Source organism: Saccoglossus kowalevskii, chromosome 20 (assembly GCF_978046115.1).
Source record: "Saccoglossus kowalevskii chromosome 20, keSacKowa6.1, whole genome shotgun sequence".
Lineage (NCBI taxonomy): Eukaryota > Metazoa > Hemichordata > Enteropneusta > Harrimaniidae > Saccoglossus > Saccoglossus kowalevskii.
Window position 1 is genome coordinate 2,910,304 of NC_140660.1, and position 72,089 is coordinate 2,982,392.

The window sequence follows — 72,089 nt, forward strand, 5'->3', positions numbered from 1 at the left end:
TGGCAAATGGACCCTATTCATTTCTATAGGCCATCTATACGTTTTGTGTGCGTGTACATACACAGTGACTGGCTGGCAAATGGACCCTATTCATTTCTATAGGCCATCTATACATTTTGTGTGCGTGTACATACACAGTGACTGGCTGACAAGAACTGAACAAGAGTTGAAGCATTCATATAAGTGATGATTTGATTGGTTGAAAGAATCTGTCAACAAGCTTCTTGCTGATTGGGTGTTAGGTTGGGTAGCAAATCAATTATCCATCATTCATTTCTGGCAACAGCATGGTAGAGAGAATGGCTCCAAAAACTTATCTACACGCATCTACATTCACTATACTCATGTCTAGCGTAAAAATATCACTAGCTGATAGTTCACACTAAACATGGAGATATGCATGATAAACATGATCAGTCTCTGTGTGAATGAACTGTACATGGAGAAAACCAAATTGTGTGACAGTTTTTATCACTGATGACTAGATAACAATATCTTGGGTGGTGAAAGTGTGTGATTGAACTGTACAGAGAGAAAATCAAATTGTGTGACAGTCTTTATCACTGTGAGAATTTCACACTAGATGACAACAATCTCTTGGGTGGTGAAATAACTCATAATAATGAAGTTTATTTTGAAAAAAATATTGCAAAGAAAAGTAACATCTCTGTTGATATTGAAAACCAGTACGACCATAACTGCAATTGCACGGATGTCACACATAATTAACATATGATTCGTAATCATAGTTCACTTGGATTTGGTCATGTGATCGAAAGGTTATCACCTGATATCACTTTATCAAAGAGCTGGTTGATAACCATGACATCATCGGTTGTATTAACCAATTACCTTCGATTTATGGAAAATACTAACCTATGAGGTCACTCATGTCAGCCAGCTCTACGATCATGTGACATTCCTTTCTAAAGCTAAGACTATATATGGTAGCTCATTACCATAAGTATAACCTTAATGCAAATAGCGTTTCCATATAAGGAGAGGTGGGAATCCACTGCATAATTTCTAAATAACACAAAAAATGCATTAACATTATGAGTATGCAAATTCATGTACATATAAGGTAAGACAAGATCTCTCAGTAAATACCATAGAAGGAACTCATTAACATTATTATAATGAGTATGCAAATTCATGTACATATAAGGTAAGACAAGACCTCTAAGTAAATACCATAGAAGGAACTCATTAACATTATGAGTATGCAAATTCATGTACATATAAGGTAAGACAAGACCTCTCAGTAAATACCATAGAAGGAACTCATTAACATTCTTATAATGAGTATGCAAATTCATGTACATATAAGGTAAGACAAGACCTCTCAATAAATACCATAGAAGGAACTCATTAACATTATTATAATGAGTATGCAAATCCATGTACATATAACGTAAGACAAGACCTCTCAGTAAATACCATAAAAGGAACTCATTAACATTATTATAACGATTATGCAAATTCATGTACATATAATGTAAGAGAAGACCTCTCAGTAAATACCATAAAAGGAACTCATTAACATTATTGTAATGTATGCAAATGAGGTTACACTGAAAAAGGATTTTGCTTCTCGTCATCAAGAAGTCAGTTTGAAACTTTTCACCAGCAGACTTCCTTGCCAAAATTGTTCTACACTTTTTCTTAAATTCTTCAATATTTTTGGAAATGAATTCTAATATTGGAGCCAACAGACACAATTTGAGTCAATTTTTAGTTTTTACTCAAAAAAATTCTCTGAAGGAAAGTGCAGATTATAAACAGGACTATTTTGTGAATTTGTGATGAAAAGGGTTAGCCTCACGTTTCTGTTATCAATTTGCATACTAATAAAGTGCACCACCTATGGTAGAAAGGGGAAAATGTTTTTGTTTCAGTGGATGTGTTGTCAACCTTTAATAAAAAGTATTCAAAAGCATTATTTATTAAATATCAAATGTTGGAACATATAATCCTGTTGTCATAGTATTAAATAATCTAAATACCAAAACAATACAATAACTGAACTACATCACCCCATTTTTGGCCAAAGGCAAATGAAAATATAACTCATGAATATGCAAATCAGCTGTTTGATTGTTCGTTATTTGTATCTGTATCTGATGTACTCATATCGCTGTCTAAGTCAGATAATTTGTCGCCTAATTTTTCATCTAGTCGCCTCTTGATTTTATCTATTCCCAGCTTTAATGCAGCATACTCGAATCTTTCTCGCTTCTCACCAAAAGGATCCTGAAATGAATAAGGAAATAACTTTAACATCATGGAAGATGAATTACTCATCAATATGAATAAGGAAATAACTTTAACATCATGAAAGAAGAATTAGTCATCAATATGAATAAGGAAATAACTTAACCATTATGGAAGATGAATTGGTCATCAATATGGATTAGATTAGATTAATTAGAGCCAGTGAAAAAAGCTAAAGTCAACAAAACAGCACAATCTCAACTTTGAAGTAGTGTTGAACAAACAATATATATTACACATGTAGGGGTTACACTATTCAGGAGAATCCCAAAGTACAGTTTTCACATAGATTTCAGTCTTCGTTTTCACCATTATGTTTGCCAGGCAATGAAAATATCCAGATGTTCATCCCCGAGAATAGACACTATAGATCACTAGTCACAGTAGATAATTTTACATTGAAAAATAAGGCAGGCCTTAGATTTACCCAAATTTTAGGCTTGAGTAAATTTTGTATATGAACTTGAAATTAAATATTTAGACCAGCTTAAATAGGTAATGCCTACTTGCAAAGACAACATTGCATACAAAAAGTTAGGGGATATAAATGACATTTTGTGAAAGCAAACCACATTTTTGATGAAAATTTGCACATAATTTTATTAAAACATTGCTATTTGTAATCGGGAATGGTGGCTCTAATCTATTGAAAATATCATGTCAAGTTGTGAAAAGTAATTGGAAAATTGGTAGATTTGTTTGCAAATTTTAACTAAGCGGTTGTTCAACCAAATACTGCACGTAATTTCAGTATAAATAATGCAGTTGGAAATGGTGGCTCTAATCTGTTGAAAAGATCATGTCAAGTTGTGAAAAGTGATTGGAAAATTGGTAGATTTGTTTGCAAATTTGACCTAAGCGGTTGTTCAACCAAATACTGCAGTTAAATGTTAGAAAAATTAATCAAAATTTGAATGAAAGCTAGACTGTAATACGTATAATGTTAAACAAGCAGCCTGTCGGCTGAGATAGCTCCGCTGTTAGCAATGAACATTACAATTAAAGAACTGAAGATATCATTAGAAAAAGAACAATATGTATAGTATTAAAGCAATCAGACTTGCTGTTTACAACAAAAATTTGAAAATATAACTTTTTATCAAAAATATTCATTAAAATTAGATAATTAAAGAACAAAATCATCTCGAAATGAACAAATCTGAGAGAGGTCTACCTGTAGTACCTATGTAGTTTATATAATATCAAAGCATTTAGACTTGTGGTCTTTAACAAGAAGTCGAAAATATCACTTTTTACCAAAAATGACAATGATAATCATGAAAATTAGAGAATTAAAGATATCATCACGAAATGAACAAACCTGAGAGAGGACCACATGTAGTACCTAGATATATAATATCAAAGCAATTAGACCTGCGGTTTTTAACAAGAAGTTGAAAATATCACTTTTTACCAAAAATGACAAAAATAATCATGAAAATTAGAGAATTGAAGATATCATCACGAAATAAACAAATCTGAGAGAGGTTCACATGTAGTACCTATATATGTAATATCAAAGCAATCGGACTTGCGGTTTTTAACAAGAAGTCGAAAATATCACTTTTTACCAAAAATGACAAAAATATTCACCAAAATTAGAAAATTAAAGATATCATCACAAAATGAACAAACCTGAGAGAGGACCACATGTAGTACCTAGATATGTAGTATCAAAGCAATTGGACCTGCGGTTTTTAACAAGAAATTGAAAATATCACTTTTTACCAAAAATGACAAAAATATTCATGAAAATTAGAGAATTAAAGATATCATCATGAAATAAACAAATCTGAGAGAGGTCCACATGTAGTAGCTAGATATGTAATATCAAAGCAATTGGTTTTAACAAGAAGTCGAAAATATCACTTTTTACCAAAAATGACAAAAAATATTCATGAAAATTATAGAATTAAAGATATCATCACAAAATGAACAAACATGAGAGAGGACCACATGTAGTACCTAGATATGTAGTATCAAAGCAATTGGACATTCAGTTTTTAACAAGAAGTCGAAAATATCACTTTTTACTAAAAATGACAAAAATATTCATGAAAATTAGAGAATTGAAGATATCATCACGAAATAAACAAATCTGAGAGAGGTCCACATGTAGTATCTAGATAGGTAATATCAAAGCAATCAGAATTGCGGTTTTTAACAAGAAGTCAAAAATATCACTTTTTACCAAAAATGACAAAAATATTCATGAAAATTAGAGAATTAAAGATATCATCACAAAATGAACAAATCTGAGAGGGGTCCACCCAAGGTACCTACATACCAAGTATCAAAGCATTCGGGCAAGCGGTTTTCAAGAAGAAGTAGAAAATAGCACGTTTGACCAAAAATGACAAAAACTTTCGCTATAAATAAGACAATTGAACATATCCACACGAAATGAACAAATCTGAGAGAGAAGCATCCAAGTACCTTCCTAGAAAGTTTCACAGCTATACAGTCTGTGGTTTTTAAGAAGAAGTCGAAAATGTAAAGTTGACAACGGCGACGACGACGGACAATCAGTAATACTATAAGCTCCGCTCGACTTCGTCGACAGCGGAGCTAAAAATATAAACAGACAGCACTGACTAAACATACAAGTCATTGAAAATGACACAGTCTGTAAAATTTTTGAAAGTTCTCTTTGTGCTCGTCCTATTAAAGCAGAGGGGTTGTCGCGAGCGTGTCCTTGAAACTTGCGTCCCAAGTGGCGTATACAACGTTTTGTTCATTTACATCAAATTCAAACATGTGTTGCGTGACGACCCCTCCGGTTTAAGACATAGCAAAGAAAAACATAGATCACAAGTGAAAGCATTTCCAAGTTATCACATTTTAAACAAACAAGTTGGCCGCCAGTCGGCCATATTTGATCAAATTGTGAAACAAATTGTCCTAACATGTATCCTAACATGTATAAAGTATGTGCCAAATTTGAATGAAAACTGACAAAGCATGTCCAAGATACCTTATATAAAAAACAAAACAAGATGCCTACCAGTCGGCCATATTTGATCCAATTGCGAAAGAAATTGTCCTAACATGTATCCTAACATGTATAATCTATGTACCAAATTTGAATGAAAACTGACAAAGCATGTACAAAATACAACATTTTCAAAAAAACAAGATGGCTGCCAGTCGGCCATTTCGAATCGAATCGCTAAACCACTGCATGTGCATATGTCACACATAAAGTACTAGGCACATGCAAAGAATGAATGGAATCGGTCCAAAGGATTCTGAGATATGACTCTGGACAGACGTACGGACGAACGGAGACCGAATTATAAGTCCTCATTTTCAGACTTTGTATGAACAGGGACTAATAATGTTAAGAAATAGCGTACAAAGTTGTGTATATTCTGTACCATACTGATCACCTACCTGCATGGCTTGAGATGAGAGATGTGCACTATCATTCACTGTGGCTATATAATAATCATAAAATTCAGGAAACGATTTTTCCATTACATCTCTGAAACAAATAACAACAAAGTGACATACAGTAGACCAATCACTGATAGCATAGTGGTTGTCACATCAGACTCATGATAACAACAACGTGACATATAGTAGACCAATCACTGATAGCATAGTGGTTGTCACATCAGACTCATGATAACAACAAAGTGACATACAGTAGACCAATCACTGATAGCATAGTGGTTGTCACATCAGACTCATGATAACAACAAAGTGACATACAGTAGACCAATCACTGATAGCATAGTGGTTGTCACATCAGACTCATGATTTCATTCACTAACAAATGCGAATTTGTCGAAACCAAACAGTGACAACAGTGGCATTAAATGACCAGAACTGACACCTGGTACAAAAAAGGTGACATACAGTACAGCTGTGGTATAAGCCAGGATTACATCATCGGTTCAGCGTCATGCAAACAAACTTTATCTGAAAACCTATAAAATTTGGTGAAAGTGAAACAATTAAATTGATGGATTGTTGTAGAGTTGTTTACCTGAGTTCTTCTGGAATAAGATCACTGGTGCTTTCTAACATATTACAAACCGCTACTCTGATTGTCTCATGTCGTATACAGTCATTATATCGTTGTGCATCACCACTTTGTCTTTCCTGTCAATAAAATGCAAATTGTAATAAGAACATTGACTGTGCCTTGGCAACCGGGAACAAAACATCCCTTGGCAACCGTGTGCAGCATCCCTTGGCAACCGTGTGCAGCATCCCTTGGTAACCATGATTAGATGTGTTTACTTGTAAACAAAACTGAAACGAGTCGGCCATTTTGAATCAAAATTGGAAACCAATGCATGTTATTATGTGTCACATGATGTATGTGTTAAGTTTGAATATAATTGACAGCTAAAGTTATAGCTTCGAAACAACATTTTTTAGAACACAATGGCCACTAGTCAGCCATTTTCAATCTGACCTGAAAAAAATAAGATGTACATTAAGTAGATATTTATATCAATAGACATAACAGGTTTGATTGAAATGCTACATTGTTACTTACCTGTTCAAACCCTGGTTCATTGTGATATGACTGGTATATTGTTACTTACCTGTTCAAACCTTGGTTCATTGTGATATGACTGGTACATTGTTACTTACCTGTTCAAACCCTGGTTCATTGTGATATGACTGGTACATTGTTACTTACCTGTTCAAACCCTGGTTCATTGTGATATGACTGGTACATTGTTACTTACCTGTTCAAACCTTGGTTCATTGTGATATGACTGGTACATTGTTACTTACCTGTTCAAACCCTGGTTCATTGTGATATGACTGGTACATTGTTACTTACCTGTTCAAACCCTGGTTCATTGTGATATGACTGGTACATTGTTACTTACCTGTTCAAACCTTGGTTCATTGTGATATGACTGGTACATTGTTACTTACCTGTTCAAACCCTGGTTCATTGTGATATGACTGGTACATTGTTACTTACCTGTTCAAACCGTGGTTCATTGTGATATGACTGGTACATTGTTACTTACCTGTTCAAACTCTGGTTTATTGTGATATGACTGGTACATTGTTACTTACCTGTTCAAACCTTGGTTCATTGTGATATGACTGGTACATTGTTACTTACCTGTTCAAACCCTGGTTCATTGTGATATGACTGGTACATTGTTACTTACCTGTTCAAACCCTGGTTCATTGTGTTATGACTGGTACATTGTTACTTACCTGTTCAAACCCTGGTTCATTGTGATATGACTGGTACATTGTTACTTACCTGTTCAAACCCTGGTTCATTGTGATATGACTGCTACATTGTTACTTACCTGTTCAAACCCTGGTTCATTGTGATATGACTGGTACATTGTTACTTACCTGTTCAAACTCTGGTTCATTGTGATATGACTGGTACATTGTTACTTACCTGTTCAAACTCTGGTTCATTGTGATATGGTTTCTAATTTAATAATGATTGTATAGATATTAACACACTGGATAAACTTTGTGCCGGACTCCAGGCTGGACCAGACCATGTACTACAGGAATACAAAGTATTAAATATAAGTGACATGTTCTTACAACTTACTGTACAAACTTATCATCTCAGTAGAGCTGAATTGTTGGAATAAAGTCAAGTAAACTAACAACGTGCGTTTCATTTAATATATATATATATACAAGAAGATCGATACGCACTACACCCCTGAGTGCAGTAGACATACTTCCGATGGCAATAGGAAGTTCGAAGGAAGCTAATACAGTTGATTTATAACAGATGAAGTAAATGGAAATCACTTTTCAGTCCTCATTGATGCACATACGAATTTAAAAGAGTTAGTAAACAAGAGACGATGGCAACTCCACGTTGTGGCAGATTTACACACTACTACAGTTCGACTAAAGTTTACAAACACCATGGTCAGTCACCCAAAGTCACCCAAATTCAAAAGGGATTTTTAAATGCGCTGGGGAACACGAGACAAACAATTGTGCATACTTAGATGACAATTCCACGTTATGATGCAGCGTGAAAATTGCAATTTAAAACTTTGCTTGCAGATTTCCTGGAATAGATTTACATAATACTACAGTTCAATAAGTTTACCAACACCACGGCCAGTCACACAAAATCTATCAAAAAGGGAACTGCAAGTCGTATAATGCCAAAACAGTACCATGATTTCACAACTTTCGAAATACGTTCGCTTTTATCGATAACTGCAAGAACAGCCCATAAACACAAAGCCTAAACTATCAGAAATTCGTAACACATAATTCGAGTGATGGTTTAACAAAATAACTCATCATTTGTAAATTCAATCCATCAAAAAAGTATAAAAAACATTTTCATAAACAATTTTTATTATATAAATACACTTTGAAAAGAAACATGATTCATAAATATAAATCTATTTGAATACATTCTCACTACAAATAACACAATACTTATTTTTCAATGGCGTCTCTTCACAGCACAAAATCTTGGAATCATGCACACATGTGAGTACTTCGGTGACATATTTTATAGCTACGCCCAAAATAGTCCATTATGTATTGCGCAACTGTTAACATCCACACATTTTTATAAAATCTCCATGCACTTTTCGACAATTCATAAGTAAAATACACTACAAGTTACTCCGGAAAAACAATTTTCTTGGTACATTTCTACATTCTTGCATATTAAATGAGGGGTTGAGGCACATTCCAAGCGGAACACTTTTCTTGGACTAATAACAAAGCTGGTCAATCTAGTCTAGTAGGAAATAGGGGTCCCCATGCACCCCAATGATATATTTTTTTAACTTATATTTTTTGAATCCTCAGAATGTCTAGTACACGAATTTTGATGTTCCCATTGCCAAATTGTGTCCCATGACGTCACCGGGCGGTCATTTTGACGGCCATCTTGGATTTTTACAGAAAACAATAATCGGTTCAACTATTGAACTAGTCATCCTACAGAAACAAACAAATACATTTTTCCATTTAATTTGGTCATGAAGAATTCAATGAGAATGTTATTTGTATGATTTTAAAAAAATAAAACCATTTAAACCTGCAATAACTATTTCAAACACTGTATAATTTTCAATAAATGCCTGCACGGTAACGTATATTCAGTTTGACCATTAACAATGATAAACATGTCATTTTAGTATATGCAACCGAATGACAGCCACGTGTAGAGTGCGCGTATATACACGCATCGATGTACACATGTATTATCGCGTGTCCATGCTGTAAGATGACGATTTTGTTATTTTTGGATATACGTCCAAAGTTCAGTGAGTTTTTGTTGAAATGAGGTATGTTTGTGTTCTCAGTACATTAATAAACCTTTCCATTTATTTAAAGTGGCATGATTTTGCATTGTCAACCAAGGAAATCATAGCCCCTTTCAATGGGTCAACAAAACTGAATAGTAACCATTTGTATATTCAATTTGTTTCAGTAATACAGAGGATATTAATCCACAGGCACACAACAAGTCTGGTGTTGGTTGTGATAAAATCAGGTAATAGATAGATTGGACTGTATAACCAAATTAGTAATATTTTTATACCAAATTGCATGGTATTTCATATTTTGTAGTGATCAAAGCAATATTTTTTTTCTGTCATCAGAGTTTAGTGTGGTGTAAAACATATAGTAATTGGTGGTGGTGCTTGTGAACAGTCGTAGCTAGTATAGAACAATAGTGTAGTGGTAGGCAAACATGCCTAAATCAAGTAAACGTAAGAGAGATAATGGTAGTGTGTCTGAAGATGTACGCAAGCGTCCTCATGTAAGATGCATTTTGCATGTAAGAGGCATTCATCATGGATATTTCACACCATTCACATGGGTTTGATAATCCAGCTTATAGGAGTGAGTAGCTAAAGGCTTGTCTTGAGAACCATGACATTCATAAATCAATCGCCTTTGCAAAGGTCAATCCAGGTGACAAAGGCTGTATCACCTATAACCTGGTGTACAGTACCAACATGTCTGTTGCAGATGCAGTGACATATGCATATAAGCTTGGATCAAAAGACAAGTACCATGAAGTGGCCGAGCTTCTTCGTACTAAAATCAATCAAGCATTCAATCAGTCACAACCACTTCCTTAGCCTCCTACAGCAGATGATCTTGAGTTGCACTCACCAGATGCACTTCTTCCCGCTGAGTTACCGGTAGTCAAGTTTCTTAATATCATGATCTCTGGTGATGCTGACATGAGTATATGTGAGAAGACTAGACTTATAGTGCTTTCCATTGGCCAGGTGTGTAATATTAAGTCTGATACGTCTTAATGATAATGTTCTCCATAATTTTAAAATGATTTTATGTCATTGCAGTTTCTCTTATTTTTGTTTTATTTTTCAGGACATCTGTCGAGCTGTAACAAAAGGAGAGTGGAAGTTATCAAAACACATCCTTCTTGGCACCACCATACGACACATGTACCGCAGTAGACAGCTCACTACCATTTTCAACAGACTAGGTCACTGTGAGACATATGACTTCAGCTTGGAACTCGAGACTGCACTAACTCATGCTATTGATGAGGTTTCCACTTCCCTCACTCCAAAAATAATCACTGGTGATGTTTGGTGCTTATCAACGATGGTGCCGTACAACATCAACAAGGTCTCAGTATTTTGAGAAAATGCTAGAGATGTGTGGCCTGATCAGTGACCCTGATTGTCCAAAGGCTGGGAAACATCGTGAGCTGGAGAGAGCTGAAATCAAGAAGTCTGAAGAAGCAGTTCAGCGTACTATCGCTGCTATTCACAACTTCACTAATCCTTTCACTTTGATTGACAAAGACCATCTCTATAGCCTAGCATCAGGCGCTCCTGCTTCCTCAGAAGTCAAATATGATGTTCTTCATGCCGAGCTGATTGGTAGGAAGGCCAAGCAATCTTTCATCCAAGATCGTTTTGTGAATGGTTCCTCTGAAACACAATTTTTTGATTCCATTACGAGATGTAAACTGAAGACAATGGAAGCATCAAATAAAACTGTAAAGCTAACTGCTTCACAAGGAAAGGTATGTCACCCCATAGCTCTAACAATGTACAATATAAATAGTCAATTATTAGATAGTATGTTATATTACATATTGTTGTATGTGACATGTGACATTGTTTCTGTTTTCAACTTTCCAGCTGATCCAGTACCGTGAGCAAAGTGACCTTGCATTTGTCCTACTCATTAAGTCACAGCAGATGGATGAGCCTATTGACCTTGATGAGTTGATGCGGTACTCACTAACGCCTGTTCCTCACAGCCTAGGCACAGCTGATGGATTCGTCAATAAGACTAACAAGGCTGCAGCACTTCATTTTATGATAGAAGACGATGTTAGCGAGTTGTCCTATCCAAATGATGTCTTCTATATCCAGGATGGAAATGCATTGTTTCATGCATTGACAAACATTCCTCCAACAATTGGAGAAATTTGCCTCAAAGTTCTGGATCAAATGGTGGGTAAAAAGAATTTTGTCTTCTCAACTGATTCATATCATGCTGACTCCATCAAAGCTCAGGAGAGATTGCGCCGTGGCTTTTCACAGCGATACATCATAAAAGGCCCAGCAACAAGAAAGCCCAGTGATTTCAAAGTCTTTCTAGCAAATGAAGAGAATAAACAACAACTCTGTAAACTCCTGCTACGCGTGTGGAGTAGCAAAGCAGCAGCAACTCGCCTAGAGAAAAGTGGCATGGCAGTGGTAGTTGTAGAAGGCATAGCATATCAATTGGATTCAAAAGATGGTGATGTGAGTAATATTGAAATTCAAACAATGCATATGTTACTTAAATGACAGCACTATAATTACATTACAATTGCAACTATAATATCAATATTTGAAAATATATTTTGTAAAATTGATGTTTTTTCAGGTAACAGTATGTGAAATAGGTGAGCTAAAATCAAACCAGGAAGAGACTGATACACGGGTCGTGCTCTACTTGAAGTATGCAGCCAAGTTGGGGTACTAATCAGCAATAGTAAGGACACCAGATACTGACATTTTCGTCATTCTGCTTCACCATGCCCATTCAATCCCTCTCACAATCTACCTTGATATTGGCACTAGGAAGCATCGCCAGATAGTGAATGTCAGTGAATTAGCAGAATTGAAAGGACCTAACTACTTTACCATGATGCTTGGCGTGTATGTGTTTACAGGGGAGGATGTAACGAGCGCATTTAAAGGCAAAGGCAAGGTGGGACCCATGAAGAAGCTACAAAGTAACCCCAAGTACCAAACCGCCTTTAGGTCAGTGGTTTTCGTGTATACATATGTGCATTGTGGTTCATATCAACCAGTAATTGGTGAACGTATAGCAACATAATGTGTCATATTTATATTTTCTAGGAAACCCGGTGATGAGTGGTCTGTAGCGCCAGAGGTTATGAATGACATTGAAGCCTTCACGTGCCTGATATATGGTCACCAACGAGAGAAAGATATTAATGTAGTACGTAGTATCATGCTAAAGAAGATGGTAAGGGAGGATGAAAAGCTGACAAATAAATCGAAAGTAGATCTTTTCAGGCTTCCACCTTGTAGGGACAATCTTGTTCCACATGTTGCACGTGTAAATTATCGGCTTGCCATCTTCAAGCGAGCGGACAAGTCTGTCTACTGGACCCCCAAACCATATGATCCAGAACAGGGCTGGACAAAAAATGAGAAAGGTATCTTGGAGCCATTGTGGTCATGTGGTCCAATCCTCCCTTCTTCTCTCATTGACTTGCTGGTGAAAACTGTAGATGATGATCAGGAGGAAGAAGAAGAGGAGCAAGAGATTGATTATGAAGATTTTTTAAGTGATGATGACTAAATGCAACGTAACACATTACCAAAATCTGTAGCAAAAAAAATATCATATAATTTTTCTGTCAACGTTTATGTTAACTGAACTACGCTTTTGAGTTTCACTAACGTTACAGATCTATTGGTGAATAAATATTGTTTTGTATGCATAATATTGTGTACTTATGTTTACTACTCATGCTAATTGACCAAAAAAGATACTAATTTTCCAACAATATTTTGGCTTTCGGGCATTTATGCTGCTTCAATATTAAACATAACATTCTCATTGAACTTCCCATGACCAAATTATATGGATAAATGTATTTGTTTGTCTCTCTAGGATGTTTGGTTCAAAAGTTTTACCGATTATTGATTTCTGTAAAAAAATCCAAGATGGCTGCCAAAATGGCCGCTTAGTGACGTCATGGGACAAAATTTCGCAATGGGAACATCAAAATTTGTGTACTAGACAACCTGACGATTCCAAAAATATAAGTTAATCAAAGAAAGCTTAGAAAGAACTCCCATGTGCTGAGAGTATTGGAGACACATTAAATATAATTCGAAATTACTTAGCTGAAAACTAATTATGCAAATCAGAAAATTAATATGACCAGATTTGAGTGTAAAACTAATGAGGTCTGCGCAATGTAACAGAACCAAAAAATTATGAATTATTATGCTTATTAGGGAATTAATATGAACAGATTTTTACCCCAAACTAATTAGGTTTGTACATTGTCCTAGAGCATCTTTGTACTAAGTTTCATTGAAATGGAATAATTAACACCGCGAAAACTCCAAAATTTCGACCCCTCTAAAAATTTGACCGCCTATTTATTTGCCGGGTTTCGGTGTTTTATTTACCTCCAAATTTTCGACTCCACTAAAAATTGCCGACTCATTCTTATTCGAAAATTGCGACCAGTTTTAGTTTTCCCCCAAACGAAAAAAAAACCGATGTGAGCGTTCAAACGGGACCTTCCTCAAAGGCATGAATCCGGGTTTCTGATTGACTGAGAGATTTTTATTTTATTGGTAACGAAAATATATTCTAAATAAACGAAGTTTCAAATAAAAACAAACACAAAAATCTCGGCATGCTGCGTTTCTGAATTGTTGATTATTACTGTACTCAGTAGTGATTATAATAATGTACACAAAATAAATTTGTTGAATGGTTATGAAATACAAATAAAAGTCAACTTAGTTTCATCGTAAGCGAATGATTCCGGTCTCGTATAAACATTTGATGCTGTAGGATATCCGCCATGTTCTCTTAGGTCAAATAGGTCAAATCGCTAATTAACCAATCAAAAAGCTGGATGATGCGAAAACGGCATGATTTTTTTTAAATAAAAAAATTAGTTGTTTTTAAAAAATAAACTGGTCATCTGAAGAATAATTTAACATTGTTCACAGTGATAACAGCTCATTCTCGAAAGGAAGCTTACCCGCTCACGCTAGTCACGATAAAAATCATACACGTGTACTCTTGAATAGACAGACGTCAATGACTACGGTAAAACTTACTCTATTTTAGCCGGCAGGATTGATTGAAATGTCCGAAAAATGACGCCAAAATACACCTTAAAAGTCCCATTTTATTTTCTTAAATCCCATTATATTTTTTAATCCAAGGGCGAATTTACGGCAGAATTTGGTCCCTCAAATCACCGGTACGGTGCTCAAATAAGGGACACGTGAGCTTTGATTCTAACCGGATACATTGCACTGGGTCGGGGAGATCGTTTGCTAAACTTCCATGTATCTTTTGTCCAATGGGTACCTGTACTTCGAACATTCACAAGTTTTCCTAGGTAGTGCGAGACAGCTTTGTCTTTTGACCTATTAGTTTTGTGCTGACCTTTTCTCCGCGTCTTGATGTTTTGTTTTGCTTGTCATAATACTCACTGATTGATGACTTTGTTTAGATTTTGAGTTACAACTCGGCCACGACCTTTGCTTTTACCGTGAAACATGAGGAAGTTTACGTCAATTGACGGACATTGCATTTTTTAAAAACTAATGAAGCACACTGTCTATCATCCCCATTTTTTTTTGCTGATTTCTATTCTGAAAAATTCGACCGTCCGAAAATGCACCTTAATTTTGACTCTAAAAACACGTCACATTTCTAACACAAATTATTTAAAACCAGTCGAAATTTTGGAGTTTTTACGGTACTTTAGATATCAGTGTGAAAGATTAAAATTGGTTAATTATGCAAATTAGGTAATTAATATGTACAGATTTTAACCCACAATTATTCAGGTCTGTCTATTGTCCTACAGCATCCATGTACATTCATTGATATGTGATGTATAGTACCTGAGATATCAGTGTGAAAGTTGGTTAATTATGCAAATTAGGTGATTAATATGCACAAATATTTACCGGAAACTAATTGGGTCTGCATAATTCTAGATTCATTGAAATATGATGATTAGTACTTTAGATATCAGTAGAAAAGCTGAAAATTAATTATGCAAATTAGGTAATTAATATGCACAATTATTTACCCTAAAACTAATCAGGTCTCTGCATAGTCCTAAAGGATCTATGTACCAAGTTTCATTGAAATGCGATGATTAGTACTTGAGATACCCGTGGAAAAGCTGAAAATTAACTAATTATGCAAATTAGGTGATTAATATGCACAAATATTTATCGAAAACAATCAATCTCTGCATAGTCCTTGAGTATGTAAGTACCAAGTTTCATTGAAATGTAATGCTAACTACTTATATCAAATGCTGAAAATTAATTAATTATGCAAATTAGGTAATTAATATGTACTGATATTACCATAAAAACTATCAGGTCTGTGCAGTGTTGTATGACATCTATGTACCAAGTTTCATTGAAATGTGATGATTAGTACTTGAGATATCAGTGGAAAAACCGAAAATTGACTAATCATTATGCAAATTAGGTAATTAGTATCCACGGATTATTACCAAAAACTAATCAAAACCTAGCATTAGTTCAGAGCATCTATGTACCAAGTTTCATCAAAATCCAATGAGTGGTTGTTTAGATATCAGTGGAACAGTCATGGAACCACTAAAAAATAGCTAATTATCATGCAAATTAGGTAATTAATATGCACGGATTTTTACCAAAAATTAATCAAATCTGCGCATATGTTCAGAGCATCTATGTACCAAGTTTCATCAAAATCCAATGAGTGGTTCTTTAGATATCAGTGGAACAGTCATAGAACAGCTAAAAATTAGCTAATTATCATGCAAATTAGGTAATTAACGAGCATGGATTTTTACCAAAACCTAATCAAATCTGCGCATTGGCCCAGAGCATCTATGCACCAAGTTTCATCAAAAACCAATGTATGGTTCTTGAGATAGCAGTGGAACAGTCGGACACACATACACACATACACACACACATACACACATACACACATACACACATACACACATACACACATACACACATACACACATACAGACACACTAACTGCAAAGACTCCCATTTTGTGCTTCGCACATGGGAGTCAAAAAAATATATCATAAGGGTGCATGGGGACCCATATTTCCTACTTGACTAATCCTTTCCCAGCAATAACAATGTGGAATAAAGTACTAACAACGTGAAGTATAAAAACAAGCAATGAGACCATTAACCTCTTCACCACCAGACTTTTTCACCCACATTTTTCTGTACCTTTTTTTACATTATCCAATATTTCGGGAAATGAACCCCAATTTTGGAGCAAATATACAAAATTTCAGTTTTTACTCAAAAAATTTGACTATTTTTGTTCCAATATTTGAAGAAAATAAAGACTATAAAGAGGACTATTTTGTGAATATGTGATGAAAAGAGGGACCTGGTGGTAAAAAGGTTACTGAAAAGGTACAAACCAGGATTACTCACCCCAATATACTGAGACACACTTTACCATTACGATATAGATTTGGATTAAATCGAACTTTACCATCTCCCGTCGTTATTAATATAACTCTTGGTGGTCTGATTGGATAGTCTGGTGAAAATCGGATTAAAAAATGGAAGAAGCCGCCTTCATATGGAGTATCAAATGGTCCGGTTATCAACGCATGAACCTAAAAGACAAAAATACAAAACAATGAAATATCAGTAGCCTAAGGGGCATAGACATATCAATTCTGGTCTCAAGTGTACTGGGACTCAAAATTAACAGCATGCTAAAGGGCACAGTTGATCTATTCTTGTGCCAGGTGTTCTAAAACTTAAAATTAACATTAGCCTAAGGGGCATAGACATATCAATTCTGGTCTCAAGTGTACTAGGACTAAAAAATTAACAGCAAGCTAAAGGGCGCAGTTGATCTATTCTTGTCCCAGGTGTCCTAAAACTTAAAATTAACATTAGCCTAAAGGGCATAGACATATCAATTCTGGTCTCAAGTGTACTAGGACTCAAAATTAACAGCAAGCTAAAGGGCGCAGTTGATCTATTCTTGTCCCAGGTGTCCTAAAACTTAAAATTAACATTAGCCTAAGGGGCACAGACTATCAATTCTTGTCCCAGGTGTCCTAAAACTTAAAATTAACATTAGCCTAAAGGGCATAGACATATTAATTCTGATCTCAAGTGTACTAGGACTCAAAATTAACAGCAAGCTAAAGGGCGCAGTTGATCTATTCTTGTCCCAGGTGTCCTAAAACTTAAAATTAACATTAGCATAAAGGGCATAGACATATCAATTCTGGTCTCAAGTGTACTAGGACTCAAAATTAACAGCAAGCTAAAGGGCGCAGTTGATCTATTCTTGTCCCAGGTGTCCTAAAACTTAAAATTAACATTAGCCTAAAGGGCATAGACATATCAATTCTGGTCTCAAGTGTACTGGGACTCAAAATTAACAGCAAGCTAAAGGGCGCAGTTGATCTATTCTTGTCCCAGGTGTCCTGAAACTTAAAATTAACATTAGCCTAAGGGGCATAGACATATCAATTCTGGTCTCAAGTGTACTAGGACTCAAAATTAACAGCAAGCTAAAGGGCGCAGTTGATCTATTCTTGTCCCAGGTGTCCTAAAACTTAAAATTAACATTAGCCTAAAGGGCATAGACATATCAATTCTGATTTCAAGTGTACTAGGACTCAAAATTAACAGCAAGCTAAAGGGCGCAGTTGATCTATTCTTGTCCCAGGTGTCCTAAAAATTAAAATTAACATTAGCCTAAGGGGCACAGACTATCAATTCTTGTCCCTTGGCAACTATCTACCATAGTTGTCTGAGTATAAACCCGTGCTCGAGTATGACCCCCCCCCCCCTCCAAATTTACAGCATTTCACAAGAAGTCATTTATTTGATTATAATCCCCCCAGTTGATCAATTCTTGTCCCAGGTGTCCTAAAGCTTAAAATTAACATTAGCATAAGGGGCACAGACATATTAATTCTGGTCTCAAGTGTACTAGGACTCAAAATTAACAGCAAGCTAAAGGGCGCAGTTGATCTATTCTTGTCCCAGGTGTCCTAAAACTTAAAATTAACATTAGCCTAAAGGGCATAGACATATCAATTCTGGTCTCAAGTGTACTAGGACTCAAAATTAACAGCAAGCTAAAGGGCGCAGTTGATCTATTCTTGTCCCAGGTGTCCTAAAACTTAAAATTAACATTAGCCTAAGGGGCATAGACATATCAATTCTGGTCTCAAGTGTACTAGGACTCAAAATTAACAGCAAGCTAAAGGGCGCAGTTGATCTATTCTTGTCCCAGGTGTCCTAAAACTTAAAATTAACATTAGCCTAAAGGGCATAGACATATCAATTCTGGTCTCAAGTGTACTGGGACTCAAAATTAACAGCAAGCTAAAGGGCGCAGTTGATCTATTCTTGTTCCAGGTGTCCTAAAACTTAAAATTAACATTAGCCTAAGGGGCATAGACATATCAATTCTGGTCTCAAGTGTACTAGGACTCAAAATTAACAGCAAGCTAAAGGGCACAGTTGATCTATTCTTGTCCCAGGTGTCCTAAAACTTAAAATTAACATTAGCCTAAGGGGCATAGACATATCAATTCTGGTCTCAAGTGTACTGGGACTCAAAATTAACAGCAAGCTAAAGGGCGCAGTTGATCTATTCTTGTCCCAGGTGTCCTAAAACTTAAAATTAACATTAGCCTAAAGGGCATAGACATATCAATTCTGGTCTCAAGTGTACTGGGACTCAAAATTAACAGCAAGCTAAAGGGCGCAGTTGATCTATTCTTGTCCCAGGTGTCCTGAAACTTAAAATTAACATTAGCCTAAGGGGCATAGACATATCAATTCTGGTCTCAAGTGTACTAGGACTCAAAATTAACAGCAAGCTAAAGGGCGCAGTTGATCTATTCTTGTCCCAGGTGTCCTAAAACTTAAAATTAACATTAGCCTAAAGGGCATAGACATATCAATTCTGATTTCAAGTGTACAAGGACTCAAAATTAACAGCAAGCTAAAGGGCGCAGTTGATCTATTCTTGTCCCAGGTGTCCTAAAACTTAAAATTAACATTAGCCTAAGGGGCACATACTATCAGTTCTTGTCCCTTGGCAACTATCTACCATAGTTGTCTGAGTATAAACCCGTGCTCGAGTATGACCCCCCCTCCAAATTTACAGCATTTCACAACAAGTCATTTATTTGATTATAATCCCCCCAGTTGATCAATTCTTGTCCCAGGTGTCCTAAAGCTTAAAATTAACATTAGCATAAGGGGCACAGACATATTAATTCTGGTCTCAAGTGTACTAGGACTCAAAATTAACAGCAAGCTAAAGGGCGCAGTTGATCTATTCTTGTCCCAGGTGTCCTAAAACTTAAAATTAACATTAGCCTAAGGGGCATAGACATATCAATTCTGGTCTCAAGTGTACTAGGACTCAAAATTAACAGCAAGCTAAAGGGCGCAGTTGGTCTATTCTTGTCCCAGGTGTCCTAAAACTTAAAATTAACATTAGCCTAAAGGGCATAGACATATCAATTCTGGTCTCAAGTGTACTAGGACTCAAAATTAACAGCAAGCTAAAGGGCGCAGTTGATCTATTCTTGTCCCAGGTGTCCTAAAACTTAAAATTAACATTAGCCTAAGGGGCATAGACATATCAATTCTGGTCTCAAGTGTACTAGGACTCAAAATTAACAGCAAGCTAAAGGGCGCAGTTGATCTATTCTTGTCCCAGGTGTCCTAAAACTTAAAATTAACATTAGTCTAAGGGGCACAGACTATGAATTCTTGTCCCAGGGCAACTAAGACTCCAAATTAAGAGTGACCTAAAAAGCACAGACTATTAGTTTACATTCCAGGGCACAATTTAAATTTTCAAAAAATAAGCTAAGTTACCAGTAAGCAAATTAAATGTAATGATATACTTTTTACACTCTTTATAAAATTGTGTTTAACCTTTTCACCACCAGACTTTCTCACCAAAATTGTTCTGCACTATTTATTTAATATTCTTAAATATTTCTGGAAATGAACCAACATTTTTAATTTTGGAGTCAACAGACACAATTTCAGTCAATTTTCAGTTTTTAATCAAAAAATTTGGCTATTTTTGTCCCAATCTTCTGAAGTAAAGTGCAGACTATAAACAGGACGATTTTGTGAATTTGTGATGAAATGAGGGACATGGTGGTGAAAAGTTAACTATAAAGATATAAACTAGCATTACTCACCCCAATATAGACACACTTTACCATTACGATATAGATTTGCATTAAATCAAACTTAACCATCTCCTGTCGTTATTAATATAACTCGAGTTGGTCTGATTGGATAGTCTGGTGAGAATCGGATTAAAAAATGGAAGAAGCCGCCTTCATATGGAGTATCAAATGGTCCGATTATCAACGCATGAACCTACAAGACAAAAAGACAAAACATTAAAATATCAGCAGCCTAAGGGGCATAGACATATCAATTCTGATCTCAAGTGTACTAAGACTCAAAATTAACATTAGCCTAAAGGGCACAGACTTTCAATTCTTTGTCCCAGGGCAACTAAGACTCCAGATTAACAGAAAGCTAAAGAGTGCAGTTGATCTTTTTCCAGTACCACACATATACCAGAACGTGGTTCATTAGTACATACCTTAGTGATGCAGTCTTTATCTAGTACCACACACATACCAGGAGGTGGTTCATTACTACATACCTTAGTGATGTCATCTTTATCCGGTACCACAAACATACCAGGAGGCGGTTTATTAGTACATACTTTAGTGATATTGTCTTTATTAGGTACCACACACATACCAGGAGGTGGTTTATTAGTACATACTTTAGTTATGTCATCTTTATCCGGTACCACACACGTACCAGGAGGTGGTTTAGTAGTGCATACCTTAGTTATGTCATCTTTATCTGGTACCACAAACATACCAGGAGGTGATTCATTAGTACATACCTTAGTTATGTCATCTTTATCTGGTACCACAAACATACCAGGAGGCGGTTTATTAGTACATACCTTAGTGATATCGTCTTTATCTGGTACCGCACACATACCAGGAGGTGGTTTATTAGTACATACCTTAGTGATGCAGTCTTTATCTAGTACCACAAACATACCAGGAGCAGCTTCATTAGTGCATACCTTAGTGATGTCATCTTTATCCGGTACCACAAACATACCAGGAGGTGGTTCATTACTACATACCTTAGTGATGTCATCTTTATCCGGTACCACAAACATACCAGGAGGCCGTTTATTAGTACATACCTTAGTTATGTCATCTTTATCTGGTACCACTCACATACCACGAGGTAGTTTAGTTGTGCATACTTTAGTGATGTTGTCTTTATCCGGTACCACACACATACTAGGAGGTGGTTTATTAGTACATACCTTAGTGATGTCATCTTTATCTGGTACCACAAACATACCAGGAGGCGGTTTAGTAGTGCATGCCTTAGTGATGTCATCTTTATCCAGTACCCGACACATACCAGGAGGCGGTTTAGTAGAGCATACCTTAGTTACATCATCTTTATCCAGTACCACACACATACCAGAAGATAGTTTAGTAGGGCATACTTTAGTGATGTTGTCTTTATCCGGTACCACACACATACCAGGAGGTGGTTCATCAGTAGTGCATACCTTAGTTATGTCATCTTTATCCGGTACCACACACATACCAGAAGATAGTTTAGTAGGGCATACTTTAGTGATGTTGTCTTTATCCGGTACCACACACATACCAGGAGGTGGTTTATTAGTACATACCTTAGTTATGTCATCTTTATCCGGTACCACACACATACCAGGAGGTGGTTTATTAGTACATACTTTTGTGATGTCATCTTTATCCAGTACCACACACATACCAGGAGGTGGTTTATTAGTACATACCTTAGTTATGTCATCTTTATCCGGTACCACACACATACCAGGAGGTGGTTTATTAGTACATACTTTTGTGATGTCATCTTTATCCAGTACCCAACACATACCAGGAGGCGGTTTAGTAGTGCATACCTTAGTTATATCATCTTTATCCGGTACCACACACATACCAGGAGGTGGTTAAGTAGTACATACCTTAGTGATGTTGTCTTTATCCGGTACCACACACATACCAGGAGGTGGTTCATTAGTACATACCTTAGTTATGTCATCTTTATCTGGTACCACACACATATACCAGGAGGTGGTTTAGTAGTGCGCACCTTAGTGATGTCATCTTTTTCTAGTACCACACACATACCAGGAGGTGGTTTATTAGTACATACCTTGGTGATGTCATCTTTATCCGGTACCACACACATACCAGGAGGTGTTTTAGTAGTGCGCACCTTAGTGATGTCATCTTTATCTAGTACCACACACATACCAGGAGGTGGTTTATTAGTACATAGCTTAGTGATGTAATCTTCATCCGGTACCACACACATACAAGGAGGTGGTTTATTAGTACATACCTTAGTTATGTCATCTTTATCCGGTACCACACACATACCAGGAGGTGGTTTAGTAGTGCACATTTCAGCAATGTTGTATTTATCCGGTACCACATACATACCAGGAGGTGGTTTAGTAGTGCATACTTCAGCGCTGTTGTCTTTATCTGGTACTACACACATACAAGGAGGTGGTTTAGTAGTACATACCTTAGTTATGTCATGTTTATCCGATACCACACACATACCAGGAGGTAGTTTAGTAGTGCATACCTTAGTTATGTCATCTTTATCTGGTACCACACACATACCAGGAGGAGGTTTAGTTGTGCATACTTTAGTGATGTTGTCTTTATCCAGTACCACACATATACCAGGAGACGATTCTTTAGTACATATCTTAGTGATGTTATGTTTATCCGGTACCACACACATACCAGGAGGTGGTTTAGTAGTACATACCTTAGTGATGTCGTCTTTATCTTGTACCACTCACATACCAGGTGGTGATTCATTAGTACATACCTTAGTGATGTCGTCTTTATCTGGTACCACACACACAGCAGGAGGTGGTTCATTAGTACATACCTTGGTGATGTTGTCTTTATCCGGTACCACACACATACCAGGAGGTGGTTTAGTAGTGCATACTTTAGTGATATTGTCATTATCTGGTACCACTCACATACCAGGTGGTGGTTCATTAGTACATACCTCAGTGATATTGTCATTATCCGGTACCACACACATACCAGGTGGTGGTTCATTAGTACATACCTTAGTGATGTCGTCTTTATCTGGTACCACACACACAAAACAGGAGGTGGTTCACTAGTACATACCTTAGTTAGTACGTCTTTATCTGGTACCACAAACATACCAGGAGGTGGTTTATTAGTACATACCTTAGTGATGTCGTCGTTGTCTGGTACCACACACACTGCAGGAAGAGGTTCATTAGTACATACCTTAGTGATGTTGTCTTTATCCGGTACCACACACACAGCAGGAGGTGGTTCATTAGTACATACCTTAGTGATGTCGTCTTTATCTGGTACCACAAACATACCAGGAGGTGGTTCATTAGTACATACCTTGGTGATGTTGTCTTTATCCGGTACCACACACATACCAGGAGGTGGTTCATTAGTACATACCTTAGTGATGTCGTCTTTATCTGGTACCACACACACAAAACAGGAGGTGGTTCACTAGTACATACCTTAGTTAGTGCGTCTTTATCTGGTACCACAAACATACCAGGAGGTGGTTTATTAGTACATACCTTAGTGATGTCGTCGTTATCTGGTACCACACACACTGCAGGAGGTGGTTCATTAGTACATGCCTTAGTGATGTTGTCTTTATCCGGTACCACACACACAGCAGGAGGTGGTTCATTAGTACATACCTTAGTGATGTCGTCTTTATCTGGTACCACACACACAGCAGGAGGTGGTTCATTAGTACATACCTTAGTGATGTCGTCTTTATCTGGTACCACACACACAAAACAGGAGGTGGTTCACTAGTACATACCTTAGTTAGTGCGTCTTTATCTGGTACCACAAACATACCAGGAGGTGGTTTATTAGTACATACCTTAGTGATGTCGTCGTTATCTGGTACCACACACACTGCAGGAGGTGGTTCATTAGTACATACCTTAGTTATGTCATCTTTATCTGGTACCACACACATATACCAGGAGGTGGTTTAGTAGTGCGCACCTTAGTGATGTCATCTTTATCTAGTACCACACACATACCAGGAGGTGGTTTATTAGTACATACCTTAGTGATGTAATCTTTATCCGGTACCACACACATACAAGGAGGTGGTTTATTAGTACATACGTTAGTTATGTCATCTTTATCCGGTACCACACACATACCAGGAGGTGTTTTAGTAGTGCGCACCTTAGTGATGTCATCTTTATCTAGTACCACACACATACCAGGAGGTGGTTTATTAGTACATAGCTTAGTGATGTAATCTTCATCCGGTACCACACACATACAAGGAGGTGGTTTATTAGTACATACCTTAGTTATGTCATCTTTATCCGGTACCACACACATACCAGGAGGTGGTTTAGTAGTGCACACTTCAGCAATGTTGTATTTATCCGGTACCACACACATACCAGGAGGTGGTTTAGTAGTGCATACTTCAGCGCTGTTGTCTTTATCTGGTACCACACACATACCAGGAGGTGGTTTAGTAGTACATACCTTAGTTATGTCATCTTTATCCGATACCACACACATACCAGGAGGTAGTTTAGTAGTGCATACCTTAGTTATGTCATCTTTATCTGGTACCACACACATACCAGGAGGAGGTTTAGTTGTGCATACTTTAGTGATGTTGTCTTTATCCGGTACCACACATATACCAGGAGATGATTCTTTAGTACATATCTTAGTGATGTTATGTTTATCCGGTACCACACACATACCAGGAGGTGATTCATTAGTACATACCTTAGTGATGTCGTCTTTATCTGGTACCACACACACAGCAGGTGGTGGTTCATCAGTACATACCTTAGTGATGTCGTCTTTATCTTGTACCACTCACATACCAGGTGGTGATTCATTAGTACATACCTTAGTGATGTCGTCTTTATCTGGTACCACACACACAGCAGGAGGTGGTTCATTAGTACATACCTTGGTGATGTTGTCTTTATCCAGTACCACACACATACCAGGAGATGGTTTAGTAGTGCATACTTTAGTGATATTGTCATTATCTGGTACCACTCACATACCAGGTGGTGGTTCATTAGTACATACCTCAGTGATATTGTCATTATCCGGTACCACACACATACCAGGTGGTGGTTCATTAGTACATACCTTAGTGATGTCGTCTTTATCTGGTACCACACACACAAAACAGGAGGTGGTTCACTAGTACATACCTTAGTTAGTGCGTCTTTATCTGGTACCATAAACATACCAGGAGGTGGTTTATTAGTACATACCTTAGTGATGTCGTCGTTATCTGGTACCACACACACTGCAGGAAGAGGTTCATTAGTACATACCTTAGTGATGTTGTCTTTATCCGGTACCACACACACAGCAGGAGGTGGTTCATTAGTACATACCTTAGTGATGTCGTCTTTATCTGGTACCACAAACATACCAGGAGGTGGTTCATTAGTACATACCTTAGTGATGTTGTCTTTATCCGGTACCACACACATACCAGGAGGTGGTTCATTAGTACATACCTTAGTGATGTCGTCTTTATCTGGTACCACACACACAAAACAGGAGGTGGTTCACTAGTACATACCTTAGTTAGTGCGTCTTTATCTGGTACCACAAACATACCAGGAGGTGGTTTATTAGTACATACCTTAGTGATGTCGTCGTTATCTGGTACCACACACAGTGCAGGAGGTGGTTCATTAGTACATGCCTTAGTGATGTTGTCTTTATCCGGTACCACACACACAGCAGGAGGTGGTTCATTAGTACATACCTTAGTGATGTCGTCTTTATCTGGTACCACAAACATACCAGGAGGTGGTTCATTAGTACATACCTTAGTGATGTTGTCTTTATCCGGTACCACACACATACCAGGAGGTGGTTCATTAGTACATACCTTAGTGATGTCGTCTTTATCTGGTACCACAAACATACCAGGAGGTGGTTCATTAGTACATACCTTAGTGATGTTGTCTTTATCCGGTACCACACACATACCAGGTGGTTCATTAGTACATACCTTAGTGATGTCGTCTTTATCTGGTACCACACACACAAAACAGGAGGTGGTTCACTAGTACATACCTTAGTTAGTGCGTCTTTATCTGGTACCACAAACATACCAGGAGGTGGTTTATTAGTACATACCTTAGTGATGTCGTCGTTATCTGGTACCACACACACTGCAGGAGGTGGTTCATTAGTACATGCCTTAGTGATGTTGTCTTTATCCGGTACCACACACACAGCAGGAGGTGGTTCATTAGTACATACCTTAGTGATGTCGTCTTTATCTGGTACCACAAACATACCAGGAGGTGGTTCATTAGTACATACCTTAGTGATGTCGTCTTTATCTGGTACCACACACACAGCAGGAGGTGGTTTATTAGTACATACCTTAGTGATGTCGTCTTTATCTGGTACCACAAACATACCAGGAGGTGGTTCACTAGTACATACCTTAGTGATGTCGTCGTTATCTTGTACCACACACACTGCAGGAGGTGGGTCATTAGTACATACCTTAGTGATGTCGTCTTTATCCGGTACCACACACATACCAGGAGGTGGTTTATTAGTACATACCTTAGTGATGTCGTCGTTATCTGGTACCACACACCCTGCAGGAGGTGGTTCATTAGTACATACCTTAGTGATGTCGTCTTTATCCGGTACCACACACATACCAGGAGGTAGTTTAGTAGTCCATACTTTAGTGATGTTGTCTTTATCCAGTACCACACACATACCAGGAGGTGGTTTAGTAGTACATACCTTAGTTATGTCATCTTTATCCGGTACCACACACATACAAGGAGGTGGTTTAGTTGTGCATACTTTAGTGATGTTGTCTTTATCCGGTACCACACACATACCAGGAGGTGGTTTAGTAGTACATACCTTAGTGATATTGTCTTTATCTGGTACCACAAACATACCAGGAGGTGGTTTATTAGTACATACCTTAGTGATGTCGTCTTCATCCGGTACCACACACATACCAAGAGGTGGTTCATTAGTACATACCTTGGTGATGTTGTCTTTATCCGGTACCACACACATACCAGGAGGTGGTTTAGTAGTGCATACTTTAGTGATATTGTCATTATCTGGTACCACTCACATACCAGGTGGTGGTTCATTAGTACATACCTCAGTGATGTTGTCTTTATCCGGTACCACACACACAAAACAGGAGGTGGTTCACTAGTACATACCTTAGTTAGTGCGTCTTTATCTGGTACCACAAACATACCAGGAGGTGGTTTATTAGTACATACCTTAGTGATGTCGTCGTTATCTGGTACCACACACACTGCAGGAGGTGGTTCATTAGTACATACCTTAGTGATGTTGTCTTTATCCGGTACCACACACACAGCAGGAGGTGGTTCATTAGTACATACCTTAGTGATGTCGTCTTTATCTGGTACCACAAACATACCAGGAGGTGGTTCATTAGTACATACCTTAGTGATGTCATCTTTATCTGGTACCACTCACATAGCAGGTGGTGGTTCATTAGTACATACCTTAGTGATGTTGTCTTTATCCGGTACCACACACACAGCAGGAGGTGGTTCATTAGTACATACCTTAGTGATGTCGTCTTTATCTGGTACCACACACATACTAGGAGGTGGTTCATTAGTACATACCTTAGTGATGTCGTCTTTATCTGATACCACATACATACCAGGAGGTGGTTCATTATATATACTCATAATATCTCTATAACTCAAAGCAACAAAAATGACATTATCATGAGAATATCGCAATCATATAAAAAAACATCACGAATTTTGATTGCATCCAACAGTGCATGATATCCTATACTTTATGGTAACTTGTGAGACCAGTTTCTATTGTATTGCAAATACTTTATTTTAGCTGAAAAGATTTTTTGGATATTTTGTATTAAGTTTATTTTTACTGATTCTTGACGCGTTGAATGTAAAATATAGGAACAGTGTATTTGCTGGTTTTATTTTCAACAACAAATAATTCTGATATAAAATAAAGTATTCTATAGTACCCCTTTTCACTGCATATAATACCAGTTTAATTTTGAGAAAAGCCAAATTCTTCTAAGACAGTGACAATTTTTGAGGTCAATGACATATATTGTTATCAAAGTCACGATAATTTCTATCCATAAAAAAATGTAGTTATGGCAACAACAAAAAAGTCTTGCAGTGTGAATGACTTAAAGGTGCAATTCTTGCTATGAATACATCTAAACCAAATGTAAGAGTCTGTTTGTTGTAAACATTTCAATAGGAAATGTAAATTTTTAGTATATGTAATTTGGCTCTGTCTTTGAGGATTTACAGAAAAACATGTCAAAATGGAGAAGAAAATAACACTATATCAATATACTTTGTTATTGTAGACATGTGTACAATTACAGTTTGTTTGTTTGGTAATTCATTTCATGTGAAATGAAAAGTTCAAAAGTGATAAATTCTATTTAAAAAATGCCATACATAAATTTTTTAATTAATATGCTTTACTTATCAAATACTTATCCTAAATCCTGGAGTTCAAGTTTAATAGTACTAATCCATAAATCAAGATTAAAATCCAATCCCTCCAACTATAGGGAAATTACCATATCAAGTTGTTTACAAGTGTACTAAATAAAAGATTAAGGCCAGACTTTTATTATCCCTTGTTTCGCGAACCCGCCGAATGAACAGGAGCCGAAAATGAAATAAAAATATAATTTTATTTCAGCGTAATTTCTCGCGCCCACCGACTTGTAAGCGCAAAAAAATGCTAAAAAAATATTATTTTTATCTTCATTTTTTTTACCACCGCCGCATAACAAATCCAAATTGCATTTTCGTGGGAGTATCATGATCAAAGTACCGAAGTCTCACGCAGATGAGAAACAAGGTTATACATGGAATAAAATTTTATTTCATTTCTTCTCTCCGATCAATGATCTCACTTACAATTCTATGAGAATCACACAAATCTAATGGAAAAAAAGAATTATTTTTTTTTTCTGCCCTCCTCAAAAAAATTGCCTTATAAAAACTTGCGAAACAAGGAATAAAAAAAGACTGGCCTAACAGATTACTTAGAAAAAACTGAAACAAACTAGGAAGTAAATCAAAACAAAAACACGAAAAGAGTTTATGCATGTTTTGTTGACCTAAGAAAGGCCTTTGATAATGTTTGCCTACATGTGATGTATTTAAGAAATTATTAAAATATGTACAGCAATGTTACCTATACAATTAAAACTAACGGGTGTTTGACCAAAGAATTCCAGTCTCAACATTATTTAATATTTTTAATAACGACTTACCAGAATTTTTTGAAGACCAGTTAGTTGTCTGTTATATGCAGATGACATTGTCATGCTATCTGAAAATAAAAATAAATTACAGTTCTCCTTAGATAATCTGGACAAATACACAAAACAAAGCAAACTAACTGTAAATATAGAAAAAAATGCAGGTGACGACTCCCCCTAGCTTCAATAAAAGTAACGGACTTTTGAATGATCATTTATTATTTTTTGAAAACAAAGAGGTCAGCTTAACAAAAACATTTAACTATCTTGGAGTATCTGTAAGCTCAATATTTGTAATACATTTAACATAGCTGTAGGTCCATAGCAGTGTTTGTGTTCATCTCATGGTATAATAAACGTACATGATATTTGTCAACACAGTAATGCTCCAGTCAATGTAAACCCCAACCCATCCCACTTTGGGCGATGCGGGGCAAATGTGGGGCATTAGACAGGGTTTACCGCCAAACCGTGCCCGTGGAGAGGGGGGGGGATAGCCGTGTTTCGTGTCCCGTCATCGCTAGCATCGCTAGTACTCTGCTGATAGCAAGCATGGCAGACAGTGGCGATCGGTGGGAGAAATGTGGGGGTTTGTTTTGAGTGGGGATTTGCCTATCCATCTTGCCCCAGAAGGTGGGGCATTTCGCAAATTTTACAACAATAATTTCCAAATCCCCCACTAAACCCCGAGGTGGGGAGGGTGGGGGTTGACATTGACTGGAACATAATGCTATGGTGACAGTCTTAGAGGACCGTCCATGTTGACGCAGCAATGAGACCAATGCGCAATAAACGACTAAAAATCATGCAATGTTCTGTGAAACACGACTCTCAACTAAGGTCGATAGATTGTCTATTTATTAAATACTCACCACAGTAACCACTGAGACGTAATTATTCGAAATAAAGCCCATTCATCCGAGTATTCTTGAGGGGTCATGTCGCCATCTCACACCGGACGCGGTCGGTGTCACGTGATCAATGTGACGTCACGTTGTTGTCATTACGTAATGCGGTGAGGAATTCCACCATTCTTCTCCCCAAAGATCCTTTCGGCTAGAACACCAAAAGTATATATTCGTAGAAATAGAACTTTGCCTGGGAGATTGGGATTCCCCCACACTCCAAACACTGGCGGCGCCCTCGCTTTCGTTTCCCTCGTTCGAATGTTTGGCGTGTGGGATTTTTCCCGTTGACGCTGCACCTGAGCTGGGACAGCGCTTCCTGTGACGTCACAACGGATTCCCCAGCAGCGTACACAGCATTGTCCGATATTGCGTAAATAACGTGTGTTCATTTCAATCAACCGTTTCAAAAACAAAATAACGGTTTGAAACAATGTGGAGTTTGCAAAAATGTTAGTTGCAATTTTACTGTTTATGGCAAGACTTCTTTTACCTTTTAAAAATTGCTTATCACCTATTTCGAAAACCATCATGCAGTTTTCATCTGAAATCCATACCAACACATCGTGCTACAACATCGCTTTACTTCCGCACTGTAATTATTATGATCACTACCATTCGGAAAACTTCGGGTTCTGCCGGCATTACCATGCGGTATTCTGATTGGTTAATGGAGTTTTTGACCCATCGGGTCAAAAGATACATGCCGGTCAATTAATACGTCACAATTATCATGGCGGTCTTTGTTTTTCACCCAAGCGATCGAGTGATCAAAAATAATCGCTCAAATTTTACGTCTATTTCGTATAAAAAAATAAGTAACATTTTTTCATGGCATGACTGAGTATGAGGAATTATTGGTATAACCGGTGTATAACATCGCGAAGTAAGTTAAGTCACGTCGTAACTTTGATGATCGTTTGGAAGTTTTATTTGTTCGTTCATTACTGTAAATGTAAACGTTGTAGAAGCTGACGGTACGAATAATGAACAATGTTTTGAAGGAGAATGTTTTTGTAGTAAATAAGATCATGGAAGTCGAGAACATATTCCTGGCTGAAACGTTTCAATCGCGTTTCATTTAGCCTTTTACAATTTATTTGTTTGTTTGTTCTTAATAGTCTGCAGCATTTCCATTTCGATTTGACAATTTTTGACTCCCATGTGCGAAGCACATAATGGGAGTCTTTGCAGTTAGTGTGTCTGTGTGTGTGTGTGTGTGTGTGTGTGTGTGTATGTGTGTCCGTCTGTTCCACTGATATCTCAAGAACCATACATCAGTTTTTGATGAAACTTGGTGCATAGATGCTCTGGACCAATGCGCAGATTTGATTAGGTTTTGGTAAAAATCCCATGCATATTAATTACCTAATTTGCATGATAATTTGCATGATAATTAGCTGATTTTGGGCTGTTTCATGACTGTTCCACTGATATCTAAAGAACCACTCATTGGATTTTGATGAAACTTGGCACACAGATGCTCCAAACTAATGCGCAGATTTGATTAGTTTTGGGTAAAAATCTGTGCAATATTAATTACCTAATTTGCATAATGATTAATCAATTTTCGGCTTTTCCACTGATATCTCAAGTACTAATCAGCACATTTCAATAAAACTTGGTACATAGATGTCATAGGACACTGCACAAACCTGAAAGTTTTTAGGGTAATATCAGTAGATATTAATTACCTAATTAGCATAATTAATTAATTTTCAGCTTTTGATATTTCAAGTATTAATTGTCACATTTCAATGAAACTTGGTACATAGATGTCATAGGACACTGCACAGACCTGATAGTTTTTAGGGTAATATGAGTACATATTAATTACCTAATTTGCATAATTAATTAATTTTCAGCTTTTGATATTTCAAGTACTAATCATCACATTTCAATGACACTTGGTACATAGATGTCATAGGACACTGCACAGACCTGATAGTTTTTAGGGTAATACGAGTACATATTAATTACCTAATTAGCATAATTAATTATATTTCAGCTTTTGATATTTCAAGTAGTAATCACATTTCAATAAAATTTGGTACATAGATGTCATAGGTCATTGCACAGACCTGATAGTTTTTTGGGTAATATCAGTAGATATTAATTACCTAATTAGCATAATTAATTAATTTTCAGCTTTTGATAGCTCAAGTAGTAATCATCACATTTCAATGAAACTTGGTACATAGATGTCATAGGACACTGCACAGACCTGATAGTTTTTAAGGTAATATGAGTACATATTAATTACCTAATTTGCATAATTAATTAATTTTCAGCTTTTGATATTTCAAGTAGTAATCATCACATTTCAATGACACTTGGTACATAGATGTCATAGGACACTGCACAGACCTGATAGTTTTTAAGGTAATACGAGTACATATTAATTACCTAATTTGCATAATTAATTAATTTTCAGCTTCTGATATTTCAAGTAGTAATCATCACATTTCAATGAAATTTGGTACATAGACATCATAGGACACTGCACAGACCTGATAGTTTTAGGCTAATATCAGTATATATTAATTAGCTAATTTGCATAATTAATTAATTTTCAGCTTTTGATATTTCAAGTAGTAATCATCACATTTCAATGACACTTGGTACATAGATGTCATAGGACACTGCACAAACCTGATAGTTTTTAGGGTAATACGAGTACATATTAATTATCTAATTTGCATAATTAATTAATTTTCAGCTTTTGATATATCAAGTAGTAATCATCATATTTCAATGAGACTTGCTACATAGATCTTCTCGGATTATGCAGAGACCTAATTAGTTTTAATTGGATATTAATTACCTAATTTGCATAATGTTGCACTGATATATAAAGAACCACAAATTGGATTTTAATGAAACTTTTAAAGAGAACTATGCAGAAACCCAATTAGTTTTTGGTAAATATTTATAATTATTAATCTCCTAATTAACATAATTAATTAACACTGATATCTCAATTACTGATCATCACATTTGAATAAAATTTGGTACATAAATGCTCTAGGACAATAGACAGGCCTGATTAATTTTGGGTTAAAATTTGTTCATATTAATTCTCTAATTAGCATAATAATTCATAATTTTTTTGTTCTGTTCTGTTCATATTAGTTACCTGATGTACATAATTAGTTTTCAGCTTTTCTATCAATATCTCATGTACAAGTAATTTTGAATTAATTTTTAATGTGTCTTTAATACTCTCAGCACACGGGAGTTCTTTCTAAGCTTTCTTTGATTTATCATTAAAGCCAGGGAGTCGTCACCTCCTCATGCGTCAGATGGCCATAGCGTGTCATTGTTTACAAACAAGCGTCTACCCATGAGCCTTTGCGTTTTTAGCGTGTGTTGTTATCATTGCTTGCGACTCAATTCTTGCGTGTACGCAGGTGATGACCCTCTCGGTTTATGAATTTCAGGTTTGCATTGTGATAACTTTAACTTGGTTATATTATCAAGCAATGTACAATTGTGGTGCAGTTTAATGCTAGTGCATCTTCACCAGCCAAGGTTCATTTATTCGGCCATTGCCACATGGAGAGCATGTTTACCAAACCTAACCGCACGATTCGGATGATGATGCTAGTGTGTCCGCTATATACATCCAATACTCGTCTCATTCGCACATGTTAACGTGTGTCCTCATGGTAATGCTACGTCACTACTATATTTTCCCAATATTACAAAAAAAAACAATATTTATAAAAAGAAAATACAACTCGTTGGATAAAAGTACCAACAACAAATTACAGTAACATCATAAAAAAAAATCCAGTTCAAAACAAAGTGAAAGAAACACATTTTGCATAGTAAATCTACCTACTCCCTCCTCTTCATCCTCAATGTTTCTGATGGGCAACTTCTGACTCCAAAAAGTACTATGAAAGAAGAATGTGCACGGTTTTACATGGAATAATTTTATTTTCAGAGTGAGAAGACAAATATGGAAAAAACAGAAATGAAAGTCTTGGAATTGGATGGAAAATACCAGGATTCGGTGAAGCGATTTGCAGATGCTGAGAAGGAATTGAATGAACTGAAAAAGAAAATTAAGGAGGCTAAGAGACAAAATGAAGCACAGGAGGTAAGACACAAGTATTCAACCGGGTTGGGGTTCTTATAGTGCATTCTCTATAGGACTGATTTTGTTAGGACATTGGTCAAAATGGAATCCCCAAAGTCAAGTTGGGTTACCTCGGTGACTGCTGAAGGGAGAAGTACTGTAAGATACTTTATTTTCGCTTGGAATTTTTTTGCAATTTTCAGCGAAAGTAAATTCCAGTGAATATACATCTTTTCCTTTATTTTACATTCAGCTCATCAAAAATCAGTAAAAATAAATTCAATACAAAACACCCAAAAAGTCTTTTCAGCGAAAAATAATTCCAGCTAAAATAAAGTATTATCCAGTATTCAAGACAAATTCAAGATTCTATGTGGCTGTGACCTCTGAAATCACAAACTGAACTGTTGTAGCACCTGATTTCTTATTTTGAGGCTTTCTTTGTTTATAAAGTGAATTTCATTTTATCAAATTTCATTTTCAAAACCTTTAGTAAGATCACCTGTTGCATCATGGAAATTAGCATAATTAGTTGCATCGCACACCACTCTGCACCCAGAGGACACACCACTCTGGACCCAGAGGACACACCACTCTGGACCCAGAGGACACACCACTCTGGACCCAGAGGACACACCACTCTGGACCCAGAGAACACACCACTCTGGACCCAGAGGACACACCACTCTGCACCCATAGGACACACCACTCTGGACCCAGAGGACACACCACTCTGGACCCAGAGGACACACCACTCTGGACCCAGAGGACACACCACTCTGGACCCAGAGGACACACCACTCTGGACCCAGAGGACACACCACTCTGGACCCAGAGGACACACCAGTCTGGACACAGAGGACACACCACTCTGGACCCAGAGGACACACCACTCTGGACCCAGAGGACACACCACTCTGCACCCATAGGACACACCACTCTGGACCCAGAGGACACACCACTCTGGACCCAGAGGACACACCACTCTGGACCCAGAGGACACACCACTCTGGACCCAGAGGACACACCACTCTGCACCCAGAGGACACACCACTCTGCACCCAGAGGACACACCACTCTGGACCCAGAGGACACACCACTCTGGACCCAGAGGACACACCACTCTGGACCCAGAAGACACACCACTCTGGACACGGAGGACACACCACTCTGGACCCGGAGGACACACCACTCTGGACCCGGAGGACACACCACTCTGGACCCAGAGGACACACCACTCTGGACCCAGAGGACACACCACTCTGGACCCAGAGGACACACCACTCTGGACCCAGAGGACACACCACTCTGGACCCAGAGGACACACCACTCTGGACCCAGAGGACACACCACTCTGGACCCAGAGGACACACCACTCTGGACCCAGAGGACACACCACTCTGGACCCAGAGGACACACCACTCTGGACCCGGAGGACACACCACTCTGGACCCAGAGGACACACCACTCTGGACCCAGAGGACACACCACTCTGGACCCAGAGGACACACCACTCTGGACCCAGAGGACACACCACTCTGGACCCAGAGGACACACCACTCTGGACCCAGAGGACACACCACTCTGGACCCAGAGAACACACCACTCTGGACCCATAGGACACACCACTCTGCACCCATAGGACACACCACTCTGGACCCAGAGGACACACCACTCTGGACCCAGAGGACACACCACTCTGGACCCGGAGGACACACCACTCTGGACCCAGAGGACACACCACTCTGGACCCAGAGGACACACCACTCTGGACCCAGAGGACACACCAGTCTGGACACAGAGGACACACCACTCTGGACCCAGAGGACACACCACTCTGGACCCAGAGGACACACCACTCTGCACCCATAGGACACACCACTCTGGACCCAGAGGACACACCACTCTGGACCCAGAGGACACACCACTCTGGACCCAGAGGACACACCACTCTGGACCCAGAGGACACACCACTCTGGACCCAGAGGACACACCACTCTGCACCCAGAGGACACACCACTCTGGACCCAGAGGACACACCACTCTGGACCCAGAGGACACACCACTCTGGACCCAGAGGACACACCACTCTGGACCCAGAAGACACACCACTCTGGACACGGAGGACACACCACTCTGGACCCGGAGGACACACCACTCTGGACCCAGAGGACACACCACTGTGGACCCAGAGGACACACCACTCTGGACCCAGAGGACACACCACTCTGGACCCAGAGGACACACCACTCTGGACCCAGAGGACACACCACTCTGGACCCAGAGGACACACCACTCTGGACCCAGAGGACACACCACTCTGGACCCAGAGGACACACCACTCTGGACCCAGAGGACACACCACTCTGGACACAGAGGACACACTACTCTGGACCCAGAGGACACACCACTCTGGACCCAGAGGACACACCACTCTGGACCCAGAGGACACACCACTCTGCACCCATAGGACACACCACTCTGGACCCAGAGGACACACCACTCTGGACCCAGAGGACACAACACTCTGGACCCAGAGGACACACCACTCTGGACCCAGAGGACACACCACTCTGGACCCAGAGGACACACCACTCTGCACCCAGAGGACACACCACTCTGGACCCAGAGGACACACCACTCTGGACCCAGAGGACATATACCACTCTAGACCCAGAGGACACACCACTCTGGACCCAGAGGACACACCAATCTGGACCCAGAGGACACACCAATCTGGACCAAAAAGCAATATACATCTTGGGCTTCTCTATTTAAGCCTAAGCTCACACCAAATTTGCTTTCTGGATTAAAATTACAATGGATAACAAAAGATAGATTAACATAGTAAACAACATAAACAATAGTGTCCCATAATTCATTGGTACAATCCGTGGGTTTTCCAGGTTCCCCTTGAAATATCACCAGACAGCAATGTGTGGCATTAGTTAATGACATAATCTATATGGAAGGGTTAATACTATGTGACTCCAACCGATGCTCATATACAGCACCTAATCACCTAGCTTCACGTCACAGCATGTCTCCCCCTCGGCCACCTGACATGTATGCTTAATAACCAAACTTATTATGTACAGAGAGCATAAAGCCCGTTCAAGCTGATCCACACCACACAGCTAAGTCATAAGGGCAATGACCCCTCAGATCTGACTGGTGAGACTGAATGGTGCAGCTTAATTATTTTGTTGTTAATTAATACATTTTTGTTAATTTCTTGTATTTCATCAGGAAGAGACAATGCTTCTGAGAGAAGAATTGAAGAGAGAAATTAAAGAAAAACAAGACAAAGATGAAGCATATGTGAGTCTGCTAAAACAGGTTGAGAATTCTAACATGTCACTGAGAATGCCAGAAAGCATCAATAACAACAACGCCCCAGCAGCCAATCCTTTTGAAAACATGTTTATAAACCCGTATGTTGACGAAGCAAGAGAGTTACGTAGACAACACGAAGTAGTAACTAGGGGAATCCACTACAATATGCACAGTCCCCGATCGATCCCACCACCAATCCCACCACTGCGCCCACGCCCTGGTTACGTGATGCCAATGGTGCCACCAACAACACCAGACTTGCTACCAGAGTGCTTTGGAGCTGCAGCGACATCCGCTCCCTTACTGCCACCAATGCGTTCGACTGTATTACCACAAGCCAAACTAGCTGCTGTCAAGAACGAAACACGTACCGCTGCTGATGCAGCTGATCAGAGTGACAGTGATGTGTATGATGAACCCGACGCTGTGACTCCACAAGAAACGGTCACAATACAAGTTGACGGGCACGTTCCTGAAGAAAGGTACAAATTTCTAACTCATCAGTAAGATGCATTAGTAATCCTTAGAGATTTAAATCTTACTTGTAACTTACTTCGTAAATAAGAAAAGTGGTTATTAAACTTTTACATATTACTGCCATAGACCCAAACACAAAAGTGGTGGAGTAAAAAAATTGGTAAATCTGAAACAGTTCTAAACTTCTAATTTTATAAAAAAGTATTTCTGACCTCTCTTATTTTGTTTGGCTTCAGTTTATTATGAGGATATCCGAGAATTCACAGTCAATTTTTCCCAATTTATATTCATCCAAACACATTCGTCCCAATTTATTTTCATCCTAATTCTCATTCGTTTTAAAAAGGTTTCGTCCCATTGCCCTTGTACAGCCTTAACATGTGCAGGGGGTTGTCGATTTCTACGTTAGCGTGCAATGAGTTGTCAATTTCAACGTACATGTACATGTGTGCTTTTACCATGTTTACCATTGTTTGGCACATTAATTATACTATAATCATGAAATTATATTGACAGGTTTCTATTTTTGTCATGCTCTGTAGTGCTTCTGCAGCCAAGAAAAACATTGAAAAGTGTTCACATGTAACGTCCAAACCTTGAACCAGTGTTTTCCCCAGAAAAATGTATCAGAGTGGCGGCTAATTTGCATATAATTTACATATCATTAGCATTTGTCTGAAGATAAAGAAAACAATAATGACAGGCTTGCATGGATGAAAATGTGTCTTTATTTTTTAACAAATTTATGTAGAAGATTAAATGAATCTGCTGCTGTGTGATTTCTATGTAATGTTGATTCTTCGGACTTTCATTGAAGCCCAGTGATCTGCAGCTTTTGAGAACGCCGTGATTTTCTTTGCTTCCCACTTCTATTAAATGACATGGCCTTCTTGTGCATCTCCGAGTGTGCGTGTTTATCGATAGCATATTTCGTAATATTTATACATGGCATAGAATTCCATACCAAAGAACTATTTCTGGATGTTTTTAAGTTGAATTTTCCACATATGTGACATAGCAACCAGGGGCCCAGCAGGGCGTTCTACGCAGAACCACAACGTAATATTTCTGCTGTCTGACATCGTTGCTTCTTCCATCCAAATATGCTACTGAGAAAATACTCGCTATTACCCCAATTAAATAGGGCGAAAGTGTTTATTGTCGAAGTACGAAGCTGTATTAGTCCATTGTCTTTGCGTAAGCACTGACATGTTTCCATTCACACCTGATTTGGCTCACAGTACCGGACGCTGATGACGCTGACTAACAGATTCGCACGTGTATTAACAAGCTAAAAGAAAGAGTAACAGGAAATGCCACAGAGTAGCGGGCAATCTCTCAGAGTAGCGGCATAAATAATGGGGTAGCGGCCCCGCTACGCTAAAACGCTTTGGGGAGAACACTGTTGAACATGGCAATGTTGGTGACATAGCTTACCACGTTTAGGGGAAAATTTGGCTTTTGAACATTTGAACGAGTGTTGATAAGTTTCGGCAAATTTTATTGTTGTTAGTGCTATTTGTATAATATTGTGAAGTTTCAAATTTCAAAAAAATCAGATGAACTTGAGAAATCTAGTTGCCACCAAGATGTCTTGAAAACCTGACTGATCCATTAATTATTGTCTTTATTATCTTTTAGAGATGACGTTGCTACTGAATTCCACGATGCGCAAGAATTTTCCGCTGACAGGGCTGCTAGATGGTGCCCAGAATGCAATCTTCTCTTTCCTCCTTCGTGTCCTTCTGATACATTTGAGCAGCACGTACAGAGTCACTTTGGACGAGTATGTCCGATGTGTCACAAACAGTTCCCAAAAGACTCCTGTGATCAGGACGCGTTTGAAGACCACGTGCAGACTCATTTTGAACGAGAATAAATCAAAGTGAAGAAAATTTAAATTTAATTTTTTTTTAAATTTAAATTTTCTTCACTTTGGAAACGTTTCCAACTCGTATATAATTTGATGACTCGTGAAAAAAATTTTCGTTTTCGCAGCTTACTCTAGATTTTTGCTTTTGACATGCAACTTATTTTCTCTTCTCGATTTTTTTTTTTTCGTGCAGACTTTAAAAAAATGTGATTTCTAGTGAAATGTTCACCTCAACATAAATTATTTCTTTTGCTATTCTCCTTCACAGTCTGTTATCACTAAGCTAGGTAGTCACCATGCTTTTGCCGTTCTCCTTCACAGTCTTTTATCACTGAGCTAGGTAGTCGCCATGGAGCGCCCCCACTAGTTTGACGGTTTTGTGCGGTTTTCTCAACGTTAGCTATTTTCATCGACCAGCGTTCCACAGCAGCTCGTGCAGAGCCCATAGAAATACATGGTACAGTGGTGCATTTGATAGAAACGTAGAACATTCTATGATGTAGCTCCGCCCCCGAGAATACGTTGTTGTCTACATACTTTGTTTTATGCATAATTTTTGGGAATGCGTTGAATCGCAAAATTTGCATATCCTTTTAGATTTTTATTAAATTATCTATAACTAATAAATAATATTTTTTCTGTTTTCCAGTAATGTTCATAAATACTTGGATTATGGTTTTACAATTATGTTTATTTTTTCTTGCACCTCACCTCACCCCACTCCACCTCACCTCTCCCCAAATGGTTTGACCAGTTATTTCTTCAGACATGATTATACTATTTACAAGTGAGTAGTGGAGTAACATCGTCAGGGTGAGTTATTTTATATATTTTAATTTTAGTGATTTGAAGTGAGAATTGATGTTTGGATCCAATGGCACATGACTCAGTGTTTCCCTGTAAAATGTTATTCCTTTTCGTTATTGATGACGTTCTGTGGCATTCTGGGAAGACCTGTGTCGAATAATATTGTAAACTATTTTGCTGATATAAATTTACCTATATGAGTTTCGGGCTTTCATAAGAATGAAATTAGATGAGTGTCATTTTGACTTTGTTGTTTTAAAGTTGCACTTATTGGGTTCTTTGGACTATTATGTGAAGTATGGGATAGTCTGAATTTATGAGCATTTCCAGAGAAAAGAAAAGAAGGATTTGAATTACTGCTGGTGAAAGTAATTCAAATCAGAATCAAATCTTTGTGAACTCGTATGTAGGAAAAAGAAAACAAATATCTGAATTACTGTTGATGGCAGTAATTCAAATCAGAATCAAATCTTTGTGAATTCACATGTAAAAAAAAAACAAGGATTTGAATTACTGTTGATGGCAGTAATTCAAATCAGAATCAAATCTTTGTAAATTCACATGTAGAAAAAAACAAGGATTTGAATTACTGTTGATGGTAGTAATTCAGATCAGAATCAAATCTTTGAATTCACATGTAAAAAAAAGAAAACATCTGAATTACTACTGGTGGCAGTAATTCAAATCAGAATCAAATCTTTGTGAATTCACATGTAGAAAAGACAAATATCTGACTTACTGCTGATGGCAGTAATTCAGATCAGAATCAAATCTTTGTGAATTCACATGTAGAAAAAACAAATATCTGAATTACTGTTGATGGCAGTAATTCAGATCAGAATCAAATCTTTGTGAATTCACATGTAGAAAAAATAAATATCTGAATTACTGCTGATGGCAGTAATTCAAAACAGAATCAAATCTTTGTGAATTCACATGTAGAAAAAAACAAGGATTTGAATTACTGTTGATGGTAGTAATTCAGATCAGAATCAAATCTTTGTGAATTCAAATGTAGAAAAAAACAAGGATTTGAATTACTGTTGATGGTAGTAATTCAGATCAGAATCAAATCTTTGTGAATTCAAATGTAGAAAAAAAAACAAGGATTTGAATTACTGTTGATGGTAGTAATTCAGATCAGAATCAAATCTTTGAATTCACATGTAGAAAAAAGAAAACATCTGAATTACTACTGGTGGCAGTAATTCAAATCAGAATCAAATCTTTGTGAATTCACATGTAGAAAAGACAAATATCTGACTTACTGCTGATGGCAGTAATTCAGATCAGAATCAAATCTTTGTGAATTCACATGTAGAAAAAACAAATATCTGAATTACTGTTGATGGCAGTAATTCAGATCAGAATCAAATCTTTGTGAATTCACATGTAGAAAAAATAAATATCTGAATTACTGCTGATGGCAGTAATTCAAAACAGAATCAAATCTTTGTGAATTCACATGTAGAAAAAAACAAGGATTTGAATTACTGTTGATGGTAGTAATTCAGATCAGAATCAAATCTTTGTGAATTCAAATGTAGAAAAAAAACAAGGATTTGAATTACTGTTGATGGTAGTAATTCAGATCAGAATCAAATCTTTGTGAATTCAAATGTAGAAAAAAAACAAGGATTTGAATTACTGCTGATGGTAGTAATTCAGATCAGAATCAAATCTTTGTGAATTCACATGTATTGTGTCTCTTAGAATACAAAAATGGGTATCCTAATTGATGGCTAGCATTTAGACATGCTGACAATTGACGGCGATATTTCTTAGGATTTATACAAATTCAGACTGAATATAGTGATACTTAAATAGTCCCAAGACCCTAATAGCACTTTATGAATAATTACAGTGTGTAACTTTGAATACACAGTCAGCTGGCGTACAAGTGATAATAAAATAAATGCAATCAATTTACCAATATTACTATATGGGGCAGCCATCTTGAGTATGTCTTGAAACTAAAGAAAGCACAACAAGGTTTTCAGATTCCTACAAATCAGGGAAAAAAATACCAAGCATTCACAATCAAATGATCTGTTGGGGTAATTAATATTAAGCCAACAAATTCATCTGAATTCATTGTTTTTGTTTGAAAAATTCTTTTGTATATGAACACAAAATGACATAAAAACCTGGAACACTTTCCTGGGTTATTTGAAACCAAAATTATCTGTCAATGGTAAGAAGCTAATTAGTGACAAAATAATTAGTCTTAAATGATAATTTTGGTTTCAAATACCCCAGGAAAGTGTTCTTCGTGTAATCTGGTGTTCATATGCATGGGATTTTACACGCCAAAAAAACAAAAATATGGGCTTAAAATTATATATGATCATTTGGGTGTGAAAGTTTTGTATTTTTTCTCTGTAGGAATCTGACAAATCTGTTATTTGACTGAATTGGTTTTTAAACCATATTCAAGATGGCTGCCCCCATATAGTAAATATCTACCGAGGGATTAGTCACATTTATTTGATTATCACTTGCATGCCAGCTGACTGTGTTTGAATTGACTTGCTTTATAAAAAATTATTCTTGTGCGAAAAATAGTTTCGTATGAGTTTGCATTTCTTTGAAGTGTCCGAAAGTCATATAAGCCAAACTGACCTTTGTTTTAATACCAGATGAGTAAACCTTTCCGCCATTTTGGTATGTTGGTGAGTCATAACACAACTTTCGCAAATGACGAAACGTTTGGTCAAAAATTGTATGAAGCGCTCACAAAATGTGTCTTCATTGAACGCACATTTGGTATCAGGTCACATAGATTATAGTTGTAATAATGGCATGCCAATAACTTGAAATGTTTTTGTTTTTTTTTTAATTCATTTTCATGCTTTTAAACTATGTTCACAATGTATGTACTTGATAACACAAAGGTCATTTTACCTCGTAATTACATGAATTGAAAAAAATGATGAAAAATACACTTTTAAGTCGCTGTAAAGCCATTGGTTCCAACGCTGTGTACTGTAAACTGCTTATGTTTCACTGCTTGTAATTTTGACGCTTACCGGATATTTTGTCTTTTGTGACAACGAAATGATGCGAAAGTCATAGCACTCAGGTCACAGGACCCAAAAGAAATTGTCATTGCTACAAATTTTATGATTTTCACGTACTCTGAATTCATGAAAATTTTTCGCTCGTGAAAATAAAGCAGTTTACAGTAGGATGATATATATTCATTTGCGTTTATTTTTTTTTCTTCGATACTAGTATTTTATTTTATCCTAATGTTATGTAAACTTATATGATTGTTCTGACTTCCAAATCTATTTGGTTTGAGATTTCCAGATTATTAGTGAGTGTATTATCTGTAACGTGTGAAGTACGATTTTTAAATAAACAGAATATATAAACGGGATTATATTGTCTGTGTATTGATTTAACATTTTCACCACTAGACTTTCTTGCCCAAATTATTCTGTACTTTTTTCTAAAATTCTGTAATACTTCTGGAAATGAGCCCTAATTTTGGAGCCAGAAGACAAAATTTGAATCAATTATTATTTTTTACTCAAAAGATTTGGTATTTTTGTCCAAATCTTTTGAAAGATAGTGCAGACAAACGGGACTATTTTGTCAATTTGTGAGATAAAGAGAGAACTGGTGGTGAAAAGGTTGTAGCATGTAAGGCTGTACAGTGATCTGTGTTAAGGAGTTTATTCCATAATTGGAACCTGCTCTGATCAATGGCGTCACACAAAACTTGTAAAAGTTTGATTGGGTAAACATAAACGCACTCGCACAGTACGCCACTGCATCAACCTCTGCTGCGCGTCGGTGGATACTCTCACTGTACTGTCTTCGTGCATACTTTCATGACCCCCTAAAGGTCACACATCCTGGTGCTTTTGTTAGTATGACATCATCACAAACTTGGACAATTACTGTAAAATACTTTATTTTCGCTTGGAATTAATTTTCGCTATTTTCGCTGAAGGAATGATTCAGTGAAAATAAAATCCAGCCATTATACCTTTTTTCCTATACTTTATATTCAACTTGTCAAAAATCAGTGAAAATAAATTCCATACAAAACACCCATAAAGTCTTTACAGGGAAAATTAATTCCAGCCAAAATAAAGTATTTCACAGTAGGTCATTTTAATGTTTTTTTTTGCTCCTAACAGAAGTATTTTACTCAAGTAGACAAAAAAGAAATCAAGTCCATGAAATTTTGCTGAAATATCAATAAAAAAAATCGTTTTTGATTTTGATACTAATGAATGTACCAGGATGTGACATTCAAAGGTCAAGAAAGTGACCTGAGGTACTGTGAAATACATTATTTTAGCTGGAATTAATTTTGGGGTGTTTTGTATGGAATTTATTTTCACTGATTTTCAATGAGTGGAATGTAAAATATATAAGTTATACTTGCTGGATTTTATTTTCACTGAATCATTCCTTCAGAGAAAATAGCGCAAATTAATTCAAAGAGAAAATAAAGTATTTTACAGTATTACAATTTATATTCATAAAAAGTTTGCACATTCCAGGATGTACTCTAAACTAATCAATCAGTTTCTACTGTAATCTCGTTAAATTGTTCATTTAATAGTCAAAATGGTTTCTCCTGTTTATCAATTAAGGGCTGGTGTAGGACATTCGTTGATTTTACTTTTACAAGACCTGGACCCCACCTCCCACCACCACCAAAACCTGACACTACCCTAAAGTCACTTCTTACTTCTCTGTGTCCAAATAACATGAATCCACTGAGCATCGATGTCAACTGTTGTCTTCATTCACAAAACAAAACCTGCATAAATTGTTTTCACATTTTTTCTAAAATATATATCAAGAGCTGTAGCCAAGAGGAAATTATGTCAAAAAATGTCCAAAATTTTACAAAAAAATACCATATTTGAACCATTAGCATAAACTTATGGAAATGACAGAAGTATATCTTTGGTCAAAATAAGTCATACTTTAATCTTTTTGCCACCAGTTTCTTTTTTTCATCACAAATTCACAAAAATAATCCTGTTTGTAGTCTGCACTTTCCTTCAGAAGATTGGGACAAAAAATAGCCAAATTTGTTTTAGTAAAAACTGAAAATTTACTCAAATTTTGTCTGTTGGATCCAAAATTAGGATTCATTTCGAGGAAAATTTAAAGAATATAAAAAAAAAGGCAGAATAATTGGGACGAGAAAGTCTGGTGGTGAAAAGGTTATTTATCCAAGTGCAAAATGCGCTTCTAATGGAACAAATACGGTATAGGCAAAATGTTGGGCCGTCATTTCGTTTGAAAGAAATATGACACAAAACTTTTAAATTGAAAGATGCAACAACCGCATTCTCCTAACATAGGTCAGTGACCAGGAAATGAACTGACATTTTAAATTTTATTATCTAATTATGCGTGCTCAATTAAAAGAATTGAAATGTAGGTATTTGTTAAGCAGAAAGCACTGCATTCCACCGTCGTCTCCTAGGGCTGTGTCTACTTACTATGAATCACCCATTGTCAACAATCCCCCCCCACTGGAAAAATAGCAAAACACTGGAAAAGGTAGAAGCCAACTCTTAATTTTTGAGAAAGTTGGTCATAAATCACATGACAATGTGAATTGGTTTATTATGTAATATTATGCACTCGAGCTATTGTTCCTTGCTCCTATGAAATAGCATTATTTGTGTGTTACTGTTATGTATTTTGAGAAACTTTTCCTTATATTTTATAATAATTGCTATTTTAGAACGACTCCATAAAACTCAATGTTGAAGGAAACATGCTTTTTTTGTCACCCAGATTTAAAACCCAGATTTTCGAAATAATTTAGGTCAACAAAATGGCCCATCATTCACAATATATGATTTCTACTGGCCTACAATTTGAGATATGGCATAACATCTCTGCCATAGGAACCTTTGGTAAAAGGCAAAATACTGACAAAATGGCCAGCACTAAAAGACAACCATCATTTTCTTGTAAATTAGGCTTGTCACGAACATTAATATTGTTATTAATTTTGGGTTTTTATCGCTATATTCAACATTACAGTAATACAGCTGTTATCCAAATGTAATGCATAAATTATGTTAATTAGGGTCGATCTACGTTTGCACATGGTTGTTATTGACCAATCAGTGTTTTTTTAACTTCTGCTCGTGTGCAATTAAATTTCTGTTTTTTACCGCTGTATTTTTACTGGAGTAGTTTTTGAAATAAATGGTATACAGGTTGTGATTGTATCATTATCAGAAACCTAACCTGTATTTCTGTGATGCTATAAGGCTGATGACTTCTCAATGTTGAAGAAAACAGGTTTTTTTGACACCTAGATTTAATTTAGATCAACAAAGTGGCCAATCATTAACAATATATGATTTCTACTGGCCTACAATCTGAGATATGGCATAATATCTCTGCCATAGGAAGCCATAGCAAAAACATTATACATTGTAATACAAATGTACTGACAATATGGCCGCAATATTTTCTTGAAAATTAGGCTGGCGACTTTTTTTTTTTTTTATAAATATTCTTATATTTACTGGTAGGTACACTATATTGCAAAATGAATAAATTCTGGGTATTTGCGTTTATAATTTTATAGGCTTCTACTTTAAACTGATTTAAGTGTTCAACCTTAATGTGACTGTTTCAAGCACAAAATGAGAGTTTACTCAGTGACTTGAGTGCAGTCACATGAGTGTATAAGTGTACATTCTATGTTTGTTCAACTGAAATGTCAACAAAATGCATCATGTGTTTAAAGTCATGCCATGGTAATTACACCCATAAGGTACCCCGGTATATAATAAAATTTTTATTGACTGGATACAGCTTTTGCTGTCCTCAGCCTTGGTTGTATTGCTTACACGACCTTGCAAGCTTGGGCGCCTCCAGCCCCCCCCCCCCCCATTGAACCATTAAAAATCATGGGGGGGGGGGGTATTTAAAATCAATTCAAGCTAGACACCAAGGAAAAAATATGCTTGCACAGTGTTTTAGGGAACACAATTTGGCACATTCCAATATCACATATTAAGTTAGTTTGATCAGAGTGAACCCAACCCACATTTTCAATTTTGCGATCGAACTAACCGTTTCTAATTCTATCTAACTGTGGCAAATTTGCAACCAGCATTTTCAACTTTCCAATTAACTTTTGCAACTTTCCAAGACAATTTTCTGTCCTATTTTTCTACTTTCAGCAAACCTTTGTAATTTGACATTCAATTTTTGTTGACTTTTTACCTTACTTCTGTAACTTTGTAAACCAATATTTTCAACATCCCAGCTTTCAAGCTGACTTTCTTGTTGGGTTTTGCAAATTTTTTGACTTTTCACTTTCTTGATTTCCTGGCTTATATTTTCAACTTTGCAATCAACTGTTCTGAATTTTCGCAATTCAACCAACATCTCTGACTCTCTAGCAAATTTTTGCAACTTTGGAAACGAACGTTTTCGATCCTTCACCAAAATTTTGTCTCCAGCTAAATTTCTTTGCCTATACATGCAGCAAATACAGAGTTCAACTGAAAGGACTCTCCCACATGAAACTGTGAGGGCGCCAGACTTATGAAAAAAGGTCTGCAGTCTACTGCACTCATTTATATCTCGCACCCAAAGATAAATTAAGAGAGTTGAATACATTACCCGGTTAATATTACAACTTGTTTTCAGCGTTGTAACTGCGGATCGCAAGTTAGCGGTGATTACTGAGTGTCATTTTTTTCAGACACTTACATCAGGAGTGAGAGTATATAATAAATTACATTTTAAAAAACATTTTTTTTTTCCATTGAAAAAGAAAATGCAACAATGAAGATTGATAGAAAGGATTTTTATTTATAGAGTGCCATGATATTAAAATTAATTAAAAATAAAACAATATAAAAAGTTTCACATGACAAAGTTTCAATAATACCATTAAATAACACTCAAAAACAAAAGGTAAATAAATTCCACCACTAGGTGGTGCTGCGACATTGGACGGTCTTAAAAATGATCAAATTTACATTCAAAACTATTACTATTATAACTATTAAATTAAAATCTATTTTTATTCTGTAGGTTTTTGCAGAGGAAATTGGTTATTCAAAATCAAAATTGTTAAAAGCATAATTAATTATCCTAGCTTCCTCTGTCTGTTTCTCCGCTTGGCTCTCCGAAGTGGAGTGACAGACGGATGAAGAACGCGATATAGTGAAAGTATAATTCATGTTAAAAAGAAATCGGCATATTTTCGAAGCGCAACTAATAATTTAGCGAGTAAAAAAAATGACAATATTATTATATAAACAATATATACATTACTGTTTCCACCTTTAGTGTATATTTTAACTTTAATAGCATTGTTTGGACGCAATGAACAGAATTTGCTACAATTTACATGATTTGTGCAAAATTTTAGAGAAAACTGCAATAACAGGTTTAGCAAAAAATTATGAGTGTCACTATTGAGGTCAAAGGTTATCAGAGTAATGATTTTTGTTGAGTTGAGAAAAAATACAAGGCTGAATTTGATACAATAAAAAAAAAAAACCTGTCGAAAAACAAGCTGCTCTCTGATTGATCTGACTGTAAGGTGTTGGGGCTGGGTAGCCAATCAGACACAGTCTTGTAAGTAGCATATAGATAAGGCAGAATTTTGATACATTGATAAAAACATGTAGAAAAACAAGCAGCTCTATGATTGGTCTGAATGTTAGGTGCCAGTGGTAGGCAGCCAATTATATTGACACACTTTAGTGGTGAGAAGGCTGGAACCATACTACTATCACTGCCATCACAGGCAACAATTGGAAAACTTGTTTGCACACTGTCATCAGACTCACCAGAAGGTGAGGTCAAAATTGGTTAGAATTCTCCAGAAATCCAATGCCAAATATATCAATCTTTGCAGTATTCAGTGTCACAACCTTGATTGGTCCCCCCCTGGTTTATCCATAGGACTGCTTCATTTGTATCTATAGAAACAAACCAACTTTTAGCAAGGGACGAACCAACTAATTAATTGGGGGTTAATGAAAAACAAGAAAATACTTACTTAAAAAAAAAGAAATTGTCACTGTAATTCACACATTTCTTACACAATGAAACAAAAATAAAGCAACTCAAGAAGAGGGAAGAAAAATACTTTGACTTTCGATGATTTGATTTTCGATGGTAATTCCAATACCAACAGATACACATAAATGTTTATATTTCCTTCATTGTTTTGCTTGGATGGCCCAATAGTGATATTCTCTGTTAACACTCATGGCAGTCACTAACTTTCTTTAAGATTTAAACTGAATTTACTTGCTAGAAACAAAATTTAATGAGAAAGTGAATATTTTATGGAGGGGAATTAAGACTCCCTAACCCACAGTGAACATTTTACTGAAGGGCTTTAGACCCCTTAAGTTACCATCAAAAAAGTGAGAAACTTAAGACCCCCTAAGTCACAATGAATATTTGACTGTAGGGACTTAAGACCCCCTAAGTGACTTTCAGTAAAAAAAATTCTCACAATCATCCAGGGATCATCGATGCAAACAATTTCTAGAGATAAAAAATTATCTGGTTTAACCTTCCCTGGTTTTATTTCAGCACATTCAGATTTTTGCAAAAAAGAAATTGAAATGCTGGAAATAAAAATTAAGCATTTTAGGTCAAAAATCTGTGATCTCATTTTAATTAAAGTGTCTGTTCTGGTGAACACTGAAAAAGTTAACAAAATGTTCGCACGTTAATAAAATAAAGTGCTACATAGCTCAAGTTTGAATGTTGTATAAAACAAACCACATATTTGTCATGTGACCCATTCCAGACATGACACAGTATGGCACTTCAACTGCATTGTTAACAGCTTAAAGCGAGAGGATCGTCACCTGCGCTTGTGCGGTTCCAAGCAACGATGGGAAAATGCAAAGGCTCATGGGAAGATGCTTGTTGTAAACAACAACACGCTATGGCCGTTTGCCGCATGCGCAGGTAACAACTCCACGGCTTTAATTTTCACATCTACGAAATTTGTAAATTTTCAGTAATTCTCGAAATTTTTCTTGTGTGAAATTAAAGCAGTTCACAGTATTGAAGAGAAATTGCAGACGTTTTATGATTTGGCTTCCACCGCTGTAAAACTGTGAGTAGTTGACTGCGATGGTGACCTTGCAACGACCTTTGTGATGTGACCTATTGGTGTATCCGTTGGCAACGGTGTCGGTTCTACGGAAGATCCAGGAGGAGTGTTTGGTGATGATGCTTGATGTACCGGTGTAATTGGGGTTTCTGATGAGAAAGAACAAAGATGAGAAAATTTATCCATTGACCGTCAAAATTGGTTGCAACATTTTGCATTTTATGTACTTTTTCACATTAATTTGGGACCAAACGGACATAATTCCCCATTGATGACAGGTATTGATTTAAATTTTTTAAAAAATATGCAGGTTTTATTTTGTGAATGATAACGAAATTGGCACTGCATGAAAGGCATATTCACCATTTTGACATCACAGAACACTAGAGGGCGCAATTTGCAGGAACTGTATTTTCATGTATTTTAACAAAAATTTCTTAATGAGCATAATTTCCAATCATCCACTGATCCTGATCAAAATATTTTTTTTCTTTTCAATTATGATAAATTATTATAAATTATGATAAACATTATGCGGGTTATTTTTATGAATTGTGACTTTGGTAAATTCAACATTTTATTTAGGTCTTCGTCTTGCCACACACTTAGATGTTAAATTATGAACATTTCTAGCAACAAATTTTTTAATAACTGTTTATAGTATAATTCATTCTTTGAAGAACAACAATGTCAGCCTCCTTCTCATTTCACAAAATCAAAATGCATAATTTTATTCAGAATTTTTCAAAATTTTTGAATCAAGATGTACTTTTTTTGAAAATTCTGACCGAGAACTATAGCCAATTAAATAAAATTTGTAGAGTCACAACACCAGCGGAGGAAAGGAGGAAGAATTATGATGTTAAAAATTATTCTGAGTATTCAAATAGTTATTATTCATTGTACTTACCGATAAGGGAAGGAGCAATGGAGACTGACTTACTCCGTCCGCTGCTAGCACTTGACTTGGCATGGGGCCGTCGAAGACCGCCCTCTTGTGATGGAACTTTTATCGGAGGCAAGGGCTGTGATTGGGCAAAGCCTTCCATGCTTTTACTCCTCAACCGACTCCCGTGACCCGCACTGCTCGGTTGTAGGTACAGCGTGGATGGCGGTGTCTGCACTTCTGTTACCCCACCTATGCCAAAATAAAATAAGTAATTGACATAACTGGTATTATACATTTGACTCCAAAAACAATAAAATTCTTTGACAAAAATATGCCCCTTTAACCATGGTGACAACAACTTGTAATTGTTTGTTTTCTATACTGCTGTAGAATACTTTATTTTCACTTGGAATTAATTTTCGATATTTTCGCTGAAGGAGTGATTCAGTGAAAATAAAATCCAGCGAATATACGTTTTTCCTATATCAACTTGTCAAAAATCAGTGAAAATAAATTCCATACAAAACACCCCAAAAAAGATCTCAATCTTGGTGAAAACACAACTACAGAGGGCGCAATGTTACAAGGAAATCGGAGTTTTCCGATTCGCCTTTCTCCTGCTTTAAATTAATTTGGCAAAAGTGGAGTAAAAATGCACTCCCAGGGAATGACAACTCTCCCCTTGACTTACCTGGTGTTGAGTGTGGTCTTCTAGGTTTGGTATTAGGAGACGGATTGGCTGATGGTCTTGCGATTGTCATGTACGAGCGGAGATTGGTATTGGAGGCATTTACTAGTCTGTCATCACTGTAGGACGGTTTGATATTAGCACTGAGAAACAAAAACATTTATAAAACATTAGATTACGCAACAACACCACATGTGATCAGTGATTCAGTGGTAATATTTTTATTAGAAAAAAATACAAGGTGTACAAGAGGTGTCTTGATTGTAATTAACTCAATTTGGAATTTATTTTCGCTATTTTTGCTGAAGGGATGATTCCGTGAAAATAAAATCCAGCGAATATACATTTTTTCCTATATTTTACATTAATCTCATCAAAAATCAGTGTAAATAAATTCCAAGCAAAACGCCCAAAAAGCCTTTTCAGCGAAAATAAATTCCAGCGAAAATAAAGTATTCCACAGTATTTAACTTTTTGCCTGTGAAATTTGTTGGCAAGCTCAAAGTGAAAAATTGAAATTTTATTTCACATGTGCTTTACTGACTACCGGTAATTAACTTGATGAGAGGTATTTTTTTTTTAAAATAGGAGCATTTTTTTTTAAACTTGAGTAATTTTTTAAAACTGAAATATTTTATTAAAACTGAGATATTTTTTAAAACTTCAGCAACCACAAAAATGCAGAAAGACAAATCAAGGTTATAAGCTTAAAAAAAACTTTTTAAAAAAATAATTTACCATAATATCATAAAAGTTTGCAAAAATTAAAGAAAAACATCTTCATACCCGAGTGGATGGTCTCTGAGTAGACTTGCTAGCATGGATAGACGCTGGCGTTGGTGCTGGTACCGTATTCATAGGTGTGCCCTCACGTAGTGGGGTCATTGTCCTACTAATCATTTTAGGGGGTCTGTAATTGTTACTTATTTTACCAGTATACTTGGAAAGATAACCCCTGAAAATAAAACAAAAATGAAAATCACGTAATTCTTTCAAATCTTAACTTGCAGTGACAACGATCAAAGCGAGCACTGTAAATATTGAACGACAGAATATATCAATTCAAAACAGTGACGATAGATCTGATTCTTTTTTTCCACTCATTAAATTTTCAACAAGGCATCTAGATATGTCATTTTTTGCTGTTCTTTTAAATTTGTGGAAAAAAAATCAGTGAAAACAAACTCCATACATAACACCCAAAAAGTCTTTTCAGCAAAAATTGAATTGAAATTGAATCTTTCATACGCTAAACAGCCCTTTATGATTACTATAAAATATTTTAGCTGGAATTAATTTTTGCTAAAATATTTTTATGGGTGTTTTGTATGAAAATTAATTTCACTGATTTTTGATGAGTTGAATGTAAAATATAGAAAAAAGGTATATTCTCTGGATTTTATTTTTACTGAATAACTCATTCACCAAAAAGAGCGAAAATAAAGTATTTTACAGTTTATCCAAGAATATTGTGAAACAGCAAATTATGTAACTCTAGAGGGCACTAGACACAGCAATACGACAAATGCTCCTAAACGCTATAATCACTGTTTACATAATAATAACAAGCAGCCTGTCAGCTGAGATAGCTCCGCTGTTAGCAATGCACATTTCAATTAAAGAACATTAGAAAATGAACAATATGTATAGTATCAAAGCAACCAGCTTGCTGTTTTCAACAAGAATTCAAAAATATCACTTTTTACCAAAAATTACAAAAATAATAATTGAAGATATCACCACAAAATTAACAAATCTGAAAGAAGTCCACATGTAGTACCTATATATGTAATATAAAATCAATCAGACTTGTGTTTTTTAAAAGAAGTTGAAAATATCACTTTTTACCAAAAATATTCACCAAAATTAGAAAATTGAAGATATCATCATGAAACGAACAAATCTGAGAGAGGTCTACCCAAGGTACATATACACCAAGTATCAAAGCATTCAGGCTTGTAGTTTTCAAGAAGAAGTTGAAAAAGTAAAACATTGTCATGGACAACGAGGGACAATCACTCATATGATAAGCTCCGCTCGACAAAGTCAACAGTGGAGCTAAAATAAAGTGAGGAAAAGTCAACTTACTTTCCTTTCCATGAATAAATAGGTTTGATTAGAAATATTCCAGATTCTTCCTCTATCATTGAGAGCGTATCCATAAGTATGTGCGCTAGTCGTAATCTTTCTTCTCCCATTTCATCCATTCTGTTGTTCCATCGCTGTGCTCTCTGGTGAAAACAAAATGGCGGTCAGATTAAGAAAAGGCAATATTTATGCACCAAAAATTTTTATCATATTTTCAGGGACATATAATTTTGTTATTGTTATTTCATTTTCATTTTTTAAATCAACAATATATCTAGCAGTAAGAATAATGGACATTGAAAGGCCTGTGTAAAAAAATATTGTTTCTTTTCAAGTGTTGCTGTCAACGGCTCTCAACAAGTTCTGGTACAGTTGTTTTTATTGGTTTTTACGTCCCAAATTAGATAGCAGGACTACAAATATTACAGCAGATATTGCATGCCACAGTTACAAATATACATTGTATATGTGTAGATTTTAACAACAAAAAGTTAAATAGACAAATCGAAAATATGTAATGCAGTACCAATAGATAGGGATTAAAGACATTTTCAATTATTTTTGTATTTTTTTGTAAGGTTGAGAAAAAAAAAATATCTCTGTTTCTCGTTTCTGTGCACATCATTTTGAACTATGCGCCTCAGACGTTTTTTTTCCTTCTAAAACATTCCAAAATGCGCTTGTACTCGCACTTGACACAAATTTCCCCATTTTAGCTCAGTAATCAAAAAGAAAAAAGAAAATGTCTTGCCACCTCATTTTAAAATTTCCATGAAACAAGAAACAGAGGATTTTTTTTCCCTGCCTTAATTTATGTTTTAATTTTGAGCTATTTGTACATATTATTTCCCATCGTCTGCCGATTTTGATCCATTCTATGACAAAAGTTGACCAATGCTTTTAAAAGGTTAAAGCGCGGTGGTCGTCGCCCAGTGCACGTTCGAATTTCATGTAAACATACAATGTATTTTACACGTGTTGTATACGTCGCTTTGAGTCCCATATCGAACAGGACGTGGCACGACGACCACCGGCCTTTTCGACATTCAGCAAAACATGTTGCCCTTTAAATGTGTTGTTGTTCAATTCAGATTACGATAGTTTTCAGTAACAGTAAATAAATTTAAACTGTAATGACCTTCATTTCATAGTAAATACATCTAATGAATTAATGAACTTTGAACTTGTATTCCCATAATTCCATGCTGCAATCCCAGGGATTGAGGAATGTCAGTTTAATATGTTTTACAACTTTTACCACTTACTGTGTTTTGTAATGCCTCCATTTTGTCCAATAAATTAAACACATCGTCATCTAAGTTCTGACTCTGACGTACGCCCTCTGGAAGAAAAAAAAACGGAACAAAAATATTGACGATTACTGATATTACAAAGTTAAAACAAGCATGACATCTTGGGAATGACATTCCTGGGAAATATGACATACCAGGGCAAGGTGTCCATGAGGTATATGGCATCATAGAGTATGCCGTCCGAGGGCCATGGTGTTTTGTTTCTAGGACATGGTGTTCGGGGGGTAAGGTGTCATAAAGGAATGACACTCAATTCACATTTCCAATGACTTGTGATTGATAAATTTCTACTGTACCATCAAAATGACGTAGATTAGAAGAAATAAGTTGTTTATCATTTAGAATTTAGAAAATGTCTAAAAAGTAAATATTTTTATTTATCACTGATTGAAACAATATTGATGCACAGTGAACGGTGTTTGTAAATACACCAATAAGTTACAGAAGCCCTCTGTTGCTAAACGGTGTGGTGTGTTGGATACATTAGTGATATATGCTAAAACACAACATGGTAGGCCACAAGCTAACTTTTTCAACACCAATTCCCTCTTTTCATCAAAATTCATAAAATAGTCGTATTTATAGTCTGCACTTTCCTTCAGAAGATTGGGACAAAAATAGACAATTTTTTGAGTAAGAACTGAAAATTGAATCAAATTTTGTCTGTCGGCTCCAAAATCCAAGTTCATTTCAAGAAATGTTGAAGAATATAAGAAAAAGTGCCGAAAAATTCGGGTGAGAAAGTCTGGAGGTGAAATAGGCAATTTTTTTGAGTAATAACTGAAAATTTAAAAAAGAATTTGTCTGTCGGCTCCAAAATTCAAGTTCATTTCAAGAAATGTTGAAGAATATAAGAAAAAGTCCAGAAAAATTTGAGCGAGAAAGTCTGGAGGTAAAAAGGTTAAGGACAACATCACACATGATACCCTACGGCCGTTTAACTTCTCCGGTATGATAAGCAAAAATTAAACATATTATAATATTTTTACGACATGTATTGGTCAAATGAATCCTAAACTAGATTTGTGATGTCACTGAAAGCCCAAATATGGGCAATAATAATCTCATTTACGCATACCTTCTATTTGTTTCATCTGTACATGGTGCGTATATTTTTTAACGAGATGAACTAATCGTTGTGACGGCAAATCAACGTACTGCTCCATCGCATCCACTGCATTGTTGTAAACCTCACTCTGTACCTTCTCAGATGCCACGCCTTTCTTAAGAGCACGCTGGTTACGTTCCCAGTCCAACCGTGTGAACATAATGGCCGAATCCTGCTCACGACTTGGTAAGTTTGAACCATAACGTCCGGCGGTTGCGGCAGCTGCATTCAATTCACGTTGTAGTTCAGTTATCATGTCCTGCATCTCCATCATAACAACAGCATTATGACTAAAAAAAAAACAATTAAAAAACATTTCAAACATGGCTATAATTATAATATTATTATACATCTGTCACCGTAACGCCATAAGTTACAGCGTGCCGTAATTTTGCGATATTTTACGGGGTATTTTCATCCTATCATATTAGGAAATGCGAATTCCAAATATGGAATGATTATGCGTGTAAGTGTCCTCTAATAATAAAAACAAACATGGCTGCCACCAGGGTTTGACTGGACTCCATACAAAGAAGTTCGCTGATTCTGTTCTAAATATTTTAGATTTCAGCATTCCCATGATGTATCCTTGGTAGGAAAAGATGTATAATAATTATGAAGGTTATTATGAAGATACCTCAAAGTATGCACTCAGACAGTACTCTGCCGCATCAACCTCTGTCTTCGTGCATACTTTGAGGTAACCTCGTAATAACCTTATATTATTTTTATATTGTGCATATATTCGTAGCATATTTACACATGTAACTTTCAAAAGTATTTTTATGGAGGGTTTAAAAGATTGCAGGATGACATTTTGAGTTTTTCAGAGCATGATTTTTCCAGTTTTTTATATCAGATCAGTTCTTTCCTAGATTCACTAATTTGCAATCAAATTTCTAGAAATGTGGGTTTCTCTTGGGATTTCGTGATCATCTCACAATTCATGTGATTTCATCAATTCTCGCGAGATCTTCATCTTATATCACACCCCTTGCTTACCCTTATCTCATAAACCCTCGGTTTACAATATGTTAATTAGTGTCAATTATTCAAGATTTGGAGAAACACTTACCCGGTACTTCAACTGTTCTTCATATTCCTTTTTGTCTCGTTTCTTCTCATCTTTACTGTAATGACAAACATAAACACAAGATGCATTAATATAAATACATAATACTTTTCTAAAAAAAGGTAAATGTATTTTACATGAATAATCATAATATGGAATCCTTAACCAACTCCACACAAGAGGGCGCCATTTTTCTAAGAAAAAATGACGGAATTTATTTTGATCAAAATTTGAAAGGGAAAACTGATTCGCTAATTCAAGATGTCGCTAATGACTTTATTATAAATTCAAAATGGCCGCCAAACGTCTTCTTTTCTCCACCGTACTGACATGATGAATACACATTATTGAAAAGTAAATTAACACAAAAAAATAAACGTACTCATTGTGGTCATTATTTCAATGAAAATAAATAAATAAAAGTGATACTAATATATTATTACGGAAATTAGTAGTAAATAGTAATTTTTGAGTCCCAATATAAAAGGTCAATATTCTGGATGTAACGCAGCAACGATACCGGCTTTTTAAATCGCTGTTGAATCAGTTTTTTTATGATTGCAAACAAAATCAAATTACACTTGACAGTTTTTCTTTGTTTTTATGGAGATGATAACTGCGTATTTGTTTTGATGCGTGACAGACAAGTATTGTGAAAACAGGAAATCAACAATGACAAGAGAGATTCGCTCAATCAACATTTCACTATTACGTCATTTTACCACAATTTGCTAAAATTGCATGTCGCTTTTTCAACATGTTTTACAGTATGTTGTGGGAAGTGGCAAAAGATTTTTTATAAGACACAAATCGGCTAGTTCCATAACAAATTTGAAAACCAATATTCACAAATAATAACTTTTTTTGTCTGTTCAGTTCAACAAAATTGATGATGAAATTTGAAAAAAAGTTCCGAAATATTGTAGAAATATTTTTGGCAGGAAAAACATTAAGGACTATCACAATGAATGTTAAAATGGCAATATTTCAACTTTTTGGCAACTTTTACAAGAAATACTGTATATACTTTATTTTAGCTGCTATTTATTTTCTCTGAAAAGACTTTTAGGCTGTTTTGTATGGAGTTTATTTTTATGAGTTTTGATGAGTTGAAAAATATAGAAAAAAACGATATATTCGGTGGATTTCATGTTCACTGAATCATTTTTTCAGCGAAAATAGCAAAATTAGTTCCAAGCAAAAATAACGTATTTTACAGTATATCCAAGAAAATTATGTAACAGCAAATTATTAAAATATAACTCTGACACCAGAGGGCGCAGTGCGGGTGCATTTCAACTTACAGTTTACTGAGTGCATCTTGTAAATCCCTCACTACAAGTTCTGTCATGGAGGACATGTTGCTTTCTTCTCGATGTACAGACTGCGTATCGGCCGCCATTGTTGGCTGTGAATGCTGTGTTGTCAGCGTCTGATTGGTCATTCCACGTGATCCCAGCGACGACACTCGTGGATCCTGTTTTCGAACACACTCAACACGTATTGGATAATTAGTCTCTGAATTATCACTATTCGTATCGTTGCCATTAACAACAGATTCAATATTCTGATTACGCTCCGTGCAGACAGATAACTGCAAACTTGGTTTCTGAGTCATTGGTCTCGTCGGCCGATAAAAACTAGACTGACGAGACCAACCAGTTCGGGTCAGTCGCCGGGCAGTTTCAGATAAATTCTTCCTGCCAGGCTGTCTAGCCGGTGCCGTCTTTGCGCGGCCGCCATGAAATGCGCACTTCCGTCCAGAGCACACCAACATAACTGAAGATTTCAAAATTAATAATACGAAACTTTGTATCTAAGTAAGCCTTCCAGTGTTACAGCCGTGTAACCATGTTGTGTTCGTTTTGTCGTCTACATGTCGATTATTCTATGTAGTACATATCTAATAACAACATATACTCCTAAAAGACAGTTAGTTTTTATGATGCCCCATTGCGGCCTTTGAGTATGCATACTATAATAGGTGAGGCCATACAAAACAAATGTATTGTTATGCGAATCATCATGGTGTGAATTTTATGTGGTGATTTTTAGAGATGTCTGTGACTTCATTCGATTTGTGACATTTTTATGGGATTATGGGAAAAATATATCATTATATGTTTTGTAATTCTCAAAGCAACACAATTTTTTGTAGTTTTGATAGAAATTGAATTTAGGAGCAGTTTTGTGAATTAAAATTATTTCATTATCAAGGCTTGATCTTTGGAGTTGAGAAAGCTCCCTTTTTCAAGGCCAAAATTTGATAAAACTGCCTTGGTGTATATATGTAGAAAAAAAATAGGGTATGTTTGTAATTTTTAGAAAGGCATCAAGGCAAACTTTGAGAACATTTCATGACCTCTAAAGGTCACATATCCTGGTACTTTCGTAGAGATGAAAATCAAAAAAGTTTTCATTTTAATTTATTTTATTGATATTTTATTGATTTCCTAGACTTAACTATCTGTTTTAGCGACTAGAGTAAAATATTAGTGTAAGAAATAGAAATATTTCTGTTAGGAGCACATTAATATGCCACAATTTTGTATGTTTGTGATGATGTCATACCAACGAAAGTACCAGGATGTGTGACCTTTAGTGTTCATGAAAATGGTCTATTTTTAATACCTTTGATTCCTCTACGATGTTCAAGTCATAATTTTTCTCATTTTGGTGCAAAATTGCGCATGTTTTGTTGTATTTCTAGTTTTGTTTTGATAACTCACAGTGACTGCATGGCGATTGATGAATATAAAATGCTCTCCACTTTTACTGACACAATTATGCATGCTAATATTCTAGGAATATTCATCAGATTATGGTAATACTGCAGAGGTTGAACATCACAGAGGAATCAAATGCAATAAGCTCCTTTCATGACCCCTAAAGGTCACATATCCTGGTACTTTGTTAGTATGACATCATCACTAACAAAAGATTTTTACACAAGTAACTGAAACAAATACTCAAGTCTTGGAAATTGTGCTGAAAAATCGATAAAATAAACCCATTTTTGATTTTTATTCTGACAAAAGAACCAGGATGTGTGACCTTTAGAGGTCATGAAAATGAAATATTACAACTGTTTGAATGATTGAATATTCCTGGTTGAAATTTTGACAAAATTATTTTTTTGGATAATTTCTTGATTTTAGGCATAATTCCCCATTTCTGTTGACTACATTCGAGCAACAAATAAATGTGCTCCCAGGGATACCACAGTCAAAGCTACAAGTCAATAGGATTGTTGAGTGTTATGTGGGTTTGTTTTTTCATGATTAGTGCTCAACCCAGAACTATAATAATGCAACAAAACAGATTTTCACGCCAACTAAGGTTACATAATCCGTTTAAATACTTACAAATTCATTGTTGATAAGGGAAGACAGAATTTCTGATATTTCACGTAAAACTAGAACAAAAAAAAACAAAACAATCATTTACTACTTTGCAATTAACAGGACAACAATTGAGGGAATCAATAATTAGTAACCATGACAACAGACTAGCGAAAATAAAGCGGTTAACAGTATGAACAAGAATGAGTGATTTTCCGTTCACTGTAAGACATTGCGTAATGCCCGAAGGACGTGGATGAGGCGTCTGCCACATAAAGCAAATGATTAGTTTTTGAACTTTAATTTCTCTTTCTTATTGTTCAACGTCGAAATATGGCGTTGAGATACCTTTACTTCATCAATATTGTCCATCATCAAATGTATATAGCACATTAGTAGGTGTAAAAACTCAAAACAATATTTTTGCGTTTGTTGAATCTTTGACTAGTTTTTACGCTTGATTTCACGGATAAAACGAGATCTTGCGGTGAACAGAAAATGATATATTGAGGGAATCAAAGAGTAACCATGGCAACAACAAAGCAAAATTGAAGTGATTTACAGTATAAATCATGAAAATCTAGAATTAAAAACAGATTAGATTCTCTGATTTGACTCACTTTTATGGACGTCTTGGCTCATCTCAGTGATTTGCAAATGAACCGTTCTGTCTTTGTCGAACTCGATGTTGGATGCCGTGTCCTGAAGCTGCTCAGCGTGGGACATCAATTCTACAGCGATAAATGTGACAGAAATTCATAAATCAGTTGGTTGTCATAGAAACAGTTATAGCCATATAAATGAAAAAAGTGTTTAAATATAAACATCACTATGACTCCATAAACACAGATTTTTCTACTTTTTAGTCTACAGTTTATTGTTTACCTTGTTTAAATTTTCAAAAAATTAGAAAAAAAAATATGCTGGATTATTCTGTGACAAAAGGTGACAAAAGTTGATCTTGATGTTACAAGGGTTAAAGTTCAAAGGTTAATTGATATGATGCATACCTTTTTCTGTGAGTATTTTGACAAGCTCATCTCTGAAGTCCGTCACTGTCTGGTAAGTTTTTAAATACTCCTGTACAACAGGATGGCCAGATATTGAGACAGATCTCCTGAAATAGACAAATAAATGATATTATTAAAAAGTGTTCAGATTTCAGGTGGGCAAAGCAAATGAACTTGAACTACAATAAGACTTTTGACATGAATTCCTGTATTTAAGTTTATCTATACTGGTTTCTGGAAAATGGATAACCAAATATGGAAAATGGGTATCAAAATATGGACAAGAGGTACCCAAACATGGACAAGGGGTACCCAAACATAGACAAGGGATACTGAAATATGGACTACGGGTACCTATATATGAACAATGGTTGCCCAAATATGAACAAAGGATGCCCAAATATGAGCAATGATTGCCCAAATATGAACAAAGGATGCCCAAATATGGGCAATGGTTGCCCAAATATGAACAAAGGATGCCCAAATATGGGCAATGATTGCTCAAATAAGAACAATAGTTGCTCAACTTAGGGAGTCTGTTCATTAATATTAAGCTAAAAGGCTTCATTTTACTAATATGTTAATCGATGATAAACTAGAGGAATTCATTCAAACTGGAGCTCTACAGCTAGACATTGGAATAAATTTGCATATAATTTTAATAAAGCCTCCAAGTTCCTGTCATCAGGAGGACTCACAGTTTGTATCTATATAAAAACAAAATGTGTTAACATTTGGGAAATATGGCATTACATCACACCAAGGTTTTGAGATAGATCGTCAACAGCAACCCATAAATATATGGTGATTATCCAAGATCATTTACATATCATTAGCATAATGTAGAAATGTGCAAGCTTATTGGGTGAATAAGCATTTACATCTCATTATCATAAATCAATGTTGAAGCTGATTGGTTAAACTTAAAGTATGTGCATATCATTAGCATAAATTACAGTTACATGAAGTATGAGTGGTGGTGATTATCAATCATTAGCATAGCATTAGCATCGATTAGTTATCATTAGCATGCTATTAGCATAAATCAGGCTGATTGGTGTAGATCCTGCTATAAATATAACTGAAATTTCAAACTTTAAAAAAAACAAAACCATTTTTGTTGATTATAAAATTCCACATACCAGGTTCACCATCATCATCAGCGAATGGTACATCATCAGTTGTTGCTGTCTCAGGACGTGACTTAGCACTTAGCAACGAACCGTGCATTGACGTGGATTTTGATAGTCGTCGTACGGTTCGCCTGTCTTCCATTTGTTGTTTCAGCTTACTGATGAGATCTTTTTGACTTTCAGATTCAGACTGCGGCTGACTTTCCTCACTTGGTATTTCTGATGGCAGTTGCCTTGTCTGTAGCCTGTAAGAACAAAGTACAAAATTAATGAAAGAAAAAAAAAAACATTTGTCCTTGACTATATTTTAGCTTTAGCAAAGAAAACAGTGTAAGCAGTCACTTAGGGAGTAATATTAGAATTTTTACTTTACTAGGGAGCAATAATGTCACAGAATATATAGTCACTTAGAAGGTAATAATATCAGAATACTTGAGTAGTAATAATGTCACAATATGTAGTTACTTAGGGAGTCACAATGTCATAATATACAGTCACCGAGAGAGTAATGTTAGATTGATGGTCCTTTAGGGGTAACAATATCAGAATACTTAGAGAGTCCTAATGTCAGAATATGTAGTCACTTAGGGAGTAATGTTAGACTGGTGGTCATTTGGGGGTAACAATATCTGAATACTTTTAAGTATTAAAATAATGTCAGAATATGTAGTAACTTAGGGAGTCAAAAGTACAGCAAATATTGATTCACAATGGTTCATTGTTGAATACATGCAAAAATAGACTTAACAGTCAAGGAGAGTGATGTTCTCAATCATTTAAACAGTAACTTAGGGAGTGATTTTAACACAAAAAGAAATGTTTTGTTACTGTGAAATACTTTATTTTCACTATTTTCATTGGAAGGGTGATTAAGTGAAAATAAAATCCAGCGAATATACCTTTTTTTCTATATTTTACATTAAACTTGTCAAAAGTCAGTGAAAATAAATTCCATACAAAACACCTAAAAAGTCTTTTCAACAAAAATTAAGTTCAGCCAAAACAGTATCTCAAAATTGAGGTATTTGATTCTATTTCACTGTCATCAACAGTCACTTAGGGAGTGACATTGTCAAGTTGTCATTATTGGTAACTTGGAAAGTCATACAGTATTCTATTTACAGTAACTTAGAAAGTCGAGTTGTTACTCACATTCACTTAGGGAATATAGATTTATTAACAGTCACTTAGGGAGTGACATTGTCAAGTTGTCATTATCGGTAACTTGGAAAGTCATACAGTATTCTATTTACAGTAACTTAGAAAGTCGAGTTGTTACTCACATTCACTTAGGGAATATAGACTTATTAACAGTCACTTAGGGAGTGACATTGTCAAGTTGTCATTATCGGTAACTTGGAAAGTCATACAGTATTCTATTTACAGTAACTTAGAAAGTCGAGTTGTCACTCACATTCACTTAGGGAGCAAAGATTTATTTACAGTCACTTAGGGAGTGACATTGTCAAGTTGTCATTATCGGTAACTTGGAAACTCATACAGTATTCTATTTACAGTAACTTAGAAAGTCGAGTTGTCATTCACAATTACTTAGGGAGCAAAGATTTATTTACAGTCACTTAGGGAGTGACATTGTCAAGTTGTCATTATCGGTGACTTGGAAAGTCGTACAGTATTCTATTTACAGTAACTTAGAAAGTCGAGTTGTCATTCACAATTACTTAGGGAGCAAAGATTTATTTACAGTCACTTAGGGAGTGACATTGTCAAGTTGTCATGATCGGTAACTTTGAAAGTCATACAGTATTCTATTTACAGTAGGTTAGAAAGTCGAGTTGTCATTCACATTTACTTAGGGAGCAAAGATGTTATTTACAGTCACTTAGGGAGTGACATTGTCAAGTTGTCATCGGCAACTTTGAAAGTCATACAGTATTCTATTTACAGTAACTTAGAAAGTCGAGTTGTCACTCACATTCACTTAGGGAGCAAAGATTTATTTACAGTCACTTAGGGAGTGACATTGTCAAGTTGTCATTATCGGTAACTTGGAAACTCGTACAGTATTCTATTTACAGTAACTTAGAAAGTCGAGTTGTCATTCACAATTACTTAGGGAGCAAAGATTTATTTACAGTCACTTAGGGAGTGACATTGTCAAGTTGTCATTATCGGTAACTTGGAAACTCGTACAGTATTCTATTTACAGTAACTTAGAAAGTCGAGTTGTCATTCACAATTACTTAGGGAGCAAAGATTTATTTACAGTCACTTAGGGAGTGACATTGTCAAGTTGTCATTATCGGTAACTTTGAAAGTCATACAGTATTCTATTTACAGTAGGTTAGAAAGTCGAGTTGTCATTCACATTTACTTAGGGAGCAAAGATGTTATTTACAGTCACTTAGGGAGTGACATTGTCAAGTTGTCATTATCGGTAACTTTGAAAGTCATACAGTATTCTATTTACAGTAGGTTAGAAAGTCGAGTTGTCATTCACATTTACTTAGGGAGCAAAGATGTTATTTACAGTCACTTAGGGAGTGACATTGTCAAGTTGTCATTATCGGTAACTTTGAAAGTCATACAGTATTCTATTTACAGTAGGTTAGAAAGTAGAGTTGTCATTCACATTTACTTAGGGAGCAAATTTGGCTATTTTTTCTCCCAATCTTTTGAAGGTAAGTGCAGACAATAAACAGGACCATTTTGTGAATTTGGGATGAAAAGAGGGAACTGGGGATGAAAAGGTTAATGATATTTTGCAAGTCAAAACTGTTGGGCAAAATTTATTTAGGACAGAAGTAAGAGAAGTGCTTCCACAATTTTTTTTTTCTATCACAGAATTAAATTCTGATAGTTTACATTGACCATTAGATGGGCACAGACAATATGAACTAGACTGTAAATTATCTTCAATATAAAACAACAAAATAGCCATGGCTGGGCCAGTCTTGTTGAGTACTGTAAAATACTTTATTTTAGCTGAAATTTATTTTTACTGAAAAGACTTTTTGGGTGTTTTGTATTGAATTTATTTTCACTGATTTTTGACAAGTTGAATGTAAAACATAGGAGAAAAGGTATATTGACTGGATTTTATTTTCACTGATTCATTCCTTCAGCGAAAATTAATTCCAAGTGAGAATATTTTACAGTACCTGCTTTGCCTATAGTGAAATAACACAGTGGGAGGTATGTTTAACTAATTACATATCTATTCCTAGTGTAATCACCAGGTAGCAGTCAAGTACTTCATATGATGTCATTCATGGCTGACCTAACATCAGTAAATCTTATAGTTATTGTTTACACACTGTTATCATTAAGTTGGCATGAACCAATGTACAAATACTGGGACTAGTTCACTAATTTTATGACTTTTTTTTTAATTTTAGAAAAAAAATTGCTTCCTTTAAAATTCTGGTAAAATATACCATATTTAAAACAAGCTCAAAATGATTATTGCATTGTCGATAAACTTACCTAATCAGAATTTAATTTAATAACTTTTTTTATGATAATTAGTCAATTTTAAGTAAATGTTTATGAAAATTAATAAATTTTAAGTAAATGTTTATGCAAATTAAGAAGTTTTATGGAAATGTTTATGCAAATTAGTCAATTTTAAGTAAATGTTTATGCAAATTAGTCAATTTTAAGGAATGTTCTGCAAATTGGTCAATTTTAAGGAATGTTTATGCAAATTAATAAATGTTAAGTAAATGTTTATGCAAATTAAGAAGTTTTATGGAAATTTTTATGCAAATTAGTCAATTTTAAGGAATGTTCTGCAAATTAGTCAATTTTATGGAATGTTCTGCAAATAAGTCAATTTTAAGTAAATGTTTATGCAAATTAAGAAGTTTTATGGAAATGTTTATGCAAATTAGTCAATTTTTTTAAGTAAATGTTTATGCAAATTAGTCAATTACAAGGAATGTTCATGCAAATTAGTCAATTTTAAGGAATGTTCTGCAAATTAATAAATTTTAAGTAAATGTTCATGCAAATTAAAAAGTTTTATGGAAATGTTTATGCAAATTAGTCAATTTTGAGGAATGTTTTGCAAATAAGTCAATTTTTAGTAAATGTTTTGCAAATAAGTCAATTTTAAGTAAATGTTTTATGCAAATTAGTCAATTTTAAAGAATGTTTATGCAAATTATTCAATTTTAAGTAAATGAATATGTAAAACTTAACACAAAAACTTCTATTGTATATGCGCTTCTAGTTGAACAAATATGGTAAACGTAAACTGCCTTATTTCACAAGATATAAATCCTTACAAATAATGTTTAATGTTTAGATTTAATTACTACATTCATGAATGAATGAATGACCACGCACACGACAAAACAAACGTTTAAATTTTTTATAGGGGTGTATGTCACTCGCCCTTTACATGGTGTGGTTGGTTGGTTTGTGGGACGTTTTCTCCAATTTACCTAATGCAGCAATAGGCCAAAATATTAAACTTCAGGTATAAATTAATAATCTTTTTTTTTATTAAAAAAAATATTTGTTTTTGATTCAAGCTCAAAATCCACTGATATATTTCAATGAAATACTAAGTAAATACAACCCACATGTTTATTAACGGTTTGAATCCTTGACAGCTGAGGCATTTTAATTTTTATCACAATCTGCAAAATTATATCTATTTGGTTCAAAATTAATAAAAAGAATACATGAAAAAGTGTGAAATGTTTAACCGAAATTTCTAAAAATAGTTAGTCTAAACTTTTTTTTTTTAAATGGAAATTTAATGCACTACCCTGGCGTCAACCAGGCTTGGTCGAACACAAGCACCTGCAAACCTTAACCAAGGTTCCCCCAAAGTCGCATTCGTTAGTGAATGAATCTCGGCCAGTGGAATAGGACTTCCCATTGAGTCTGTGGCACACCCTCTCAGGGTAGGGGTCGACCCTTTGATGTTCAGTCTAAGGTAGGATTTGAACATGGATTTACCGATCAAGAGTCTGATGCAACAACCACTATGCTACCAGTGATCGGTTAGTCTAAACACAGTCCCTCTATCCCATCTATAGAGGGACTGTGGTCTAAACTTTATAAAGTGAAGTTGAAGAATAACATTGATACCCTGGGAATTGTTGTTGTAGGACGGGTTTATATAAATCTGAAATCAATGAACTAATAATCTATCAGTAACCATTATGTATCTAATGAGAAATTATAAATGATAATTACGTGATTGTTTTAAAAAAAAAAAGAAATCTGGAACAAAGTGATGTGTTTTACTAAAAGTTTTATTAATTTTTTTTTCTGTATCTTTGTAAACAAGACTATCTTTATTTCACCGTGCTCCAGTGTCGAGAAGAAATAAAAATTGGGAAAGTCAGGGATTAAGCTATGAGAAGTTCACCAGATTCTAATCTTTAAAGGGAATACTGTAAAATACTGTTATCGATTGAATTTACTTTTCTTTATTTTCACTGAAGGGGTTATTTGGTTAAAACATTTTACATTCAACTCACCAAAAATCAGTGAAAACAAACTCCCTACAAAACATCTTTTCAGCAAAAATTAAATCCAGCTAAAAATAAAGTATTTTACAGTACCTAAAATGCCCATGACATAGGCCAGTTGTTTGTTTCAAGTTCAACTACAAGAGGATGATGAAAATATACCGTACAAAGGCCAGGACTACTACAACAAGTATTTGTAAAGACAGTTCTGTACAACAGAATTTCTATTGTCTTGTTTTCTATTGTATAACAATGAATCCATTATTTTCCACTATTATTGTTTAAGTCACCTATTGTTATATTGTAAGTATAATCGGATCACTGCTTCATAGCCTGTTGATTGTTTTGCTTCCAGTTATTGTTTAGCAATCTATTGTGTCACTGGCTATTGTTTTATGTATCTATTGTTAACAGTTTTTGCAAACAAAATGGTACATGGAGATCTGTACCGGAAACGGTCATTCAAATTTGTACTTACGTTAGTATATTTTACCATTTGACAACTACAAAAGGATGAAAATTATCGTGATTCTCTGACTGAAAAACCTTAATGACATTTTTGCTACCACAAAATATTGAATTCTAACTTTGCAAACTTAACTTTTTCACCACCAGACTTTCGCACCCAAATTATTCTGCAATTTTTTCTGATATTCTTCAATATTTCTGGGAATGAACTCTAATTTTGAATTCAACAGACAAAATTTGAATCAATTTTCAGTTTTTATTCAAAAAATTTGACTATTTTTGTCCCAATCTTCTGAAAGAAAGTGCAGACTATAACTATTTTGTGAATTTGTGATGAAAAGTGTGAACTGGTGGTAAAAAATTTAAAGCTGTTTAATATTACTGTAATTAACAATATAGAGAATATATTTCCAAAATATACAATATTATATACCGATAATCAGGCATCTCCAATTCCACGTTCTCGCTAAATCCAAATTATTATGGACTCGACCGAGCCTAATATCCCAACTACCCCAGTACCGGTATATATGAATTGATTTCAGACAGTGAAATTGTATCCAGACAGCTCTAATACACACTGCGTGTTTCTAGATCACTTGCAAAACTGGACTGCAATGCAACAAAATAATAAAATCCCGCACTCTGTCTATTTTTTTTTTGTTCTTTGGACAGGGGAGGGTAGGTCAAAATGACTCCCATACTTCAGTTTTATAATTGTAGGTCCCCTTTGCAAATTGCCGTTCCAGTACATTTTACAAAAAGTTTCAATTTTCAATGTGATTGTACAGAATGTGTGTACAGAATAATTTTTTTGCTGCTTGGAAAAAAATAAATAAATAAATAACTGTTCAAAAAGAAAATTCTCAAAGTAGTCGACAATCAGAATGCAAGAATTTTTTCGCTGGTAGGAAAATAAATAAATAACTTTACCTTGCAATCTGAAAGCCGGCGGAAACATGGCATACCTCCTCATAGTGTTATACATGGTTTGGCAGCTATGTAAGTTTCACATCCACAGAATTTTAAAAACGAATCCCACGGGGTCACAAAGTTCGGTTCAGTTCAAACCACTATGCTACATATATTATTTATAACACTGTTCAGCGGGTCACATATTTCTATAATTTTATTTCCATTTAATATCGGTAGATTACGGATGACGACACAGTAGCAATATCAAAATGTCGAAACAAACATAGATGCAGAATGATGTCAATATAATTAAAATATTTCAAACAATAATTAAAATATTTCAAATCGCAAATAGTTATTTGGTTACACAAGCGTCCATAGTAATCCTTGTTGTGAAGAGCGAACAATCAGCTGATCGAAAATTTGAGTTATTTCGGAAACGAGAATGGCTAAATTAATTTGGTCCAGGCAAGTATACGAGTAGATTAATCCGTGGGCAGATCGTACGAAGAGTGGTAAAGAGGAAACCTTAGCGATGCGAACGCAGTTGACGTTGAAGTTTTCCAACGATATAATTCCATGTACTGAACAGGTGTATAATCCGAAAATTCCGACAAGGAGAAGCGGACATCTAACAGATACAAGGAAAGCGAAGAGTATAGCAAACAGACGAAAGGATCTTGTATCAAAGTAACTATTCCATCTGTGTTAACAGCGTGGAAGACACCACTGTTACCCTCCACGGTGCGATAGACAGTGAAACAATAGACAATACAACAGGTTTTTTAACATTGTCTGCTTGTAACTAGGTTATTAAAGCGATGACGACTTGCCAACATTCTAACCTCCACCCCAGTACTGGCTCACAAAATAAATTATTGTGTTTAGTTCACACATTACAAGTTTACACTGTCTGTGTTCTGTTCAAACAGGTACATTTTAAGGGGGCTTCTCAATTTTTTCATTTCAAATGTTACAACTTTAAATTTTTTAATCAGTTTTTTTTAATCCCAATAGTAATTTAGAATATAAGGATTATG

At 35.9% G+C, this 72,089-nt stretch overlaps 1 protein-coding gene and 1 pseudogene across 3 annotated transcripts; both read right to left on the bottom strand.

Moving 5' to 3' along the window:
• Positions 1 to 597: 597 nt before the first annotated feature.
• LOC144352215 (ubiquitin-conjugating enzyme E2 Z-like) lies at positions 598 to 31,153 on the bottom strand (annotated as a pseudogene). Its single transcript, XR_014927854.1, has 9 exons — positions 30,863 to 31,153; positions 30,003 to 30,061; positions 28,345 to 28,417; positions 20,729 to 20,912; positions 16,956 to 17,143; positions 7,667 to 7,778; positions 6,266 to 6,381; positions 5,668 to 5,758; positions 598 to 2,253 (listed from the first exon to the last, which is right to left on the bottom strand). The product of XR_014927854.1 is annotated as a ubiquitin-conjugating enzyme E2 Z-like (transcript).
• An 18,122-nt stretch (positions 31,154 to 49,275) lies between these two features.
• Positions 49,276 to 60,113, bottom strand: LOC146729893 (uncharacterized). Of its 2 annotated transcripts, XM_085494638.1 has the most exons (7): positions 60,037 to 60,113; positions 58,736 to 58,790; positions 57,631 to 57,950; positions 56,505 to 56,581; positions 55,240 to 55,382; positions 53,938 to 54,106; positions 53,172 to 53,294 (listed from the first exon to the last, which is right to left on the bottom strand). In XM_085494638.1, exons 3-7 carry the CDS (start codon positions 57,932 to 57,934, stop codon positions 53,289 to 53,291), a joined length of 699 nt encoding a protein of 232 aa, XP_085350764.1. In that variant the 5' UTR covers positions 57,935 to 57,950; positions 58,736 to 58,790; positions 60,037 to 60,113; the 3' UTR covers positions 53,172 to 53,288. The 2 variants fall into 2 exon arrangements, with proteins under 2 accessions (XP_085350765.1, XP_085350764.1); XM_085494639.1 differs by lacking the exons at positions 55,240 to 55,382; positions 56,505 to 56,581; positions 57,631 to 57,950; positions 58,736 to 58,790; positions 60,037 to 60,113 and adding exons at positions 49,276 to 51,723; positions 52,485 to 52,712 and having other exon boundaries at positions 53,155 to 53,294; positions 53,938 to 54,100.
• Between the last annotated feature and the right edge of the window lie 11,976 nt (positions 60,114 to 72,089).

Bases quoted from the DNA above. Each gene is read 5' to 3' on its own strand.
- LOC146729893 (XM_085494638.1), bottom strand. From the start codon at position 57,934: ATGATGGAGATGCAGGACATGATAACTGAACTACAACGTGAATTGAAT. The intron at 56,582-57,630 runs GTATGCGTAAAT...TTTTTCTTCCAG, and splicing joins ACAGATGAAACAAATAGAAG to AGGGCGTACGTCAGAGTCAG. The intron at 54,107-55,239 runs GTAAGTTGACTT...TTTTATTTTCAG, and splicing joins ATTTATTCATGGAAAGGAAA to GGGTTATCTTTCCAAGTATA.